Source organism: Musa acuminata, chromosome BXJ2-8 (assembly GCF_036884655.1).
Source record: "Musa acuminata AAA Group cultivar baxijiao chromosome BXJ2-8, Cavendish_Baxijiao_AAA, whole genome shotgun sequence".
Classification (NCBI taxonomy): domain Eukaryota; kingdom Viridiplantae; phylum Streptophyta; class Magnoliopsida; order Zingiberales; family Musaceae; genus Musa; species Musa acuminata.
Window position 1 is genome coordinate 30252784 of NC_088345.1, and position 64717 is coordinate 30317500.

A 64717-nucleotide genomic window follows, 5' to 3' on the forward strand; every position below is an offset into this window, starting at 1 on the left:
TTGGCTTGGGATTTATCTAAGAACACATGGAATATTTCTCATGACATCGAGAGTAGGTGATCCTCTATCGACACTCAATAGCCCTCGTAAGATTGACTACTACTCCCGATGTCCGATTGTGCTAGATCTGGGATATCCAAACCTATAAGTCTGGTATCAAAGAGTGGAGCACTCATACAGGACATCCTTACTGTCTCAAGTCTAAGGACTAGATACACCACTGGGACTACAAAATCATTGTCTAACAATAAGGCATCATCAACCATTCAACATCTTGTAAGCGGATTAATTAGTGAACTCATTCCCCAATGATCACCTGTATTGTATCTCTAGTATCCCCACACGAGTAGTTATGAGACCAGCTGCATCCATCATATGGACAAGTATACAACACACCAGTTTGTCCGGTTATCCCGATGTCCTTCTTGAGTAACCTATGACCGGGATTATTTAGAATCTATATTTAAAGGCAAATCGACCTCATTATCGTGATCTCATCACGATCCGATTCCCATTACACAGATCCAAGAACATCATAATATATATATATATATATATATATATATATATATATATATATATATATATATATATATATATATATATATATATATATATATATAATGTAATAAGTAATATAAAATGATAAATATTAAAATATAATAAGAAAAAAGATTGCGTGTCAAGTCACATGTGCCATCACTCACGTAATTGGCTTGTAGGGCACCTATGACTTGTAGTAGGAGTAACCACCTATGGCTTGAGTTAACATGGGACCACATACATCGCTATGTATGAGTTCTAGTAACTTAGTGACTCTCTCTCTAGTTATACTAAATGGAGAGTTGGTTACTTTTCGACGAAGACAATACTTGCAAGTTACATATGATTCATAGTCGGATAGATCTAGGTATCCATTCTTCAATAATTTTTTAATCCTTCCCTTATGGATATGATCTAGCCCACAATGCGATAGGTATGCACTGTTCACCGCATCTCGCTTCCCATTAGATATACTTATATTCATGATATATGGAGTAGTATTTAGCATAAACAAACTATTATGCAATGTCATGATCTTATCATCCTTAATAATTGAATAATTATTGTTCTAAAAATCTACTTTATAATATTTTAATGTCAAACATGAAATAGAAATAACGTTTTTGATGATAGAGAAAATAAAATAACATGCATCTAATACAATAGTAGCTCCACTAGGTAGATGTAAAGTGACCTCGCTGATAGCAATAGTAGTAACTATTGCTCCATTGCCTATCCTGAGATCCATATCGCCTCTCGCTAATCTCTTAGGCCTTGTTGGAATTTACAATGAATTATAGATATGATAAGCACTACTAGTATCCAATACCCATGCATTATCATAAAATTTTGACAATTGGAGATTGATCATAAATGTACATGAAGCTTCTCTAAACTTCTATTTCGCCTTTTTTGTAAGGTACTTCTTGCAGTTCCTCTTTCAATGCTCATTTTTGCTGGAAGCACTAACCTTTGTCTTTCACTAGGTTAATCTTGGCAACCTTTGCCTTATCCCGTTTGCCCTTGCCCTTTCTAAGGGACTTCCCAGCCTTCCTTTTCCTTTTGGTCTCATCAACATAGAGAATGTGTCTCTTTCTTGATGATGCTCTCTGCCTCTCTCAACATATTGAGGAGCTCAAAGAGAGTCACCTTAAGTTTGTTCATATTAAAATTCATAATGAACTAGGAAAAGGAATCTGGTAGGCACTGAAGTATAAGATCAATACACGAGTTATCATCTAGGACTATTCCTAGACCTATGAGTTTCTCAATCCACTCTATCATCTTTAGGACATAATTCTGAACTAATGCCCCTCAGTCATCCTAGTGTGGAAGAGACTCTTAGATATCTCATATCGTTGAATTCTTCCCTGCTCCTCAAACAATTTGTGAAGATGCAGGAGTATGAATCTAGCATCCATATTTTCATGTTGTCTTTGTAACTCAAGAATCATAGAGGCCAACATGTAACACTGAACGAGAGTGAAATCATTTATATACTTCTATATTGGGTAAACTCTTCTTGAGATGCTCTTGCCTCAGGTTGTGGTATGACCATATCCAAGACATATGCGATTTTTTCTATAATGAGAACTATTCTCAGGTTACGAAGCCAATCCATATAGTTTGGATAAGTGAGATAATTGACATCAAGCATGCCACATAGAGGGTCTGAAGGCGACATATTTTTGACAAATAGGAGATGTGGTATAAATAAATAACATATAGATTTTATAAAAAATAAACAACCAAGATATGAACTTTTATCTTAATATGCTCATACTATTTTTCTAGCGAGTCATGTGACACCCTCAACATATAAAATGAAAGTCTTCGACAGACTTCTAGTGAGGATCGAAATCTAATTGACATCTTAGTATAACCTTGAGGGACTTGACTAATCACACTAAGCCCAAAAGATAGATAACTTTTACCAATCACAACTCCTTATTATTCCCATCCTTTTGGCCTCCGAACCATTATGGTCTCGAGGGACTTGACTAACCATGATGTTTAGTTAAGCCCTCACCATCGTTACAAGATGAGTCTGATTTGATGATATGCCCTTGAGGGACTCGACCAAGCATAGTATGTCCTCAAGTCGTCGGTGATATCTCTATGTCATAGGCAAGAACTCGAATCATAATATAGGTGAGCCTTGAGAGACTCAACCAACTCAACCTATGTTGAGATTCGATTTCTTCCTATAACAATAGAAGGCCATGTAGGTCAATCTAATTGCCTCATGCTTACTGACTTAATATTATCACAGGAGGGGATTTTGATTCGGTGTCTTAATATGATGTGTCACACATATACATATTTAAGATATATTTACATCGCATGCAAATATATATACTTATATAGTAAGTGTATAACAATCACATGCATATGTACACTAGATGATCATAAACCACAACCTAATATAATTAGGCCCGAGCTTGTAGGTCTAATCACTTACATCAGGATCTATATGTATATCGGCGTATCTCCATGCCCGGCGATCATCCATCTCATCATCGTTAGATCTGTCGGCACCTTGACGCATCTCCATGCATCGTGATCATCCGAATTGACCTTAAGGGTCCTGTTGCCACCTCCAAGCTTTCGTCGCACCTCTTCGTATAATTATAATATAATTACAGGCATGCAAGTCGACAATGAATGAAAATTGGAGGCTCGCAGGTTCCAATAATAATAATCACATACACATATCACATAGTCCATGATTATCCTCCCACATCATACATCACATGTATATATCATTATATAGGATTACTATATAAATAATAATAATTAATTATACTTTTTAATTAACTAATATTTTATGAAATTCAAGATATGTAGAGAATTTTCTAAATTATGAAGGGTATTTTTATAATTTAGACAGAAAGGATATACCTCAAAATTTTTGAAATTCAAAGGGACAAAATTATCTGTTTACACAAAAAACCTTACTGCCCTTCTGCGACGGTTGTAAATTCTTACGACTGTCACCTCCTTGTTGTCAACATTAGTGCAGTGCCCGTAACTCCTTGCGGCTGCCGCTTGGCAAGCGGTAGTGCGGTGGCTGCAAGTTGTTGCAGTTGCCACCTCACCACTAGCAAGTGCTAGTGCGACGCCGCCTTGTATGTGCTAGTCATAAGTGCCCAGCAAGCCAATCACGTGAGTGATGGCACGTGTGACTTGATACAGAATCTTTTTGCTTATTATATTTTGGCATATATCACTTTATAACTATTGCATAAATGCATATATATTGTGATGTCCTTGGATTTGTGCAATGGGAATCGGATCGTGATGAGATCACGATAATGAGATCGATTCACCTTTAAACACATATCCTAAATTATCCCGGTCATAGGTTACTCGAGAGGGACATCGTGATAACCGGATAGACTGGTGTGCTGTATACCCGTCCATATGATGGATGCAGCTGGTCTCATAGTTGCTCGTGTAGGGACACTAGGGATACAGTACAGGTGCTCATTGGAGAATGAGTTCACTGATTGATCCGCTTACGGAATGCTGGATGGTTGATGATGCCTTATTGTCAGACAACGATTCCGTAGTCCTAGTGGTGTATCTGGTTCTTAGACTTGAGACACCAAGGATGTCCTGTATGAGTGCTCCACTCTTTGATACCAGACTTATAGGTTTGGCTGTTCCCAGATCTAGTACAGCTGGTCATTGGGAGTGGTAGTCGACCTTACGAGGGCTATTGAGTGTCAATAGAGGATCATCCACTCTCGGCGTCATGAGAGGAATATCCTATGTGTTCTTGCTCAGACAAATCCCTGGCCAGGGTCATTCGGGTTGAGAGAGAAAGAGTTCTCCGGGAGAATCCGATTAGAGCGAGACTCGAGTAGAAACCGTATGGGTCTGACAGCACCATGCTCGATATACGGTCTCTGGGATATTAGATGGATGAGGGACTATAGGTACATGGTAACTGAGGACAGACATGTCCAATGGATTGGATTCCCCTGTATCGTCTGGGGACTACGGTGTAGTGGCCTAGTACTTCCGTAGTCGATGAGTCGAGTGAATTATTACAGAGATAATAATTCACTGAGTTAGAAGGAGTTCTGACAGGTATGACTCACGGCCAGCTCGATATTGGGCCTAGAGGGTCACACACATATGGTAGGCATTGCGATGAGTAGAGGTTCGGATATGAGATATCCGACGGAGCCCTTGTCTTATTGGATGCAGATCCAATACCCACTAGGGAAAGGACCCATTAGGGTTTTGACACGGGATCTCTATAAATAGGAGGGATTCACAGCCTCATAGGCTAGAGTCTTTGCTTGCCCTTCCTATTCTCCTCTCCCTCTCCCCTCAGAGTAGGCCTGGAGTTTTGAGGAGCGTCGTCGCAACCCTGCTGTGTGGATCACCGCTAGAGAGGAGGACGCTTGACCTCCTTCACCCTCTCCTAAGGATCTGCAAGGAAACAGGGATATACGATCTCCCTAGGTAACACAATCTCTATACGCAGTTTTGTGTTTTTTGCGGATTTTGCGCACCAATCTTCGCACGACGATGAACATCTTTTTGGGAATCGGGGATTTTTGTTTTCTTGTTCTTCCGCTGCGCATATGATGTCGCCCCCTATGATTTCCCAACAGTATGCAGGCGGCTTCTACGCGCAAGGTAGCTAGCTCGCAAGCGGGCACCACCCTGCTTGTAGGCGGCTAGCCCGCGAGCACCGCTCTTGTGGACTAGCGGTCGCTAGCCAGCATCACCTTGCCTGCAGGTGGCTTGCACTTATGTAGGTAGGCACTCCTTCGCCGAGCAAGTGGCTCCTCTGCAACTCTTGTGCACACTCCACCTTCGGTCGATCCATTGGGCAACAATAGCTATCACCCATGTTTCCTTCATTTACGTCAACAAATTTGACGTTGAAAGACTACTCTAATGACAACAAGATAAGGCATCTTTTGAATCTACCAACTACATTAAACGTAGCTAGAACACGTAAAACAATTCTACATGATTAAACATAACACATATAGTTTATAAGCCAATGATCGCATGACAAACTTGACTCTGATACTACTATTGGAAAATCATGGATAGGCGTCTCATGTGTAGCAAAAAAAAAAAAAAAACTAGATTTCCTAAAGTCAAGTACTTGGTCGTTGTGTGACGATTAGTGTGTGAGAAAATCATAAAATTGAAAACCACATAAATCATGTTAGAAGTTTTACCTAGGGAGATCGTATATCTATGAAATTTCTAGATCCAATAGAGAGGATGAAGGAGAACTCATGTACCCCTCTCTAATAGTGATGCACATTATAGATGTAGTGACGATGCTCCTCAAATCATTGCAGAGTCTCCCTCTCGATGAATACCACAAGGCTACTAGAGCTAAGAAGGAGGAGTGGAGGCTGAGGAGAATAGGAAGGGTGACCATCAGAAGTTTTAGCTTATGAACCATGAGGTTTCTCCTATTTATAGAGGTGCATGCAGCTTAACCCTTAATGGATCCTATCCTCATTGGATATTGAAGGCTGAGGAGAACAGGAAGGGTGACCATCATAAGTTTTAGCCTATGAACCATGAGGTTCCTCCTATTTATAGAGGTGCAAGCAGCTTAACCCTTAATGGATCCTATCCTCATTGGATATTGGATCTCTATCCAATTATCTAATTAAATCTTATCCACAAAATCCAAACTAGGGGCTCCGTAGATATCTTATATCCACACCTCTACTTGTTGTAACATCCACCATATATGTGTGACCCTCTAGGTCCGATATTGAGCTAGTCGTGAGTCGATCCTATCAGAACTCCTTCTGACTCAAAACTCATTCTGATATAGTAAATTATTATCTCTATAATTATTCACTCGACTCAACAACTATGGATGTACTATGCCACTATGTCATTATCCCCAAATGGTATAGGGGATCTAATCCATCAGACCTATCTGTCCTTAGTTACCATGTATATATAGTTTCTCATCCATCTAATATCTCAGAGACAATGTATTAAGCATGGTAACATTAGGCCCATACAGAATCCTATATGAGTCTCACTCTAATCATATTATCTTGGAGAACTCATTCTCTCTCAATCCGAATGACCTTGCCTAGGGATTTTGTTTGAGCGAGCACACATGGGATATTCCTCTCGTGATACTGAGAGTGGATGATCATCTGTTGACACTCAATTGCCTTCGTAAGGTTGGCTGTCATTCCCAAGAATCGATTGTATCAAATCTGAAACTTCCAAACCTGTAAGTCCGACGTCAAATAATGTAGTACTCATACAAGGCATCTTTGATGTCTTAAGTCTAAGGATCAGACACGAGTGACTATGAGACCAGTCGCCTCCATCATATGGACAAGTACATAGCGCATCGGTCTATTCAGTTATCTCGATATCCTTCTCGAGTAATATATGACCGAGATAATTTAGGGTCTGTATTTAAATATGAATCGATCTCATTATCATGATCTCATCACAATCCGATTCCTATTGCACAGATCCAAGAGCATCACAATATACATCCAAATAATATGTGATAAAATGCTAGTGATAATAAACAAAGAGATCACCGCAGCACATCTCCGGTGCCATCACTCATGTGATCGGCTTGTAAGACATATATAACTAACATAAATATCAAAATTGAAGAATTTTTTATAAAGTTGCTGTCATAAAATATATTTTTTTAATTTTTTAAATATTTTAGGATGAAAATATTAAAACTAAAATTTTTTTAGAAAGATGTTGAGCCTAACTTAGTTAAAAAAAATAAATGTAACTTAGTTAATTTCCTCAAAATATATCTAAAATTTTAAAGAACTACTAAAATATGTTTGTAAGTTGATTAATATTATTTTTTAGTTTTTGAGAATTGTAGGATGATAAAACATTAAAATTATGAAACTTTTCTAAAGATGATGTGATTGAGTGTAACTTAGTTAAAAAAAATACTATAACTTGTTAATTTCTATGAAACATATCTAAATTTTTATAAAATTGCTAGAAAATTTGGGTATGATGATTAGTAGGATTTTTTTTATATTTTTTGATAATTTTAGGATGATTAATCATCGAAATTAGAGATTTTGTTGGATAAGGTTTGTGATCGAATATAACCTTGTCCAAAAACTTAGTGTGACTTAGTGAATTTTTATGAAACCTATCTAAACTTCTATTCAACTATCATGTATAATTAGTAAAAAAAATTTATTAATTTTAGGATGATTACTTATCGAAATAGGATAGAATTAGAATATATAGTATGATCAAGTGTAACTTAAAAAACGAATGTTACCTGGTGAATTTTTATGAAATATATCTAAACTTCTGTAAAACTACAGGTCATGTGGTAAGATAATTAGAATTTTTTATTTTATGAATTTAGGATAATTAATTATCAAAATTAAAGCTTTTTTTGGATAGGTAATGTAATCGAGTGTACGTTTAAAATTGAGTCTGACTAGGTGAAATTCCATGAAACATATCCAAACTTCCTCAAAACTATAAGGATATGTTGATAAACTGGGGATTTTTTAAAATGATGCTATGATTTATTATAACTTAGTTGAAAAATGAGTATAACTCGGTGAATTTCTATGAAACCTATCTAAACTTTCACAGAACTACTAGGACCTTTTTTTTTAAAATTTTTTTTAAAATTTTAAGATGATTAATGAAATTTGATACATTGTGGTAGGATCCTGTCTAATGGTCCCGCAAATAAAATAGGATCCTAACTCAACTAAAATTCACTTTTATAACTCAACTAAAACATTACTATAATAAAGATTGTAAGATTGATTATGTTATAGTAACTTTATATTAAAAATTAATAATAATTTATTATATTACATAGTGTTGTGGCACATTTGTCGAAAACTTTTATAGATATATTATATATAAAAAATCACCCATATAGCCAATAAAGATAACAAAAAAATGACCAGATTTAGGCTATACAAAAAGATCCAAGATACAATATTTCTTTACAATTGACAATATTAAGTTATACAATTGTTTAATATTTGCATGAGCGTCAATTATGATCCAATTGGATTGTATATCTTACACAAAATTTACCACTCAATTCTTATAAAAAAAAAAAAAGCTTTAGGTGTTCTCGATATATTATATATCTTATATGGATTTTACCAGTTATACATTTCATATCTTGATAGACTTCAAAATTTTTAGGCGTTCTTCTCTATAAAACAATTCAATTCTTATCCAAAAAATAAACTAAGGCTAATGCTTTAACTTCTAATAAATACAAAAATAATGCATCAATTTAGTTAAAAGAACCCAAAAAATACCTGAAACTTCATTAAATCATTTGGCAATATAGTGAAGGATTCATTAATACAACCGATGCTTCGATGACACTAAGATTTCAATGATGCAATGGTGACATCTTCCTCCAATAGTTTGACCATGCCCATAAACACTTGGACAATATAGCAGCAAAGCCTTCCATGAATGCTTTGTGAATAAAGTGGTTAATGAGATGACGATGTAGCCCTGCAAATCATGAGTACAGTGAAGGATTCACTAATGTAGTCAAGGCTTCATTGATGCTACCAAGGCTTTAGTGATATAACAATGATGTCTTCCTCTAACAACTTGACGACATAACAATGATGCCAACAAATATATTAGCAACACAATAGAGGTGGAGAAGGAGGAATGAGATCAGGCGTAAGGGAAAGGGGAGACGAAGGGAGAGGAAGAGTAGGCGGAAGAGAAAAAGGAGGACTGATATGAGATAGAAGAGGAGAAACAGAGGAGGCAAAAAAAAAAAGTAAATACAATAGAGGGGAGGAGGCGAAAGTAAAGGGGGAGGATAAGGAGTAGGCAAAGGAGGAGGAAGAAGTATACGAAGTGAAGGAGGAGGTGGAAGACGAGGAAAGCTAGGTTAGTAGTACAGAAATTTTGATCCAAATAAGATCGAATTGGTTCAATAAAATAAATCAAACTATGAATTATTCTTTAGTTTTAATGTCATTTGACATAAAAGATGGGAGGCTACTATCTAAAACCGACTTTTTATTTATTTACGATCCCATACTATTTAGAACCCCTTAAAACTTTAATAAAATAATAATTTACTATTCATAATCCCTCTAGTTTCATTTTACTCTCCTCTTTTTCTTTTTTTCCTTCACTTGAAAGATGATATATTTTGGACTTTTTCAAATTACTTCAAAAACATCTTCTGGGATAATACAATTGATCCATAAAATAACAATCTTTGCGGGGCGAACTTACCTATTGTATATAATTTATAGAAATGAGGAGATGAAATATTCCACAAGGGTCATTGCATACAATTATTTCATTATCCTTAAAATCATCACCAGTATTAGTTAATGATGCCACAAATTGCAGCAAATAATGGAAGTCATTTTGACACCATTGTACAAATAAGAATATGAACATCACCTTTAGACATCCAGGTTGTCAAATTTCGAATGTGGGAACTTCAGTTGTGAAACCATTAGTTGTTTGGTAAAGTAGCCTTGGTAACAGATTCCTATATGGGTCTTTTTCTCTCTTTTCCTTCAAATAGGCCATACAATTCTCAACCTCAGACTTCACATGAATATATAGCTGCTGAGCCTGCTTCCTGTCTCTTAGCTCCTCACTCCTCCCTTAACCAATGAATCACATGAAGAGCCATTAGCATCAAACATCAACAACCACAATAATACTACAAAAAGGAATGTGATATTTTGAAGTCAGAAAAATTTGTGTCACTTATACCAAAAATATACTTCTGTGGGAATGTGTGTACCTCTTGTTTCAATTGGCTTGCCAAACAAGAAATAAAGCCGCCCAGGGATCTTTGGTAATAATACTGGGGGATAAAGATCTTGATTCCCTACCTCTTCAACAGTATCAGTCCTATTCAGATCAGTTTGCCAGCATAGCAGAACATCTCAGTAGGGTATTCAAAATGCCAGAACTATTATAAAAGTATCAATCAAACAAATAGCTTAAAGTTAAAATTTGTAGTAATTGGCCAAATTGCTTTCCTACTCAACTAATTAAGACTTGATTCTCACTATGGAAGCTTAGACATGCCATCATCAGAAAATATGTATATGGATGGTGTAATTTTTTTTCACCGTCAACAACCTTCAAGCTTGTAAGAAGAATGGATGATGCTTCATGGAGAAAATTTCCTTCTTTTAATGGCCATATAAAATTATATATTCAAATGAATAAGAGCTCATGTGGGTTACAGAAAATCAGTGTCTATATGGTAACAATTGTAACAGCATGAACGAAACATAGCACATGAAATAATATATCCAAATTGATTGAGTGAAGGGCCTGATAATTAACTTTCATATGTCATCCTACCTCAACAAAAATATCATCCAACACAAACAAAATGACAGTCCAGTACTGGAGAATGGAAAAGAGAACACAAAAATGGATATGTATTCCAGAATCTGATCATCTTCAGTAGTAACTTCTCAATAAAAACCCTCAGGTTAGTGGATAATTTTGGTCCAATCAGCCCTCTAAGACTAACGAATTGAAGCAGAATCAGATGAAAAACTGTGTTGTACCTCAACCGCACACCATCTTGATTTATCCTCTTATTTAAAGTATCGTAAAATGGAATTTTGACAAGATCTTCATAGTCAAGCAGGACCTGGAGAAGCAATATTGAGGATCTAATAGTTAGACAAAACCATTATATAAGTTATGATTAGTTGATAGACAAATGACGTCAAACAAATTGACCAACTAAGTCATGATTAGTTCATGGATTAAAACTGTTGAACTGAAATAGACGGCAATTGAAGCTAGACTAATCAGAAAAAACATGTAGCATTCACTTAAAACAAATTGCCATTCTTTGATACATCTTTTTAGATTCTTCTTCCAAGAGGTTCATAATCACTTAGTATGTATGTATGTTTGTCTTAATAGATCACACTACAAGAGAGCTAATGCTACATTCTGTACAAGAAGAACAAATTAAGAAAATTTCATGGCTGATTATCAATCACACCAGAGAACATTTTCATGGTAAACCAAAGATGGAAAAAAAAAAACTCATAACAGATGTCTAGTACCACCAGATTTACAATATCAGAACTTCTAATGAAGGTGAAATAGATAACTGAAAAATGTTACAATACAAATGATTAAAGAAAAATGCAACACTTCCAAAACAGTCTGCTAATTGCATAGTTAAGATATCTCTATCACAGAAACCAGATATTACAGCTTGATTATTTTGTGAAAAAAGGAGATTCAATCAATGTTTGCTGTTCCACCCGAGTGGTACGGGCAATACGGGCTGGTCCGACTGGCGATCAAGACATGGATCACCCAAGTCCTCGTTGGCATGTCCCAGCATTCCATGTGTTGGTACACAAGTACAGATCGGTACTTACCAACCAGATAAATCTCTAGGACGGGTCCGGTACTGAAATAGTGACCCTGGATTCAATAGCAAGAACTGGTGGCCATATAGGAAGGACTGCTGAGAAAACAAAGATCAATAGAAGGCAAGTGCACTAGGGGTACCTCTTTAATGTTGGTGAAGACTGGCTTAGTTAAATATGGACCTACAAACGAAATAAAAGAAAATTCGAGTCTTTAATGTGTAACCCCAAGCATCATCCCAAAGTTACAAAAGAACCCTTGCAACATGCCTATTTGCTAGTTGATACAATGCCAAAAGGAAGGCCCCAACCATGGATTGTAACATGAACTTAAAGGCAGCTAGCTACATCAGATAAACACATAATGATGCTAAATGACAAGGAGTGCCGTTTCACCTGGACTGGTATGAACTGATACGCACTCTGCCCCATTTCAGGTGATCTGCTCCGACCAAATAAAATGGGTCAGCTCTAGCTTATTTAAACACTTAGGGTTTGTGAGCCCTATTCACCCGAATGTGAGCGTGTCTTGCCTTGCACTATCACCCATCGCTCGCCATGCACTGTCAATGGGTATGTTACCTCCTTTTCTTCTCCTTCTCTTCCTCCTCTTCCAATTCCTCCTTCCTCTTCCTCCCTCTTTCTTCGTCGCCTCCTCTCCTTCGTCCTCTTCCTCAACTATTTCTACTTCTTCATTCCTCTGCCTTCCTTCTTCCTCCTCTTCCTCCACCACACCTTCCTCTTCTTCTTTCTCTTCTTCTATTAAACATCAGTATGTATCGGTGTATCATGTGTTGGCACACTGATATTGTCCGACATCTATTGCTCCTACCAGATCATTGAAACGGGTTTGGACCCCAAACGGATTCCTTGATAAATGACCTTTGTACCCTTAAATAATGGGGCTAGACAATTTTGGAGTACAAAAGACTTTCCATTTTCTTCCTCATCACCCTAAGCCCTATATCCATCGATTTTCCCACACCTATTCTAAAGGAAGCCCCATATGTCCACATAAGCTTCTTTCCATCAATCTGTTGGTTTGAAATTGCACTTTGGTGGGGATTAGTGCAATGACAAACTCAAAAAACCTTTCCATATTAAAAAAATCACAAATAAATGAATAAAAAACTTGAGAACTTCATCAACCTACAGTACATATAGTGGAATTGAACTGAACTCATAGTTACGTTTGCTTTGGCTGATTGGGCAACCCCCTCTTATACCTTCTCAATCAAGGAAAAGGTGGTGGACAGGCAATTCTTATCTCCCAAATTTTGGGAATATGATAGAAATCATTGTTAAAATGGAACCTCTTTACGTAACCTGCAGAATGTTGACATGGATAGAAAAGTGATTTATGAACTTTGTTACACTCCGAAGGGGATGATAAGTAAATTGCAGTTTAATTTTTGTCTTCTATACAATGTAAATTTTCAATAACAATAATGTTATAAATTCCTATCTAAATTCAACCTTCAGTGCTGGTACAACCTCACCTTAAATGAGGAATGTCTTTGTCCTTTGCAATGCTATCAACATACTAAAACCAAATGTCCATGATGAGACCATTGCTATTAATGAGAGAAAAAAAATGATGAGTAATTATTGTCTCAAACACATGGTAACTTATTGACCTCTCTTACCTTTAAAGGTGCTTGGCTTGAGAGCCTTGTGGAACTTTTAGCGTCAACACGAGTGACACATAATGCTTGATATAATTTTTTTCTTTATATTAGCTTAGACATCATTAAAAAACAATTTATGAACATAATTTTGCAACTAAATGATTTACTACATGGAAAACATGCATCTCAGTTGAAGAAAATTATTGTGTAGGTCTCATCACACATCTCATCATCCTACAGATACAAGCGAATTTGGTCCATTTTGATACATAAATTTGAAATCATATTTCATATATATGCTTGGAGAAACTGGTATATGATTACGGATAAAGAGAGGGAAAAGGCCAAGGCAGATTCATTTAATTTTCAATTTATACAAGATGAGTCAATTCTCATGTTAGACAAGCTACATGAGGCTCATAATCAGAATGATCTAACAAAGCTGGAGATCCACCATTGCCATCTATGATTATTTAAAAACAAACTAGAGAAGAGTGTAAGGATGATTATTCTTGAGTCACCAAGGCCTAATCTTAGCCCTCATTAAGGGCAACTCCAAGTGAGGATGATGATGATGCTAGCTAGTTATGAAAGCCTCATATTAGGATGTGATAGTGGAATAAGAATTTGATCCTCAATGGGTCATGCCCTAGGAAGTTAGTCATTCTTGGATCATGGTGCAGAAAATAAATCCTCCACAGCCATGGAAAGAGTGAAATCATTCATCACAACCAATTGACCTATTGAGCAACAACTCGATGAGTATGACAAAACCTCTCCTCCATTTTAATATTTGTCTTCGTGATGTCCAAAATGGCAATAGGGATGCATTGGTAGTAATGTTGGAGGCCAAGGATCCTATTTTCTCCCATGGAGGTGGCATGTAGACAGTGGAGAAAAGCCATACTTGTGCCACCTAGGATGAAGATCTTGACTCAAAGTATTGCAAATTTTATGAGAAGAAAAACTCCAAGGGTAAGATAATAATTCCAATGGGATGAAAGAGCCTCACAATTATTGAGTTTGATAGGATTTCCTTATGGTCACTACCTTCTGCCAATATGGATTTCATGAGCTAGAGTATGATGCTGACCGGTCTCAATTTGTTGAGTAAAAGGGATCTCGTTGCCCATACATATATTAGTAGTGTTCAAGAGACTGATGTGGTCATTATTACCACCACAAGGCCATCCCTTTCCACCCACATTAGGTAAAGAGCTGTACTAGGCCATATATTTGCTTTCACCCTTCCCTATCAATAATCAAATTATTGATATTGTTCACATGAATAACATGTGGGACAATTTCTAACAACACCATGTGACATAAAAAAAAACAATATCATATCATTCTCAGATTTCAACACGTATAGGTTATACAATATAACATTGATTTCCCACCACAAGCAGCTCACCAGCTAACACATATTTTGGTGCTAGTAGGGGACAACTGAGACATATATCATGTATGCATGTCGTCAATTTATGATCATCAAAATTTATGAGCCAACATATGTATGGGCCAACATATCTTTATATGATAAATGATAGTTCACAAATTAAAAATATCATAATTAAAGGAAAGAAAGGAACAGCCCAGTTTTGACACTGAGTGGTCTGATTAGTGTGACTCATTCCATCCTACTGACACAGGTATAAGTCAGCAAGGACACCATACTGGTCTGACCTACAAACAATAGCAGTATTTGATTAGTATTTAAATTAAATCCATGTGCATCAAGTAAAAAAATTTTGGAGTTATAAAAACCTGCAAAACGAATTTGGAAAAATAGGCTTATAAGTTTTGAGAAATTAATATAGACATTTTACGAAACATTTTGTTTTCCTCCAATGAGGTTTTTGCAAAAACAGTGAACAGTTCAGGCAAAAAATAAAGGTGAATTTTCTCAATCCAAAGTCATGATAACCAGGAACTTCTTAAAGAGATTAAAGGAGGGTTTATTGACTTAGAAATTTTATTTCAAGCAAATTGGTGTGTACAAAAATTGGAATCTACATTTATAGCCAGATGACACAATGAACCACAAATAGAGAAATAGTGCATCTTTCTATTTTGACATGTGGGCAGAAGAAAACACATGTATTTGAATGACACAATGAAAAGCTAAGTTTGAACAACAAAAAGTAACACCAATAACATCTCAAAGAGACCACAAAATGTATTTGAATGCAAAAATGAAGTGCATGATGAATAGGAAAAGAACTGGTTTGATGATGCAAAAACAAATGTCTAGGAAAAAGTGCATTTTCGTATTTTTTATAAGATTAAAGAGTCATGTTCCTTATTCGAACGTCAAAGAACATAATGAGAGTGCTTATTTTGAGCTTAAGATTTCTAACTTAGGAAGAGAAAAAGAAGAAAAGGGAAAACAAGTTTAAATCTTGGATGAAAAGGAAGGTTTCTGTCCAGATATGAATTGATGTCTCATTGGTAGTCCACAGTCAATGACTTTATCAGGTCCAAGTCAAGTCATCAAGTGGTTGCATTAAATGAAATCAGTCTTTTGCTGAAACATGTCAGATTCAGCCACAGGTTTTCTGCGGTGTTACCATCAGAGTGGCAAACTCCAGACAGTTTGGCAATGATACTGCTCAACTTGAGCAGTGGTACTGCTTGCTTTGGTGCCATAGTGTGCCAAATTTGCATGTGTGCCAGTCTTCTAGTGGGCGCTCCAACAGATCTAGAGGTAGCTCTGATAGACCATGCAGAGAACCAATTGTATCTGATTTGTGTTCCATTTTTCATCCATGAATCAATGTTTAAGTGAAAAGATTAAAGTAATCTTTGATATTTTAAGAAACCTCTTGCCCTATAACTCTAGGGAATTTGAAATAGTTTTGCATGATTTTCCATTAGCAAGATCGACAACTTTTGTGATACCTTCCAATTTCCTCCCCCATCACCATGCACCCTTTTGTTCACAAATATTGATGTATAATAGAGCAAAAAATGTTGCAAAAGTATTAGTCAATCTTTAGCAAATCTTTCTCTCCTAATGCCAACAAACTGGCATTCACATAGTGGCTTTAAAAGATGTCTGCTGATTCACTTCTAGTGTCAATGAGTTCAAGATCTAAGCCATGATTTGGTACATGATATCTGATAAAATGGTGTATAAATTTCTATATGGTTAATCCTTGAACGTTGGATCATATTCTTTGCAAGGTTTATAGAAATAGTGTTGTCACACATCATGAATACATTTTTCAAAAAGTAGTCCCTATGTCTTAGAAAGTGTAATTCAATTGCATTAATTCAGCACAACATGCATATATTTTCAAGGATTAAAATCAAAATCCCTGAGATTGATTGACAATTAAACTGGTACAGTGTACTGGGCAACAGAATGGGTCAGTATCTGTTGGCACTGTCCAAGGCAGTGCCAAAGGTTGAGGGAGGAGGAGGGTGTGGGGGGGGGGGGGGGGTGTGGAGGGGAGGGGAGAGAGAGAGAGAAGGTGGAGCAAAAAAATAAAAACACAATCCACATACTGGTTGGTCATCGGACCAGTAAACACTGGTCCATACTGATTGGTACAACAAATATACAAAACTTTCTGATTGTTATGTATATGGTTTTTGCATTGAAAAGTGCAATCAACTTTTTTTCAGAAGGCCAAGAGAAAAGTACATGCCCCTGAAATTAATAGATAAGTTTCACTTTGCTCTTCCAATCCACTATGCGATCCACAAAGTCAACATCAACATATGCTATTAGATTGAGTAACAGCTTAGTACCAAGGGTCTAACATTTATGTCTCCACATTTAAAAATCTTCTAAATGCTACAAAGTGTGATTCCTTAGGATTGACTGATATATAAAACAAAAATTCACTAAAAATTATCTCAAATATACTTGTTACTTGGTAAAGTAATCTTCTAATTGTACCTTAACAGCTCGGTCTCAATTGATTGACCTTTTCATCTGGATCTAGTTCAATTGATGTGCTCAAAGGTTTTCTCTGTCCTAAGCTTCATAAGTGTTGACTGTGTACTTGGTTTGGTTTATGAAGATTGCCTCTTTTGGTTGTTTTATTTGAAGCCATGAAAGAACTTGAGCTCGTCCATCATAGTCATTTCAAATTACCATGCATACACTTCGAGAACTCTTGACATAGGCTTTTATAAGTAGCACCAAGATAATATCCTCTATATAGATACAGGCTGATATTATGTTATCTGTGGACGCTTGTCCATATCGACCTTACGGAGGACAATATAAAATAGTTTCACACCTTTTATGATTTCTGTCGTAGTCTCCCAAAATCTAGAGAAAAGAATGGACTTTTCTATCTTCTTTCCATCGCTCAATTTCGAATATCTGGATTCAGACCACTCTTGTGAGGTGACCATTGCCTTCAAGCCATGCCTTTTTTATTGTAATGACTTTAATGTAATAAAATTGGTGACAAACCGAGTAATTTCAAGTCGGAGTATCTCACCGTTTACATACTTTTGCATTAAAGCGTGGACCCAATGATGATTATATATAAACTTTGTAATTGATTGTGCTCGAGCTACACAATTCTTGACTGTATCCAACTCACCAATATCCTTCAGCATTAGATCTATGCAATGAACTGCACATGGAGTCCAAAACAAAGTTTTTCTTTTTTCCATCAATTGCAAACCGGTCTTTTTGAAATTTGCTCCATTGTCGGTTATTATTTGAATAACATACTATGGTCTAATCTCCTCTACTATAGTGTCCATCAAGCTCTTAATGTCGTTTGCATCTTGGATCTTTTTAGAAGCATTAAGGACTTATGAAACACCACTCTTCTGTTGCAATAAACAAGAAAGTTGATGATATTCATTCTTGTTGGTCTTGTCCAACTGTCACACATCAGTGTCACCCCATATTCGTCCCATTGCCTCTTAAAGGATTTGATCAGATCCTTTAGTTCTGCCACCTCCTCATCTAAGTACACGCCGTAAATCTCCTTCGATGTTGGAGGTTGGATCCCCGTGTCAGACTTTTGAATAGAAGAGACTATGCTCTGATAATATGGACCTTGGGCTATGTTGGCTGGAATCCTGTGGAAGTTGAACCATTTTGAGATTGCCTTCTCAATATCCCATTTTTTTTCTTTTGTGTATGCATCGTCAATCCGTGTTTGTTTCGCTGTTTGTGGAGGATAGGCTTGCGGATCAATATCAACAATATCTGGTGCGGACCTCCTATCAAGACCTATCATAAAACCATGGAGTCCAATATACCTCATGCTACTAGTTCGGCCTAACTGAGGAGCAGTTAGTTGCCTCATGCTGGCCGACCTCTGGATTCCACTACCACTACCATTGCCATACTCCAATTGTGAGTCAGGTCATCGATGCCTCATTGCTTCATCGACCGTACACTAATGCTCCAATGATGCACGAATATTAGCTGTGAGATACGGGTCGACTTGATCGCTGCAACCCTCATACTGATCATAAACTGGTTCCTGTGTAGCCCTATAATATTCTTCCTCAACTCTTGCCTTTTTTTTTAATGTATCTTCCTTTGCTTGTTGTAGCTTGCTTTTAAATAATTTACGGATCTCCGTCGGAACCTTCTTGCATTTTGCAACATCAGGATACCCGTCAGCCAAATGCATTTTCACCCGAGTTATTCCTCCACCCTTACCAATGTAGTCACAATAAATACATTGCCAATGATGACGATTCTCATCTATCTTTCAGGTATGAACTCATGCATCATCATGTAGCTTTTCTTTTGGTACCATGATCCTATCAAATTTAAATCAAATAAACTATAAAGTATAAACATATTAAATTGACCAAATATCGATAAAAAATGACTAATCGCAGCATTAAATAACTTTAATAAAACATAATTAAACCTATTTTACCATCATATATATTTCAAACACATAAAAGAAACATTAAATATGTAATTTTGATCCAATATTATTCAAATTATGATAAAATCATCATTAGATACACTAATTACATAATTAACATAGTTAATTTTCTACTAATTACTTCTCTTTCAACACTATAAACATGGCAAACACCTTAATAGGTATTAAACACATTGAATTGACATAAAATCTAACAAATTTCGATTAAATCATCATTAAAATGACTAATCATAGCATTAAATAACTTTAATAAAACCTAATTAAATATATTTTATCATCATATATATGTCAAACACATAAAAGAAATATTAAATATGTAATTTTAATCCAATATGATTTAAATTATGATAAAATCATTATTAGATACACTAATTACATGATTAACATAGTTAATTTTTCACTAATTACTTCTCTTTCAACACTATAAACATGACAAACACCTTAATAGATATTAAACACATTGAATTGACATAAAATCGAATAAATTTCGATTAAATCATCATTAAAATGACTAATCGCAACATCATAAATATTTTTCAATATTTAATATGCATGAAACACACTAATCATAATATTAAAGATCTTAATTACTCTCTAATTAAAGAAAGAGAATACATATCTCTTGATTAAAAAGTTCTTCCTCTTAATCTTCCCAAATTAACCTCGATTGAATTCACAAATCGTTGTTTTGTAGAGTTTAGGAGAGAAAAAAGAGTTTAGGAGTGAAATAGGGAAGAAGAAAGGTTTAAATACTATGAGAAAGGATTCCAACGGTCAAATTGACCGTTGGAGCACTGTAGCACTGTTAGAGTGCGGTAACGGTTGATTTCAACTGTTACCGAGTTGTGCCGAGCGGTAACGATCGAAATTTCGATTGTTACTGCCCGATATTACCCCGTATCGTCCGCGTACCGGTATGCCGTTGGACCGGTACATACCGCCTGTACCGGGCGGTATCATTCGGTATTGCCTACCTTGGTGTCAACCATCTCTTTGAAAAAACCATCTTGCACAATGAAAGCACTTAACCTCCTATACCAAGCTCTTGGAGTTTGTTTTTAACCATAAGAACTTTAAAAAGTGTAAATACGTAATTCTGAAAATCATCATTTTCAAAACAGGAAAATCATTCAACATACACTTCTTTAGAAATGAGATACTTGAGAAAACAGTTTTCACATCTTTTTGAAAATTTTGGAAACCTTCGAAACAAGCAAAAGCAAGATTCTAATATTTTCATATCTAGCAACAAAACAAAAGCTTCTTGATGATCAATACCCTCTTGATGGTTGAGAATGGCCACTAATCGGTTGAGAACTTCGACCACCAATCTAGTATTGTTTCTAATCATAACATCATTCAACTTGTTTCTACAAGTGTCAATTATCTAATGAATGTACAGGTACAAAAATTCATCATTCTGCCACATTAATTAAGTCCTTTCTGTATAGGAAGTATCCAAAAATCATCTTAAGCATTCTTTATATATTTAATTTCAATTTCAGAAAGAAATACTAAATATCCACAAATGTTTCAGAATATGATTTTGTTGTCCCCCTTGACATATTTTACAGACAATATGTTCATTGGGGTAAGCACTAGCATAACTCCGTTCCTTGGGTAGTTCATCTTCTTTCATTCATTCTTTCTTGAACATCTTGAGTAGAGGTGTTATCTTGCTCACTACGTACGTCATGAAGACGTTTATTGAACTTGATGTTTTTCCCTACATCATCACCAAAATTATTCCTTTCTAGGCATAACTCCATTCCTTGGGTAGTTCTGCTTGTTTTTCCCCCTTTCTTGGACATCTTGAGTAGTGTTATCTTGCTTACCAGCTTTTCATGTAGGTATTTACCCAGATTAATGCTATCCCCAACATCATCATCAAAATTATTCCTTTCCAAGGATATCGTCTCACTAAAACTACAAGCATGAGTTCCTCTACGTTCAAAGTCATCCATTTTTTCTCTATAGGCTTTGGAAGTTGTAGAGCAACCAATAAATATATCTTAATTAAGCTTAAAATGAAACTACAATTAAAAGCTTGGAAATATAAAATAGTTGCTTTTTCTCTATTTCAAAGCACATAGTAAGTCTTAAATGATGAGGTCTGATTACAGCCCTATTCATAATATGGCATGTTGTGTTTTAAGTCCAAAAATTCTTAGGTAGGCTTTATTCATTTAACATCGTCCTCTAATAAATTCCTATTCTTTCTCCCTATACCACCATAATTATGAAATGTTTGGAGTTGAAAGCTGTGCATGTAACCAAGGACTTTCGTTTCACTCGGACCAGTACGAAACAAGCTGCACATATCGGTCCGAGTGCCAAATTCCTCTTCCTTTTTCTTTCAAATTCCTCTTCCTCCTAGTCCTCCGCCACCTTCTCCCTGTTAGGACTCTAGCTAGGAAAGTCCTAATTGAGAGGAACATTCATGTAAAACCTACCTAAGCCGACCCCTATTAAAGAGGTGAAGAGGCTGGATAGGGTTAGGAGGTTGTTTCTTAGAGAAGAATTAAGAGTTGTAAAGGAATAAGAGTCTTGAGTAGAAGTCCTATTAGGAGTTGGTTAAAAGTAGGAGTCTTGAATATGAGTCATATTAAGAGTTAGGGTTTAGAAACTCTATAAATAGCCATGTATTTCTCCTCTTCTGATAAGCAATAGATGAATTTTTTCTGCAGCCTTTGAACAGCAACTTGGAGGGAAGAACCCCTATAGAGTTCTAAGGAAGCCGATCCCCTAAAGAGATCAACCCCAAGTTTAGAATCTGTAAGGGTTCTAACACTCCCACTTCCCTCCTCTTCCATTTTCTTCCTCCTTCCTCTTCCTCCATTACATCTTCCTCTTCTCCTTCATCTTCAAAAACTAGTACATACCGATGTACTATCATAGTACACCATTATCGACTAGTATGTATCGTTCCGACAAATGACCAATATGGGTACAACACACAATATGACATTCCTTGCATGTAACCAATCTTTTCACAAAATTATTCAAAAGAGAAGTGATCAAATTTACCTCCATGAGTAGTTCTAACAGAAAAAATCATAAAACCTTTATATTTTGAATATTTTTACAAAATTTGTAAAACTAAACAATCTTGGAACTTGTGCACGGAGAAATAAATCTATGTATCTACTGGAATTGTCTTCCACAGAAATATATTTATTATCTTCATGATTGTTTCATTTTTGAACATATTTACAAACTTTTGTAAAACTAAACAAGCTTTCATGCTTGTGTGACACAAAATAAACTGAGATACTTCTTAAAAGGTATTCTTTACTTGATATGCCTCTTAGGTTTTACTTTAGCTTTTCATCAATTTACAGTCTAGTTAGCAGTATTGATGCTGCAGATCTAAAAACTATGTAGTCTTGCTGACAAAATGAGGCAGATAAAGGCATTTGGATGAAACAAGAAAAGGTTCCAATTATGTAACACATAATTCAAGCAATTTAAACATGAAAGCAATATCCTGATAAATATAGTGTGTACTGACATCACACATGTCATCTTCTCCAACAACACCAAATGGAATTATTGTGGCTCCAAACTTCGATGTCATCCTGATGAACTCTGATTTTTCAGGCCAAAACAACTTGTATTCTTCACCCTAGAGAATAGGAAAGTTGATGAATTATAGAGGGAAAAGAATGCTAACTATAAGAAACTGAGTTTAAAATTCTAAATCATCTGGAGCATCAATGGAACCCTTCCAGTTATGCTTGGTAAATAATGCTTTTACACAAATATAATAATTATTCAAATATTATGATAGGAAATGTTTTATAACTTCCATTATTTGTATAGAAATTTTCTTTGTACATAAGGATCATTAATAAAACAATAAAAATACAACAAAATTGCTCAAAAAGAAAATAAACATATGAAACTTTGTGTCAATTATATTTATGGATGTGATGAATGCTAGCACTTCAAAGTTCATTTGAAGATTTAACAGAATGTATCCAATTACTAACATAGCAGGGTAACTGAATTTGTTTTGTGAAGACAGGAAATCGTTTATGTAATACCACACCAAACTTCATAAACATAAAATCATGTTCTCAGTGCAATTACATGGACCTACAAGATCAATTCCAAAGATGATAGGTGATCTCGGTGTCACACAGGGTAGAGGTGGAGCATAGGAAATCACGTGAGCTAGAGTGGCTGTTTTATATAAGATAAATAAATAATTATAGCCAACCATATAATAACTAAATATTGCATGAAACTAAAGCATCAACAAGCTTGAAAATGGAGATTATGTAAAATCCCAATTGTCCTTGGTGGTTGATGCCTCATGCAACATAACTCACAATAATCACTAAAAAAGTGTTACAGAAGTTATTTCTGATATGTTATTTGGTTAAAAAAAGATGTTTCTTGTGCCTAAGAAGTAAGAATAAGTTTTTTGCTGTAACAAAATATACATAAGAGACAGTTCATTAATGTTTTATGGATTAAGGGAAGCAATTCAAAACCTTCCACTCAATAGATAGATGGTCATAATTCGACTATGGACATGGCAGGATATTTAGAACGAGCTTAGTTTGGTACATGCCTGATTCATCAGCATGTACCTAAATGAGCTTGAATGACAAATAATGAAGAAAAATGCATATGGAATGTTTGGGTGATTCATCAGCATTTGACACAAAAGACAGCATGAAAAGCAAAGGAAATAAGGGAAATAAATAGTACGTCATTCTAGGGTTAGTGTGCAGAGACCAAAATGACGACTTTGCATGGTTTTAGAATAGTATAATTTTAATTAGTCATCCATATTTTGCAATTAATCACAAAAACATAAAGAATTATTTTTGTTCTTTTGTTCTTGTTGTTCTAGTCTTCAGCTAGATTATATGTTACCTGCAAGTGGTACTCTTAGACTGTTGAAAGGCTACTTTGCTACCTCATTTTAGATTTCTACACATTTTTTACATTAATCAAATCCTCAATCCTCATAGCAGAAAACAAATCCTAAATTTATATAGACAGTACTAACGCATAGACTGATCTTTTTCATGTCAGTCAACATCATAAGGATTTTAATGAAAAGAGATGGTTTAGTTCAAAGTTTAAAAATCTAAAATACTGACCCTCACCGGTACATAAGTGAACCAATACAGGTTTGGTTTGTGCTGGAATACCAACACATGGTATAACCATACATACATACCATTGTATGGATTTCAGCTAGTCTGGGCTGGTAGGAACCAAAAGAACCTGTTTTAGGGCTGTTTCTGGCATTTTCTATTCAAAATAAGGTTTACAATAAAGCCCTATATGGTGTGGTATAGACTATTTATGGGTCTGACTTACCGATATGCGGATCAGGGTAAACCAGGTAGTACGTCAGTACAGGGCATGTACTGCCCGGCTAGGACCACCACACCATGCCAACCGATGGTATCGGCCCACGGGTGGACTGATACATGTCAAGACGCTGGTACGTATCAGTTTTTAAAAAAAGGCTGAAAAATGGCCGATAATACATTTTTTAGGTTTTTTATCCTAATTTAATGGCAATTTTATTGTATTTAATCAAGAATAGAGTGTATATAAGGCATAGATAAATGCATAAGATGTGATTAATCCCAAATACCCCAATTTGGGACTAATGTAAGACAATAGACTTAACTGGGACTAACACAAGAGAATGACCTTAATCATGTTTAATGTTTGTAAATATGCATTAATACACCTCTAATTATATGAAATGATAAATAAGACATACAATGAAGATAAATGCCTTCAAATTGGAAAGAAGTTTCATTAGATCCCAAGTTCCAGTCTCTCTTTTATCCAAATCAATAGCCTGATTACCACTAATTGTTGATTAGGAGCTTCAATCACGAGTATGAGAAAGAGTGAGAATGAGAGAGTGACTGAGAGTTAGTGAAATAGGGGGAAGGAGGGTATTTAAAGCCCCAAAAGAGGCCCCAATTGTCAATTTGACCATTAGGTTCAAACTTGACCCGATCTAGGTCAATATCGATCAAATTCTGACCGAGACCAATCTGTGTCAGTTGATACAACATAAATTCATGAGTTTCGACCGTATTAGTCGATACATCACTTGTAGATTATGAATTCATGAGTTTTGACCGTATTGGTCAATACATCACTTGTAGATTCAGTGATTCAGTTTATATCCTAGGTCCTTAATAATCTAGGCTAGATTCTGTAGGAAAATCTAGGGGCGACATCACATGCACAATGAAAGAATATAAAACAAAATTCTCAGATTTCCCAAAAATGTGTTCATCATCATACGAAGATTGGTACGTAAAATCTTCAAAACCGAAAACTATGTATATGAAAGATTGTGTTTTACCTAAGGAGATCATATATCCCTGAATCCCAACGAATCTGTAGGAGAGGATGAAGGAGGTCAAGTATCCTCCTCTCTAGCGGTGATCCACACAGCAGGGTTACGATAAATCGCTGCCTAAATCTCCATACTTGCTATCTAAGGAGAAGAAAGGGAGAGGAGACTAGGAGGTGGCAACTAAAACCTATAGCTTATGGTTGTTTGGTTCCCTCCTATTTATAGAGGTCTTATATCAATTTAACCCTATTGGATCCTGCCCTATTGGATATTGGATCTCTATCCAACTACCTAAGCTTCTTAGATTAGTAGATCTCTATCTAATAATTTCTCATTGACTCTTATTGGATCTCATCCATAGGATCCAATAATTCAGGGACTTATTGGATATCCAATAACATAGGGGCTATGGCGAATATCTCATATCCGAACCTCTACTCGTCGCAACGCCTACCATATGTGTGTGACTCTCTAGGCTCTATATCGAGTTGGCTGTGAGTCATACCTATCAAAACTCCTTCTAGCACAGTAAATTATTATATCTATAATAATTCACTCGACTCATCGACTGCAGACGTACTAGGCCATTACACCACAGTCCCCAAACGATACAGGGAAATCCAATCCTTTGGACCTATCTGTCCTCAGTTACCATATACTTATAGCCCCTCATCTATCTAATATCCCGATCGTATACCGGGCATGGTACTGTCAGACCCATACGATTTCTACTCGAGTCTCGCTCTAATCGGATTCTCCCGGAGAGCAATTTCTCTCAATCCGATTGACCCTGGCTAGGGATTTGTCTGAGCAAGAACACATGGGATATTCCTCTCATAACACCGAGAGTGGATGATCCTCTATTGATACTCAATAGTCCTCGTAAGGTTGGCTATCACTCCCGATAACCAGTTGTGCTAGATCTAGAACTTCTAGACCTATAAGTTCGGTATCAAAGAGTGGAGTACTCATACAGGACATCCTTGGTGTCTCAAGTTTAAGAACCAGGTACATCACTAGAATAATGGAATCGCTGTCTGACAATGAGGTATCATTAACCATCCAGAATTCCGTGAGCGGATCAATCAGTGAACTCATTCTTTAATGAGCACCTGCACAGTAGTCCTAACGTACCCACACGAGTAGCTATAAGACCAGTTTCCTCTATCATATGGACGGGTATACAGTACACTGTTAGGACTCTAGCTAGGAGAGTCCTAATTGAGAGGGACATTCATGTAAAACCTACCTAAGCCGACCCCTATTAAAGAGGTGAAGAGGCCGGCTAGGGTTAGAAGGTTGTTTCTTAGAGAAGAATTAGGAGTTGTAAAGGAATAGGAGTCTTGAGTAGAAGTCCTATTAGGAGTCGGTTAGAAGTAGGAGTCCTATTAGGAGTTAGGGTTTAGAAACCCTATAAATAGCCATGTATTCCTCCTCTTTTGAAAAGCAATAGATGAATCTTTTCTGCAGCCTTTGAGCAGCAACTTGGAGGGAGGAACCCCTATAAAGTTCCAAAGAGGCCGATCCCCTAAAGAGATCAACCCCAAGTTTAGAATCTGCAAGGGTTCTAACACCGGGTATCAAAGCAGCGTTCTTGGCGTCTTGCTGCCCTTCCACAGCCATCCATGAACCCTCCACAACCACCCAAAGCAATTCCCACATTTGCTTAAAAGATCGTCGGCAAATTCCGCCGTCATCTCCACCACCACGGATCATCCTTATTTGAAAATCCCAAAAAAATTATTCCTATATTGCTACATAAACTTTTCGTCATAAAGTTTTCATTTCTACGACGAAAGATACATTGCAGAATTCCAACCGTATAGCACCGTCTGTTTGATCTTGCTACTGTGTTTTTTCTATCCAAATCTCTACGAAATTTTTATGACATCTTTGACATTTCCTAACAACAGATTTCCTTTGGTTTTGTCAAAATATTCTAAATATAAATCATTGATATTTTATGTCTAATCTACTATACTTGAAAATCTGCATTATAAAATTTCAGCCGCATAGCACTGTTTGTTTGATCTAGATACTACGTTGTTTCTATCCAAATCTCTATGAAATTTTTATGATAGCTTTGATACTTCCTAATAGTGGATTTCCCTTTGGTTTCATCAAAAAATTCTCAATATAAACCATTGATCTTTTACGTCCAATCTGCTATACTTAAAAATCTGTGCTGCAGAAAATTTCAGCCGCATATTGTTGCCTTAACCAATCTATTTGCAATCTTTTTTTAATGAAATTTCTTATACACTTCATAGATCATCTTGGCTTCTATCTAAGATTGATTTATTAAGAAATTCATCTCTAAAAACGATTTTGTGTTGCTGCAAATTTTCGTCGTAACCTGCTGAAATTTTTCGACGAGAATTCTGCAATCGCAATTTGCACCAATTTCCTTGCTGTTATATTACCGAAATTTTCTTGATTAAATTAGATATCCTTGCTGTCATATAAACTGTGATTTTGCTATCAATTCCCTCCTCAATTCTCTCAAGTTTTTGGTAAAAATTACGTCGAGAAATCGTTGTTTCTTCGACGACAATTCTACTCTTACAAGACAGCACATACTTGCTGCAACTTCCACTGATTTCTATCAAACCTTTGCTACCATCTACCACAGATCCAAAACTTTCATCCACAGCCCTAAAACTCCACCAAACCACACCCTCAAACTGCACCCAAAATAGCCACAAAACAAGCCTAAACCGTAGCCTACATCCACCAATCCACCAACCCTTTCGACCATCACCTCTCTCAACCAATACATGCCTTTAACCCGACAACAAAAGAGAGATCTTAACATCACAGATTTGGTGGCATATACTATGGCATCTGAGGAGGTAATCAATGCTAAATTCGAAGCCTTCGAGGCGCGAATGGAGGATAAGATTCGAACGCTCTTTATCGAACTCAGATTGGGCCGACCACTAAGCCCGAAGAAATCACATCAAGGAGAGAGCTTTGCCCAATCGCACCAAGCCCGAAGATATGACTTCCAAGAGATGGGAAGCTCTATGACCAACTCCAACTATCCATGCATGAGAGTGGACTTCCCTAGATGGGAAGAAGGAGACCCAATTGGTTGGATCTCGCGCGCGGAGCGATATTTTCGATACCATAAAACCGCGGATGCATCTATGGTGAAAATTGCATCTATACATTTTGAAGGGGATGCCATACAATGGTTTGACTGGTTTGAACACACTTATGGAGTCATTTCATGGCGACAATTCAAAGAAGGACTACTGATCCGCTTCGGACCAACTTATTACGAGAACATTGACGGACAACTAGCAAAGATCCGACAAACCTCCACCATTCAGGAGTACCAAACCAGGTTTGAAAGGTTATCTAATCAAACTCGTGATTGGTCTGAAAAACAACTATTGGGGACCTTTATTGAGGGCTTAAAGCCGGAGATCCAGGGAGAAGTTAAGGCGCGACAACCATACACGCTTACGGTAGCTATCTCTTTCGCACGACTTCAAGAGAAGCGATTGAACCATGAAGCCCGGAGGACTAGGATCACTCCACGGCCTACAATACTAAAGCCCTCAGCCCCCCCTACTAGCAACCGAGTCCCTGCACCGAAAAGGTTAACAAGAGAAGAACTTCGGGAGCGATCTGTGATGGGGTTATGTTGGCATTGCGACGAGCCGTGGAGCCGCGAGCATCGCTGTAAAAAAAGTAGACTTCTTATGATTGAACCAGTAGAAGAAGAGGTCATTGAACATCTAAAAGAGAGCCTTGAACATTAAGAAGAAGATATGGAAGAAGAGCCACAGCCGACCGACATTACGGTACACGCACTAGCCGGCTACTCAAATCCGCAAACGATGAAAGTTGAAGGCCTTCTCAAACAACAGCCGATCACTATTCTCGTTGACACGGGTAGCACTAATAACTTCGTGAATAGTAAGGTTGCTGCTCAGATGACACTGCATATTGAAGGTTGCAGCAAGTTCGATGTAAAGGTTGCCGACGGCAGAATCCTAAAGTGCGACCAAAGATGCCCGCAGGTGAAACTATTACTGCAAGACCAACAAATTATCACCGATTTCTTCCTCCTACCAATCGATGACTATGAGGCAGTGCTTGGTATAGAATAGCTGACTACACTAGGTGATGTCTCTTGGAACTTTTCTAAATTAATTATGAAATTCTACTGTAAGGGCAAACAGATCATCCTACGCGGGAAGCGCGGAAGCAACGTTACCACTGTTTCGACCCAACGAATGGAGAAAGTTTTGCACAAGGTAAATGGTGGATTTTTTATGCATCTCCAACCACAACCAAAAGAGAAGAAAATAGAAATTGAAGATCAAAATCTTGCCCAATTGCTTACTGAATTTGCCGACATATTTACTGAACCGCGCGGTCTACCTCCTTCTCGGCAACATGACCATCGAATTCCAATCCTTCCGGGCAAGCCACCAGCGAACACTCGACTGTACCGATATCCTCACCTCCAGAAAGATGAAATTGAAAAGATCGTAAAGGAGATGCTTGAAACAGGGGTGATTCGGCCAAGTTGCAGCCCCTATTCCTCACCGGTGCTACTTGTACGCAAGAAGGACGGAACTTGGCGGATGTGCATCAACTACCGAGCTTTAAATGGCATCACCGTCAAGGACAAGTACCCAATACCAGTGGTGGATGAACTTCTTGATGAATTGAAAGGAGCTCGAGTCTTCACGAAGTTGGACCTCCGATCCGGTTACCACCAAATTCGGGTATATGACGATGACATTCCAAAAACTGCATTTCGCACACATGATGGCCATTATGAATTCTTGGTAATGCCTTTTGGACTCACTAATGCTCCTTCAACCTTTCAAAGTCTCATGAACGATATATTTCGGAGCTTTCTTCGTAAATTTGTGCTGGTATTTTTTGATAATATTCTCGTTTACAACCCTTCTCTTGAGACTCACTTTCAGCATTTACGGATTGTTTTGACGATCCTTCGGGAGAATACTCTTTTTGCTAAGCAACCAAAGTGCAGCTTTCTCCAGCAAAAAGTAGAGTACCTTGGGCATATAATATCATAAGAAGGAGTGGCGGTAGACCCAACAAAAATTGAGGCAATACAAGGCTGGCCGAAACCTACAAACGTGAAATTACTACGGGGGTTCCTTGGACTAACGGGGTACTACCGAAAATTTGTTAAGGACTATGGGAAGATCAGTACACCACTCACTTCTTTACTGAAAAAAGATGCTTTCCAATGGTCGGACAAAGCCTCTGCTGCCTTCGACAAACTTAAAACAGCCATGACAACGACGCCGGTGCTTCCGCTACCAGATTTCAATAGACCCTTCATCATTGAGGCCGACGCATCTGGAGTCGGAATTGGAGCCATTCTCATGCAAGATGGTCGACCACTCGCATACACTAGCAAGACATTATCTCCCTCCCATCAAAATAAATCAATATATGATAAGGAGATGCTCGCCATTGTGCGCGCAGCAACGAGGTGGAGACCCTACTTGATTGGTCGACGATTTCAAATTAAAACCGACCATAAAAGCCTCGAGTACTTTTTGGAGCGAAAAATATCATCCCCTGAGCAGCAAAAATGGGTAACAAAACTTCTTGGATTTGATTATGAAATAACTTACAAAAAGGGGAAAGAGAATATTCTTGCAGATGTGCTTTCGTAGCTACCCGAGCAAGCTGAAGTTTCGGCCGTTTCACTTCCGACCAGCGACTTCCTTGAGGATATTAAGATGGAATGGCAGGAAGATTCAGAGACTAGTAAGATTATAAAAAATTTGGAGGAAGCACCAAGCTCCGTGGCTCATTACAATTGGGACTCAAAAAAATTACACTATAAGGGACACATTGTGCTTGTGATAAATTCTACTTGCATCTTCACGAGTAGATTTTGGACAAAGTTATTCTATATACAGGGTACTAAATTGAAAAGGAGTATAACATATCACCGACAAATCGACGGCCAGACAGAAGTTGTAAATAGGTGCTTGGAGACAGCCCAAAGCCACCCGCCAAATATGACTATCCAAGGAGAACTCCAGACCCAGCCAAGTACCATTATTGATCGACGGATCGTGACTCGACGACGACGACCCACTACTAAAGTGCTAATACAGTGGGTGAACCTACCAACAGAAGATGCCACTTGGGAGAACTATGACGACTTGAAGATCAAATTCCCAAAATTCATGAATCGTCAGCCTCGAGGACAAGGCTGATTTGAAGAGGGCGGGTCTATTAGGACTCTAGCTAGGAGAGTCCTAATTGAGAGGGACATTCATGTAAAACCTACCTAAGCCGACCCCTATTAAAGAGGTGAAGAGGCCGGCTAGGGTTAGGAGGTTGTTTCTTAGAGAAGAATTAGGAGTTGTAAAGGAATAGGAGTCTTGAGTAGAAGTCCTATTAGGAGTTGGTTAGAAGTAGGAGTCTTAAGTAGGAGTCCTATTAGGAATTAGGGTTTAGAAACCCTATAAATAGCCATGTATTCCTCCTCTTTTGAAAAGCAATAGATGAATCTTTTCTGCAGCCTTTGAACAGCAACTTGGAGGGAGGAACCCCTATAGAGTTCCAAGGAGGCCGATCCCCTAAAGAGATCAACCCCAAGTTTAGAATCTGCAAGGGTTCTAACACACACCAGTCTGTCCGGTTATCTTGATGTCCCTCTCGAGTAACACACACTAGGATTATTTAGGGTCTATGTTTAAAGGTGAATCATTCTCATTACCGTGATTTCATTATCGTGATTTCATCACGATCCGATTCCCATTGCACAAATCCATAAACATTACAATATATATGTGCATACATGAAACAAGCAATATAAAGTGATAAAATATCAAAATATAATAAACAGAAAGAATGTGTCTCATGTCACACGTGCCATCACTCACGTGATTGGCTTGCAGGGCACCTATGACCAACATATCCTAGATCTACAAGGATCAAGCCATGATCCTTGTAGATTCAGTTTATATCTATAGATTCAGTTTATATCCATAAGGATTTAAGGCTTGATCTTGGTTGATCAACCCACGATTAACTAGGAAGAGTTTATAAATGGAAAAGATTTCACAAATAAATGGAAAACATTTCATGAAACCTAACCAAATGAGATTTGGCTAAGCAATTAGGTTCTTATTTACCTAATTTAGGAGAAAACTGGATTCAATGCTTAAATTAAATGTTTTCCTTGAGAAATTAAACCTCCCCTTGAAGATTTGAGTTAGTTTGTGCAAGGTCTGAGAGAGATGGATCCAATAGAGAATTGAGTGCATTTAAGAGAAATTGGTGGCTGTGAGAGAGGGTTGTGAGAGAGAATGAGAAAAGAGCTGAAAGACGATTAAATAGCCCTCTTTAATGGCTCAAAAATAGACTCCAATGGGCCGTTTGGGTTGCTCGGTCAAGTGATGGATATCCTGCCCAGCACAAGCCTGATAACAAGCAACAACTGGACGGTATGATCAGTTCAAAATGGTTACCGGGCGGTAATGCTTGAACTTGTTTGAACCACCCAACAAGAAATGGTCTATGTGCTGGTTCAAGCCTGGACGGTTAAATACTGCCCAGTACACAGCGGTCCGGGCAAAATGAAGACCAATGCTGTTTAGTTCTCTAATGTGTTTCTAATTAGCATATTCAGGCCTCCTTTAGGACAAGGATTATTTGATAATATTTTCATTGAATTATCTTCAGCAACTTTATGTATATTGAATTTAGAACTATTTGTCATTTTTAGAATTTCTGCTTTGACTTTTTAATGCTTGTGATCTGTTTTATGTGATAAGCAACCTAATCTAGTCAACATTGTGATCAGGAAATCATGCAGTCATGATTAAGCAATTTTGTAGGAACCTGAATCTTGAATTCCCTCCCTTTTACACTTCTTTTTATTTAGGAGATTTCTTTAAGCCAACATCCATCATATTTCCTATCAAGTTCACATCATCATAGTGCATCCCATTTTTGCGAAATTCTTCTATCCAAAGTAAATCATTACTGTTGTTTTAGCCTTCTGATGATCCCTACAAATTAATTTTTCATTACTCTTGGTCTTCCCTTCAAACATATTATCTAAAGACTAAAATACTTCCAGTTTTTATCAGACACAACCTGAAGCCTTTTTCCATTCGTGCACCTCAATGGTTTAGCCATTAGCAAAATTCAGTTTCATATATTATCGTAGCTGCTTACTACCAAGTCAATTCTTTATCATCACTCACCACATAAATTGATAGATTCCCCTATATTAAACCTATTCCTTTCCTCTTTTAAGGACTTAATGATCTATTTGCACTGGTTCTGAAAGAAATTTTCCATTACTTTTTAGCATATAGAGACATCATAATGGATCTTTCACCATATTTTTCCAGCATTTATCTAAATTCATGCTGCCTTTGTATTTCAAATCCTTTTTCAGAGATCATATTGACCTAAACAGACACATGCACAAACATATATATTGCCTCATGAAAAGAAAAGAGATATGAGTCCATTTTTTACTTTTGTATATTTACTGCAGGGAACTATCTAGTTTAATACACATTTATTGAAGAATGAGCTTTGTAATTAAACAAAATATAATGATACCTTTCTGTGAAGTGCTTCACGTGCACCTCCTGGGTATAATAAGACAAAGGACTTCATAGACAGAAGCTTATAGAAATTGGTTGCTGAGACAGGAACAGCACCCATGAGTCTATGTCCATCGAATGATGATGAATCAGGCATTAGCTGTTCAGAAGCCCTATTAAACATAAATGGATGAGCAAGGCCTCGAAGATGGATCCTTTTCTCAGTAAAGAACCTTGAGAACATGATACCAAGCTCTAGACCCAACAACATATGATATCCCACAAGCAAAGTCGGTCCTTTTGATGGAATACCCATAAGGCCCTTTACTATTTTACCATTTTGTAAAGTTGACAGCATCACAGGGCTGGTGGCAAGATCAAACCATCTGGGAAACAAAAAATATATGTAAGTTTCAGCAGAATTACTCAAAAGATTTGATTACAACAGAGCATGTACTCTATGCCAACATCAAGATATATATATTATACCTATAAATTTCTGTTGCCTGTTGGAACTCAAGTGGAGTTGGCAATAAATAATCTGACACATAGTCAATCTGTGATGAACGACGATAGTAGCCAGCGCCCTTTATTATAGTTACCAAATCAATGCCACTTTCCTGTTTCAATATAAGGTGTACCCTTTAATTATTAAGTTACAAGCTGAAAGAATGTCATGTTTTGTACACTGTTACAAATCAATGACACCACCTTGAATTGATTTCAGGACTATATATAAGGTTTCAGCAGGATTCTATACATAATCAACAAATTTGTTAGGACTCTATATAATGAGAATTTATCAATTTATCTATAAGAATGAACAAGTTCATTTGCAGTAGTCAGAGCAAGCATTCTATAGAACCTATATGAACATCAATTGAAAATGTCACCAGAGACTAAACATGTTATACACTGGTTTGGCATCACAAATACTGGTAAAATCTTAGTGCAATATGTATTTGCAGTCAATTCTGCCAACTGTTTTCTTGGCATGCCAGAAATAAAGAGCACTTTAAGATTTGGTTAGTTGATGTAATATACTCAGTTGAGAATTTGCATGGAACATTTTCTTTGTCTACTGAACCTAAAAATATGCATACTGCATGGCAAACTTACATAGCAAAACAGCCAAATCATCTAGCAAGAATTAGAGCAATTCAGTCAACAAAATGAAGTAAAAGGTGATCATCTAACAGAAAGTCCTCTTTCCAAACAACGTGACCAGTTTATGACATGTATTTAAAAACAAGGGAGAAATGTAGACATCACATATACCAGGAACATGGTGTGACCACTTTCCTTGAAATGACGGATTCGACAATTTGGCAAATTACTGCAAATCCTCTCAGCTTCTTCATGGCTTGGCAATAATTGATCCCTCCCACTATAACAAAGATAGTAAGATCAAACATTGTCAATTAGTAGAAACATCAGATTTCACAGGAAAAGAACCTTCAGAATGAACAGATGGCATGAAAACTCAATGAAAAAATTTTAAAAACAAATTTCTCTTAACATGCATAGTTTTTATAGTAAACTAGACAATCAAAGACAGAATACTACAAATTTATTTTATTGATTGCTCATGATTTGGCATATGGCTACAAATTTAGTTTTTATAGTTGCTTGCTTCATGTGGAACAGAAAGTCCAGAGAGAGCACGGAAGATATCACCAAGAGCTAAATCTCATCAGCAATTAATCAATATTCCTAATACAAGATGATCTTGAAACTCCTTCCCACTTCTTATAGACCTCAACCACTAACAAACTAATTAATTTACTCAATTTAGTATGACACATGTTATGGAACATAAATAGCTCACTCAAGTTACTATGATAAAAGGTATAAAAATATAGCTCAGAATTTGATGGTTTGGAACTTGGATTTCTTTTTTCAATGCTGGCATGAATCTACATATTCAATCGAAGTGATTTATTCTTCATTGGAAAGCCTCACAGGTCTAGTTTCCAATGCATCAAATGCTATGAATTTTGAGCATTTCCAGGAAAATTTATGACCCTCAAAGATGATCCAATGTAAAATAATTGTCAAAATGTCTGCCTCAATTTCAAGTTTCAAAAATAATTGCTTCATGTTATCTAAACTTACATTCCATAAGTTTTCTTTGCTAATGGCGACCTTGAATACTGTTCTAAAGGCCTGTGACTACTGTACACTTATCTATATGACATTTTCCCCATTGTGTTAATACTTATTATTCATTCAATATGTCCAGTTATTAATTGAAGCTAATTATAACGTCACACTTTGTCCCTGTTTTTCACATTCCTCCCTCTTAGATAACAGCATAATATTAAGATCAATGTGGCTAGAAATTACCTGGCTAGAATCAATATCTGAGCTTTCACAACATGAAGACGAGAATTCACAAAAAGAGCAGCTGATTTCAGCAAATCTAATTTCCAGACAAAAGATTCTTTTGGTAAAATATCAACCAGAAACTGCAAAACAAAGTGCAGAGAAACATTTCAAAATAGAAACTTAAGCTATCAACTAAATCCAAAAAACTCTGGTCAAATCTCCAGAGATTATCACAAAAGATTGAAACAAAAAAGCATATGAAATATAACGACAAGGCAATGTATCAACTGGCAGCCTATGTTGTCTGGTTGTTGATTTTGGTATGCTTGCTTGCATTTTGCATGGGTTATGATTTGAAGCAACCATGACTTAAGTCATCCACTTTTAAGTGCATTCCTCCTAACTAGTTCAAGTTCTGGGTATGATTCAATTAAAATTCTTGAGCACATAACTAGTTCAAGTTCTGGGTATGATTCAATTTAGTGATTTAAAAAGCGCTAAGCGCCAAAAGGCGCCAAGGTCCAAAAACACCCGACGCGCTAGGTGCTCGCCCGAGCGAAACGAGGTGCTAAAATATAAAAATATATAATATAATTAATAAATATAATTATTTAAAATTTTAAATAAAAATATGCTATTAAATTAAGAAAATCTAAGATACAAAATCACAATGTCACATTAACAAAAAGTTTCAAAATTCAAAATAATAAAATTTTACATCAAAGTCATTTATGTTGAAACCTAGCAATAATTTCAAATAAATAAAAATTAATAATATTAAAATCAAAATAATATATTATTAATCTATTAACAGTATTGAAAATTAATCATTTCAAAATTCAAATAAACTTAATATTAAGAGCATATTGTATACTGAGCCTGACGGAGAAACGAGGAAGCAGCGGCGAGCGACGGCAGCGGGAAAGGGAAAGGGAGCGAGAGGGCTCGCGGGAGTCGCGAGCAGCGGGAAGGCTCGCGGGAGGCGCGAGCAGTGGGAGGGCTCGCGGGAGGCGCGAGCAACGACAGCGGCGAACAGCGGCAGCGGGAGCAGGAGCGACGAGCAGCGAGATCGGGAGCGGCAGCGGCAACGGGTTAGGGTTGGGTAAGGGTTATATCGGTTTAGTTGGTTCAATTGAACCAACTAACAACCGAACCAGGATCGAACCAGACCTAAAATCCTGGTTCGGTCACTTGGTTTACCCAGGCGCTCGCCCGAAGCGCCCAGCGCTTGGGCTCGGGCAAGCGCCCAGGCAGCGCCTGTTTGAAGCGCGCCGCCTGGGACAATAGCGAGGCGCTCGGGCCTCGCCTCGCCTCGCCCGAACGCCTTTTTCAATCACTGATTCAATTATTCAGCTAGTTTTACCCAAAGGAGTCATCTCAAAGAATCATATTTCTTATTAGAGGATGAGTTGAGATCAAGGTTTTTAATTTCGTATCGTACCACCCGGTACGTGCAGTACATACCCGTCCGCTAGCAAAACGACACATGGACTGCCCTCTACTAGGCGGTATCAGGTTTTTGGCCACTTATCGGGCGATACGAGGCTGTACCGAGGTTTGGGCAATAATAGTCAAAATTTCAACTGTTACTGACTTGTACCAGGCGGTACTGATCGTTTTTTACTATGACCAACTTGTACTGGGTAGTACCAATCAATTTTGGTTGTTAACTACTTGTACAGGGTGGTAAGTTGAAACCGACCGTTATCGATTGATAACGGTTTTCCAACCATCAATTTGACTGTTGGAGGCATCCTACAGGGTTTTTAAACCCTTTCCTTCCCCCCCCTTTCAATTTATTTCACTCTCACACTCTCATAAACTTTCTCAAACTTATTTTACTCATAATCTCTCTCTTATTCTCATATTTTCACTCTCCTAAAGTCAACAAAGCAACGATTTATAGATTGAATCAAATTTAGGAGACTAATTTGAGAGTATTAAGAGGAAGAACTTTTTAATCAAGAGGTATATATTCTTTTTCTAGATATTTATTGATTTATGAGATGATTAAACCTATTCTATATGATGTACAAATTAATGTCTAATATGTTGTTTGATATGCTTTTGATAGTAGAATAGTATTAATTAGGGAGTAATTAATGTCTTTAACGACTTAATATTATGATTAATATGTTTAATATTGATTTATTTGAAATTATATACTTAATAGGTCAAATATCTATATTTCATGCATATTAAGTATTTGATCATATGTTTGTGATGGTATAATAAGTTTAATTAAGTTTTAATAAATTTTTTAATGCTACGATTAGTGATTTTAATGATGATCTAATCAAAATTTAATCGATATTGGATTAATTCAATGTCTTTAATACCTATTAGAGTGTTTGACATGTTTATAATGTTGAAAGAGAAGTAATTAATGGGCAATTAACTATGTTAATTGTATGATTAGTGTATCTAATGATGATTTCATCATAATTTGACCTATATTGGATCAAAATTATATATTTAATATTTTTTTTATGTGTTTAACATATTTATGATGGTAAAATAGGTTTAATTAGGTTTCAATAAAGTTATTTAATGCTACGATTAGTGATTTTAATGATGATTTAATCAAAATTTGATCGATATTAGGTCAATTCAATATCTTTAATATCTATTACAGTGTTTGACATGTTCATAGTGTTGAAAAAAAATAATTAGTAGGTAATTAACTATGTTAATTGTGTGATTAGTATATCTAATGATGAATTCATCGTAATTTGACCTATATTAGATCAAAATTACATATTTAATGTTTCTTTTATGTGTTTAACATGTTTATGATAGTAAATAGGTTTAATTAGGTTTTAATAAAGTTTTTAATGCTGTGATCAGTGGTTTTAGTGATGATTTAATCGAAATTTGATCAATATTGGGTCAATTCAATGTCTTTAATACATATTAAGGTGTTTTACATGTTTATAGCTTATTTGATTTAAATTTGGTAGAAACATGATACCACAAGAACAACCATATGATGGCGCTTGGGCTCATGCCCGAAAGATGGATGTAAATCGTCATCATTGGCAATTTATTTATTATGACTGGTACATATCCACTATAATATGTGACTAAGGTTGCGGTGTGCCGAGCTGGACAAGGGGCCAGAGGAACCAGAGATTGATCCCATCGACCTCATTTCTACAACGAAGATTCAGAGCCGATGTTAGAGTGGGTCGAAGTAGTGGAGAACAAAGAGGATTCTCTACTTGATGAGGCGGGAGATCCTCAACGTCCTTTGCGTTTTATCACCGAGGTAATAGAAGAAAAGGAAGCATATCCTCAACAGGAGGAAAATCCCCCTCGGTTAGAACGTGGCAGAAGGAGCCAGACAAGATCAAGTCAAACTACTTTAGGAACTAGAGACACCCAACCGTCACACTCGACCGCCTAGCGTACGAAGGCAAAGGCAAAGGGGAAAGTAGTAACATCAGTTACACCGTTGAAAAGAATTGAGTCAGGCGATGAGACACATTCGCAATCACATTCAGCAACTCACTCGGTCCAGAGACATGGCAGCAACGTGGACAGTAGTGCCTCGACCGATGATGGCAACGATGACGAGAAGTCGATGGTCTCGTCTACATAAGTTGAGAGTGGTGCATGGATCGAGGACCAATATTTTACACATGCCACCCAAGATCCAGATTATAGAACTTGACGAGGTACTAGTTGAGTTTCTGCATAGAAAGGGAAGGGGAAGCCAGTGGATGATTTTTAGCAGATGCGATAGAGCCTACACGACGTAGACATAGAATGAAACTTATCGTATTCATAAGCTTCATATTATGGAGAATCTTATGACCAACATCAGTACGGTGATAGTTAGTCATACTTCTCTAAGCAATAATATGATATAAAGCAGCAGATCAATAGCAAAAGTAGAATTTCTGACATTCACCAATACATGCCTCAGGAGGCGCCTTAGACACATGTGATTCACGATGATCAACCTATGACTATCACCACATTGATGCACCAATGACATATGTTGTATCAATACACTATGTCGTGGGATTAATTTCATGATTGGGTCCGACAAACATATCATATTGATATATAGATACATAGGATCAAGGACCACGATCCACCACTCATGGAGGCTCATCGTTCGTTTTGGTGGTAATATCAAATATATCTACACATGTGATTACTTAATTCATTTGAATCCTATAGCGAATGTAGAATTTCTGACATTCACCAATACATGCCTCAGGAGCCGCCTTAGACACGTGATTCACGATGATCAACCTACAACAATCACCACATTGATGCACTAATGACATATGTTGTATCAATACACTATGTCGTGAGATCAATTTCAAGATTAGGTCCGACAAACATTACATACTAATATATAGATACATAGAATCAAGGACCACGATCCACCACTCGTGAAGGCCCATCGTTCGTTTCTATAGATAATTCAATATTAATGAAAGGATGATCTGGAACGGACCGAAATTACAAACCTTGCACAAGGCTTCTCCTCAAAGCCCGAAAAAGATATATGATATTATTCTTACCTAATTTACATTAGGTTTGCTAAAACTATACTAAATATATGTTTATTTCTAACTTCAAAAGAATCAAAACCCTATCTTAACTTTTTTTTCTATTTTTAAGTATTTTCGGAGGGTTTTATGCCTATTTTAGGCATATCGCTCGGTACGCTAGTACCGTGCCTTACCGAGTAAAACTCGATACACCGGTATGGTACGAGATTTAAAACCTTGGTTGAGACCAAGGTCTTCAATTTCGAATAATATCATCCGTACTGAGCGGTACATACTGGTCCGCCAGTAGACCGGTACACAGATCGCCCGCAATGGTCGATTGGGGTTGTTTCCACCCTGAACGGTGACCGAGGGAGAAGAAAGAAAGGGAGAAGGTTGGTATTAAGCGAGGGAAGAAAGAAAACGGAGAAGAAGAGGAAAACCTGGAGATCGGCGCCGCTCTCCCTCCTTGTTTGTCGGCGACTTCTCTCGGTGCGGGGAAAAGAATCTACAATCGCGGGGAGAAGAGGCAACGTCGCGGGCAGATATATATATATATATATATATATATATATATATATATATATATATAAAGAGGCGACGTCGCCTCGGCTTTTTGCTCGCGTGTGGACCCCACGTGCCGAAAAGGGCGACGAGGCCATCAGTTTTTTTTTTTTACTTTTATATATACCGAGCGGTATACCGAATCGTACCACTCGGTATACAGTATCGTACCGTACCAAGTGAATCTCGAAACTCCGGTACGATACGAAATTTCAATCTTTGGTTGAGACAATAAAATAGTTTATATACTACAAGGTAACTTAATCAATAATCAATGTATTTCTCCCCTCTTTTTACTCTAGTTAATCCATCCATGTGTATAGACATGACGTGTAAACATGTGTGTGTGCCCTGCGCATTGAGTAGCACTGGCCTCAATATGATACTAGTGCTCTTCCCTTGCTTGCATTCATATCATTTTGGTCAGCCTTCTAATCCTCGTTTTTTCACAGCTCAAAAAAAGAATCATGTTTGCAATTGTTGGAATTCAAGTTGTCAAAATTAAAATGTCTCCAAGGTAATTCTTGTTACTTTAAACCAACTACAAGAAAGATTTAGGTTGAGAATAGTCAATGTTTGTTTAAGATCAAGAATTCCAAATTGTAAGTTTTTTCTTTAAATACTTCTCTATGAAGAACTTAGGGGAAGTATCTTATATCTTGGGGATTCAGATCTATAAAGATAGATCCAAGAGGATGCTTAGCTTGTCCCAGTCCAAGTACATAGACACCATTGTCGAAATATTTAGCATGGAAAATTCCAAGAGAGGTCTCATACCGATGAGATATGAGATATCACTTTCTAGGAGCATGTCCCCAAAGTCTCCTAAAGAAAGGGCAGACATTGATAGGATACCCTATGCCTCAGCAATAGGATCTATCATATATGTTATACAATGTACCAAGCCTGATATGGCGCATGCTCGAAGTTTTACGAGTAGATATCAGGTGGATCCAAGTTTGGAACACTGGAAGGTAGTAAAGCATATCCTTAAGTACTTGAAAATGACTAAAGATCTTTTGTTGGGATATGAAGGAAGTAGCTTTAGGGTTGAGGGCTACACGGACCCGAGTTTCTAATCTAATGTCGATGATAGCAAGTCTAACTCAAGGTATGTGTTTACCCTGAATAGAAGAGCGATATGTTGGAAGAGTTCTAAGCAAGATACTACTGCTGACTCGACCACAGAGGTTGAGTATATTACTACGGCAGAAGCAGCAAAAGAGAGAGTTTAGATGAAGAAGTTCAACACGGATCTGGGAGTCGTGCCAGGCAGCAAGGAGTCGATTCCCTTATATTGCGACAACAATAAGGCGATTACTCAAGCCAAGAAACCTATGTCTCATCAAAAGTCCAAGCACTTTCAGAGGAGGTTCCACCTGATCAGAGAGATCGTGGCTCGAGGAGATGTAGCAGTGGAAAAAGTTTTATCCGAAGATAACATCATAGATCCACTAACACAGTCGTTGTCTCAGATTGTCTTTGAGCATCATAGAAGTCTGATGGGGATCAGACACATAAGTGATTGGCTTTAGGTCAAGTGGGAGATTACTAGTCAAAGGTGCCCTACAAGCTAATCACGTGAGTAATAGCATGTATGACACGATACATACTCTTTTTGTTCATTATTTATTTGACATTTTTTTCTCACTTTATGTTGAGTGTGTCGACGAGTCGAGTGAATTATTATGGAGATAATAATTCATTAAGTCAAAAGGAGTTTTAACATGTATGACTCACGACCAGCTCGATATTGGGCCTAGAGGGTCACACACATATGATTGGTGTTGCAACAAATAAAGTTTCAGATATGAAATATCCGTTGGAGCCCCTATCTTATTAGATATCCAATAAGTCCCTGAATTATTGAATCTTGTGGATAAGATATAATAAGAGCCATTAAGAGATTATTAGGTAAAAATCCACTAATCCAAAAGGCTTAGGTAGTTGGATGGAAATCTAGTACCCAATAGGGCAGGATCCATTAGGGTTCAGGGACCTCTATAAATAAGAAGTAACTAAATAGGTCATAGGCTAGATCCTTTTGGCTGCCACCTCCTATACTCCACTCTCCCTCTCCTCCTCAGCCAATAGCCCCAGTTTGGGGCATGTGGACAGCAAGAAGGGTCGACCCCTTCTTGATCGCGTAGTGCGCGTGGAAAGAAGGATTGTGCAGCAATTTAAGGAGCGTCTTCGCAGTGCCTGCTCTGTGGATCACCGCCAGAGAGGAGGATAGTTGACCTCCTTCATCCTCTCCGATAGATCTATAGGCTTTCAAGGATATACGATCTCCTTAGGTAACATATCTTTTACATATGTACAGTTTTTTATTTTGCGGGATTTTGCACACCAATCTTCACACGATGACGAGAAACCTTTTCTGCAAGAAATTCTGGGATTTTATTTTTCTGTTCTTCTGCTGCGCATGTGATGTTGCCCCAGATTTCCCAACACTAAAGCTGTGCTTTGTGCGTGAATGACCCAAGTGAGGGTGCATGAAAGTCGATTGTCGAAAGAGCAAATATAATTAGAAGTGATGGAGGCCTTGCAATATGTTGGCAAAGGCCACACAAGGAGAGATTGCAGTTCAAATTCACCACATCAAGACGTCACTAAGAGGTGACACGGTGCAGTAGATCATGGTGCAATGGTTCGAGGCAACGAGATACAACCAGAAGTCCTGAGAGGGACTTAATCATTCGGAGGGATGGTTGAAGCTGATAGGAGCTCTATTTCGGTGAGCAACATGATGGTAACAAGGGGCTATAGATTCAAGGAGTAAATATCATGATACCGTAGAGGCAAGCATTTTGTACATGTATCAAATTTGCATCAGATGAAAACCTTGTACATCGACGAATGGCCACTATACCACAGAGGTGAATCTTTCAAATTCAAGTACTAATGAGTCGCGTGAGGGAATTGATCATAAGAAAGTATAATCGGAGTCACTGGAGAGTTGACTGCTCCAAAGCTCATATCACTCATGGGAGGCCGACAAGTCAGTGGACAAGACCAAGCATGTGAACATTTCTATCGAGGATGTAAATGAGAACATAATCAGGGCAAGCCTTGCAACATGATAGTGGAGGCCATACGTGGGAGTTGCAGATATCTTTACCTCAACCAAAGGGAAACTACTTGGAGGAGGACATAAAGGTGTTGAAGCATGTGATTCAAAAAGAAGTAAGAAAATGACAAGTCCAGAGGGACTTAGCTACCCCAATCCAAGTATCAATTAAAATGAAAGTAGACTCGGAGGAGTGTCATAATCATGATATGCAGTACCGAATAGTACCGCTCGATACGGGCGGTACGTACCAGTCCGATGGCATACCGGTACACGGACCGCCCGGTACCGCTATAGTGCTACAGTGCTATACTGTAGCAGTGCTACAATGCTACAGTAATGAAGAAAATATATAAATTTTTTTGGTACACTAGGGTGTATCGCTCTATACGCCCTGGTGTACCGCTCGGTACACCGGTACCGTACTGTACCGAGCCAACCTCGAAACACCGGTACGGTACGGTATTGCACAAGGTCTGCCATACCGAATCGTACCGCCCGGTACGGGCGGTACGTACTGGTACGTGGATCGCCCGGTACCGCTACATTGCTACAGTATTATACTGTAGCATTGCTACAGTATGAAAATATATAATTACTCGGTACATTAGGGTGTACCGCTCGGTACGCCCTGATGTACCGCTCGGTACACTGGTACCGTACCGTACCGAGCCCGGGTCGAAACGCCGGTAGTAAGGCGAACCTTGGTATTGCATACCTTGGTCATAATGCAATAGTGACGAATCTACTGATTGTGAAGAAAAGGAATGTCGGTGCAAGATGATGGATTGTAAAGCCATGGACATATAAGAGCTTCACTGTACAGCAAAGGTAGGACTTATGTGGAGTCATCGATCCCTTGCTCTCATGGAGGGAGAGTAATATGGTCATAAAAGGGGATCAAGAAGATGGAGAATATAGTGGCAAACTCTAAATACCAAGATAAGGCAAAATTATAATGGCCAGGAACTTTATAAGACCTATGACAAACTCCAAGTGGTGTTGTACCTTTCTCTGCTTAGAAGAGTAAGTGGTGCAAACGATGGACAAGTTGGTAAAATCCCAAAGGATGACCAAATCCAACAGAGACTTGCTCTAGTCGAGGCAAAATTTTGCTCTTTTCAAGCATTATTACTTGTATTACGAAAGTTCGATAATAACAAGATAATGAATCACAGTAGCTAACTCAGTATAAGAAGTGTGACATTTCGAGTGCTTTATAAGTGTGAGCAAAGAGTAGACAAAGCATAGTAACTAACTTAGTGCATGAAGTATAATCATCGGGGAAGCAAGCAAACTCAAGTAACTTGACCCTTCTCAACTTTTGGTAGAATGGGTGAAATAGAGTATCCCAATTCTCCTAGTTATCCAACAGTAGAGCTCTATATATGTTCGAAGACCCAAGGAGTACTTAGCAGTAGACAACAATTGCCAAATCTTCATTGATGGTGATCAATTCTACTAAAGGTAGCTTATCCATTTTATTTCCAAATAGAGTGGCAATCAAAAGGAGCTGTGATGTGAACCTATTTGGAGATGACGACGATGTAGAAGAGGAATCGATGAGAAAATTTTACGGACGATAATGCTTCAAAACTTTAAGTTTTACGAGGAGATGCTAGTTAAACCTCCAACAAGTATTCATCCAATTCAATCAACACAAGATGCTCGAGAGACTAACACACAATAGGAAAGGTCTTTTTCTTTATCCGAAGGATCCGTAGGTGCTAGCAAAGATTGATACAACTCGATTAATCTCAATTCAGAATTTAAAGTCATTAGCAAGTTGAAGCAGCATTAGCGGAACAAAGTTGGAGTAGCATTGCAGCTAAAGCATAGGAGGGAAGATGTAGCAGATGAGCAAATGCAACATAAACAAAGGCTTCGATGAGAGTGTCGAACATATGCTAAGCTCGTGACAATTTGGTACACTAATACATACTAGTGACTCAAAGAGGAAGGACAAGAGGAAGGAACATATGGCAATAGTGATGAAGGAGGAAGGAGGAAAGAAGGAAGAAAAAAGGAAGGAAGAAAAGGAGGCAATGGTTGAAAAGGAGAAGACAAAAAGAGGAAGAGGAAGAAGAGAAAGGATGAAGATGAAGCTATGGAGGAAAGAGGATGAAGAGGAAGAAGGGGGTGGGCACCTGCCCGATAGGCGATGGTAGTACATTGTGTTGGTGCCAATGATTTAAAAAGCGTTAGGCGTCAAAAGGCGCCAAGGTCCAAAAACGCCCGAGGCGCTAGGCGCTCGCCCGAGCGAAACGAGATGGTAAAATATAAAAATATATAATATAATTAATATAATTATTTAAATAAAAAATATGCTATTAAATTAAGAAAATCGAGTACAAAATCACAATGTCATATTAATAAAAAGTCTCAAAAATCAAAACAATAAAATTTTACATCAAATCTATTGAGTTGCTCTGTACACTTGTCATTTATTCTGAAACCTAACAATAATTTTAAATAAATAAAAATTAATAGTATTAAAATCAAAATAATATATTATTAATCTAATAAAAAAAAACTATTATTAGTATACAGTTAGCAGTATACTGTTAATATACTGTTAATAGTATAGTGAGAAGAGTGTGAGAAGACCGAGACTACTGAGGCAACAACAGCGGTAGCAGGAGCGGGAGCTGCAAGCGGCAGCGGGAGTGGGAGTGGGAGTGGGAGTGGGAGTGGGAGCGGGAGTTGCGAGTGGCGAGCGACGACAATAGCGATGAGCGACGATTGTGGCAGCAGCGAGAAGTCGACGAGCAGAGATTGTGGCAACGACGAGTAACGACAGTGGCAGTAGCAGCAGAGAGCAATGACAGCGGAGAAGAAATCTCGACGGCAAAATCGCGAGTGTTAGGGTTGGGGATGTCGAGGAAATCGTAAGAGAGAGCTTATCGGTGATTTAGTTGGTTCGATTGACCCAACTAAAGCACCGGAGACTAAATCAGACGTAAAACACTAGTTCGGTCGCCTGGTTTAACTCGGGCACTCGCCCGAAGCGCCCGACGCCTGGGCTCGGGCAAGCGCCTAGGCGGCGCCCCGTTGAAGCGAGGCGCTCGGGCCTCGCCTCGCCTCGCCCAAGCGCCTAGGCGAGCGCCCGAGCGCCTATTTAAATCACTGGTTGGTGCATAATGGAGGATCTCGTGATGGGTCCTGCGAGCACAAGGAGAAGTGATTAAGGCATAGATACATTTTTTTACATGACCAAACCATCCGAAATGGGGGCAGTCCATATACCAACAAGTTAACACCCATACTTGTACATACCGCGCACTTTGTCCTAGTCCAAGCAAAATAGCATTCCTTGATTATCGTAAGTGTGGCATGTTCAACATTTAAATTCTTAATCAGATCAAAAGGTCTATGAGCTTTTATTAGTTTAACACTTTAACCAATTTTTTTGCAAGGTATTATTACAATAGGAAATCTAATTTATGTTGTAGAAATAACCCTATAAGAGGATAAAGATTTCTACAACAGAACACAAAGTGTAAGCAAACCAAACAAACACAAGAACAGCATAAGAAAGAACTGTATATGCAGTATGCAGAATTAAAGGATTTAAGGGAAAATCCACTAGGTAACTAGTACAGCATAATCCAAAATAGGTGACAATCATCTTAATCATTATTTCCTTCAGCAACAAAGCATAACTCTTAATATAATTATGTCCAACAAAAAATATGCATAACCAACAATTTAATATAATTCCTTAAAGCTAGCATGTAAAGCCAATTAAATTGTAACCAGTGAGGTGCCTGCCACCATATATTAACTCTTTGGTAGCTAAAAGGTGCCATAGTTAAAGCCTCAATAATGAACTATCTCCTTAAGTTATCTCTAGAAACAGAAGTCCAAAACAAATAAAAAATAAATAGCTTTGTTGTACCAGCGGGCATTGATATTAAAGGCAAAAATTCACAGTGCCAATAGCAAACTTAACAAAATATTTGCAATATAAAAATACAAAAGTTAAAGTTGGCCAAAATAAGTTTCTCTCATTCTGTAATATTAGTAATCACTCACAGAAAGGTCAGCCAACATGTCATTGAAGTTGTCAGGTAGATCCCTAAATGTCAAGTGATATCCTAAAGAACAAGTAAATTGTCAGAAAAATGCCAATGCACTTGTGTTTCAAAGTAAAGCATCATAATTCATTTAACCAATTAAATGGACACAAGACCTTACTATGTCAGTAAGGACATCTTTTTAACTAAAATCAAGCTATTTCTGTACAATTCAGCACAAATATAGTAAATATTCTATAATAGTAATCAGTGAGAACAATGTTTATTTTTGTAGCTAAGAAAAGAAAAAGGCTTTACTACTGGTCTCATTTAACCAACTTTCACTTTCAAAAATTTGATTGAAGGTGCAATATAAAATGGCCAATATAGGACATCATGTCTTGCATGCCTACAAATCCTTCATATCTTCAAAATGACTTGAGGAAATTGGATCTAGTTTAGCTATTTAATGAATTATACTGAATTTAGTTAAAGGAAGAGGATCTTAGAAGCTCTATTTGCACCACCCTTGTCAGCCTTGTAACAAGTGGTTTATTGCTTGTCCCATCCATGCCGTGCAGCGGATGAGCCCAAGTTTTAGAATGTGGCATTGTCTATTGATTGCTTAATTAGTGCCAGAACAAGTACCCACCGCACAGACCACTCTCAACAACAGAATCCTTAGAAAATATTGAGCTTGTATGTCCAGTTGACTTAAGGAGAACTTGTCAGACATCGTTATAGTCTTAAAGCTAGTTCACAAAGAGAGAGAAAGAGAGAGAGAGAGAGAGAGAGAACAATTGACCAAACCACATAAATCTTGTGCTGTAATTGTATGTGATTTTCTCTTTTCCTCTCTTTTGTCTTTTTTTCCTATTCTCTCAGTTGTGTTTCCTATTTGGGCTTTTCACTACAACAATCAGCCCCTTGTCCATTGCAGTTATGGGTGATTGACTAGGAATAGTAAGAAAAACAGGCTTTCACATTAGCATCAACTAATTGCTTAATCAAATGGAAGATGGGAGGTTAAACAAACTTTTGTTAGCCAAAGAGAAGAAATGAAGAAAGAAAAGGAAGTTGGAGGTAGGCAAGGTGGTTCTAGCCAGAAAATACTAAGGTTCTGTTGACACCTAAAAGTACTAATTCTACCGATCTGAAAAGGAGAAAGCACAAATAGTGCAATAGCATTGAGAGATATGAAATATCCAAGTGCCTATGAACATTGAAATTTGGGATTAACAATAGTGAATGAGCTGAATATATACTGGCTGAGAAACATCAATGTTGATATAAATGAACAACACAACTTATCAACAATGGAAGTTTCAAGAGATCAGAAACATACCCAGATAATAGTTCAAACATCAAACAGCTTAAAATAGTCAATGATCACTGATGAGGTAGTTGTCTCCATGGTAAAGGGATCAGAACATGGACATAGTGATTAACTGCCAAGTGATGTACCATAAAAAGAATATGATTTGTTGTGAGAGTACAGTCACAGATAAAAAACAACAAAGAAGAAAAGAGATCCAAAAAACCTAGAACATACAAGACTTCCAACTAAATTACACTTCATTTTTTTCATCCTCTATGCTCTATCTATTAAATCACTTCCTCCCTTTTTTCTACCTATGTCTCTCCTTGACCCTCTCTATTTCTCTTCCTTCTTTCCTGTAGCATTTCTCTCTTCCCCTCCCTAATTTATTCCTAATCATAGTAGCATCAAGCATCTTCCAAAGCATATTTTCCAGTGACACTAACGCATATAAAGAACGCCTAATATCAGCCTACTCAGGATATCTCAAAAGTAGGCACTTCTTCAAGACAGATGCCATGACAAGGAACAAATAGAAGACTAAACCAGATTTAATCTACCTGATACAAGACTGACTGCGATGCCTGCATCAGGGAGAAACATTGCAGTAAGCTTTTTCTAATCACCCAGATTTATTCACAAGGATCCCTGGTTCAAACTATATTATAAAAATATGAAGATGTTCCAATTTACAAACACTTCCATGCATGACAATTTCTATTCTTTATTAAAAAGAATTTGGATCCAACTAATTCCAATCAAAATGATAGCTATTTATGCTGGGTACATCAAAGTAATTCTAACTATTAGACTTATAGCAAGATACTTGGTAGCCAAATTATTTTGTCATTACAAGATTCTGTATCAACTATCAAGAATTAGAGAAGCCAGGGTATCTGATGGAGCAGCCTTCTTTGATGTTATTCTTGAATCTTGTTTACTCTGTTTCTTCAATTGATACTGGTCTATTAGAGGTTTGATTCTCTAACTTCATAATTCTGGGTTTCGAATGAATCCAGTGCTGAAAATATTTTCCCTATATATCATGCTTGTGTGATTGTTATTACATATCCCAGATCCCTGCTCTGGATCACTACCAATGAAAGAAGTTACTTTTTCTCCAGATCTCCAAAATAACATATACTTTCCTTGACTACTGTGATTGGACAAAGTTAAACATCAAAACAGATGGATTCTCTCGAGTTGCACAGCCACTTCCCCTAATGTATGATACCAGTCAGAAGATTGCTAAATCTCATCTTATTTATTTTCATACATACTAGGGCTATTAGATTGAGTGAAATGATGAATGTTAAAGTGAGCAATAGTTGCATATTGGCATATTAGTCTATAAATTTAGGTCTCGTAAAATGGAAGTCCTTGGACACTTTCCAACTTGTTCAATCAAAGCTTTGGAGATGTTATTAAGAGAATCAACAACCCAACAGAGAGCTTTGATTTAATGAATGCATTCTACATCTTCATTGACATCATGGCCTTAGAACTTTATTTCCAGAGATATTACCAAAAATTAACCATCTGGTCAAAATTATAGATAAAAAGGCATCATATGCCATCAAGACTGCAAATGTTTTTACTGACTTCCAGAGGTATAAACCTGGTGAGCAGATCAATTGGAATTGGATGTCATGGTCTTCAAATGTTACAGTATGTGTCCATGTGTTATGCAGAATGTGTGATACAAATAAATGTCAGTCTCCACACAGATACATTTCATCTAATTCCCATTCAACTCTTTGGATCATTATCAGGTCAACTGATTTCAGATAAAGCTTATTTAAGATTCCAATAGTACACCTAGTAGTGTATCAATCATTCTTGCTACTTTGATATGCATAATGAGCCGTTGAGCCAGTAACACGGTGAATCCTAAGATTGGCTTTCTAAGCTAATATAAGAATCACCCAGTTAGAAGTTGAAGGCATATGTTGTTATCCACAAACCTGTAATGAAATTAACAAAATATGGGATTGTAACATGCAGTGGTTCAGGCAGGATCCCTAAGAAAGTTGAGACAGACTGAAGCTGAGACTTCAAGAAGGACGTAGCTGCAATATAAGATCAAGCATGGAGATACTAAGTGGAGAATCAAATAAGTAATTTAACAACTTCCTTAACACAACTACTTCATGACAAAGCAAAATAAACTGTTGTAAACCTGGATTGGCCAAAATCATAACCAAATCAAAATCTGGGTTGCGTGCTGCGACAGCAAGAGCAAGACATGCACCAATGGATTCGCCAACAAGATATATTGGCTTGTTCAGTGAGTAAGACTTTTCAGAGTTGATTGTTCTTTCGACATATTCAACAAGACCTGCATAAGCGAAAAGCTTATAAGTAGAGCATAAATCAAATGACAACTGTCTGCTCATTGCACAACCTGCTCTACTGCAATCTCATCCATGTCTCAACAATTGATACTTAATTTAGACATATCTGGACGACTATTAATAGCAAAGGCTTTCTAGTCAGTTGGATGTGATCAAGTTTCACCGTTCTTTAAATTTAAAGACAAATCTAGGATAATAAATGGGATAAATTGCATTCTGATAATGCATGTGTATGTGCCTTGGATCTGATTCGACACTAAAGTAAATTGGATGAAATAGATCAAACAAGACAATGAAAAATAAATGCATCTATAAGAGTCTTTATTTCACATAGAAGAGATCGAGTTCTTTAATCAATTAAAGCATAACTTTCCTTCATAAGTTGACAACTTGTGCCATACTAATCAAGCAAACAGTATTCCACAGCTTGACTAAAGATGGTGACTTGTGGCACTCGATGGATCTAGATATACCATATTCAAACAACAGTCCAAGAATAAATTTAATAATCATTTACAGCATGCAAATTTAGAGGTGTAGCCACACACAAAGAGAAATGCAAAAACATCTGATGAGAACAGGGGCACAATACAAAGGATCCTAAAAAAGTTCTTATCATGTCATAGAAGTAAATATTCTAAAAATAAACAGCAAGTCCAGGAAGCATCAAATTCTTGCCTATCATAAACATCTGAATTGATATGCCTAACCACCTAAACAACAAAACTTAAGACAGTTAGCATGAAGAACCAACATCATTTCTGAAGTAAAAATACTATATAATTAATTTGCTTTCAAACAAGTATAATCTTTCCTTATTTCTGCATTTTCTTTTTTTACCTTTTACTTGGATTTTATAAAAAATAGGAAAAGAAATTGTAACTGAAGGCCATAGTATGATTGAATGAATTGAAGTTTTTATCTTTCCACAGTAAATGTGGTCTTTATCCACAGTAAAAGTAAGGTAAGTCTAACAGTTATCTTCCTTTCTATTATCATTTTCAATTAATATATTTCCCTTTCTCTATTCTCAAATTAAAAAAATACTTTCTTTGCTCATCATGAATTTGTTCTAAATCAAATTTGGTATCAAAGCTTTTAGTCAAGCAAAGATGTTTTGTTATCAATGTCGATCCAATTTTCAATTATTTAAAATCGGCATGAGTTCCTATGCAGTAAAGCATATAAAACGAAATCATTTTAATTTATTTATTTTTAATAAATTTTATTAATTTAGGTGACATTTGCAAATGTCATAATGCCACATGACAACATCACCAATATTGCTAATTTAGTTTCCTAAATTGCACAAGGAGAAGAAAAAGATGGAGGAAATCAAAACATCGTTTAATAGAATATTGCATATCTTGATTGAAGATTTCATCCCGGCAAGGTAATTTCATCATACTACAAAGGTATAATCCTATCAATCAGATTTACTCTCACAAAGGAAAATTATTTGCTGAAAGAAATTTGAAAATTTACTTGTCCAAACAACAAAAGCATTAGCCGATTGATTTGCTTTGATGTAATTATAATTTTTCATTATTAATATATTTTTCCTTTTTATTCTTCTACTTGGGTTTCAGAAAAGGAGGGAATGGAATTATAGCTAAAAGCCACAGAATGATTGATTTTTTTTCAGACTATGTATGAGTGATATAAGATGTCATTTCTTTTCCTAATCATAAGATTGCATTGTCCATGTATGAGATGACTTGTGGAGGTCCAAGGCCTACATCCCTAAAAGTTATTCCTCGAGTCAGAGTAAGTCTGATGGTTTTTATTCAAATATCTTTTTCAATTATTATTTTATCCTTCCTTTCTCTTTCCCTTCCTCTATTTTCATATAAAAAACTTTCTTTGCTCATCATCAACTTGGCCTACATCAATATGTGTATTAGAGAATAATCACAGCTAGATAGGATAAGGATTAGTAGCATTTCTTATAACATTCCATTTAACAAACTTTAGCCAAGGTAATTCTATATGATTTAGCTAAATAATCTATGTAAATAACCTAAATGTGAGTCACCTTTTACTCTCAGAAATTAAAAAAGGACAAAGAGTGACAATGAAAATTAAAAAAAATGTTATCAAACTTCAAGCACTATATACTTATGGAAGAGCTATTGGACAGTTAGCCATAACAAATTCAACTTGTTGATGGATTTAAAGTTTTATGCCATATAAGTTGACATTAACCTACAAATGAACCCTTCAATAGATGCACTTGACATTCCTAAACAAAAGAAATGTGCCTGAAACTAATCCCGTACATGTTTCTTGCTTAGTTTGGGTCTAGTAAATAAATCTCATATTCTTAGTCAAGGGGTTGATGCACTCAGTAGATAGTTGGCATTTCATAATATTATAAGTATTCACCTTGAAGACTTTGATGTTACAAGAGACACCTAATCTAATGATAAAAATTTTGAAAAGATTTGGAAGCACGCAAAGAGGGTTATCACAAAGACTATATTATTTAAAATGATTTCCTCTTTTAGGAATTCATCTTTGCATCCCAAAATGATACGGTAAGGTGCATAAAGGACTATATATGCCGATGGATAGAAAGGTCATTTCGGTAGGAATAGAATTGTTCTTCTACAACAAAACAATAACAAAGTCGTAAGTCCCAACTACTTGGGGATCAACTATATGGATTTTTTTCCTCAATTGAAATTTGTAAAAAGTCATATGCTTAGTTAAATTTAGAGAACTGTTCTTCTCATTAAAGAAAAATAGTTCTAGCCTATAATCTACTGTGCTATCCCTCTTTATGTAAATAAATGATGGATATATCAATTTTGTGTAGGATGAGCTCAAAATTTTGGTGCATACACTGCATTACTCCCTTAGGAGGATATTAACATGGATATCATGATTGGATTACCAAAAACTCAAAAGAGGTACATATTTGATCCTTTTGTTCATGGATTGCTAAAATGACACATTTTATTTCTTGTAAATGGACTATCTATGCTTCCTATATTACTCATCTTTATCTCAATAATGTGGTTAAACATCATGGAGGGACACCGAACTATTTAATCACTTTTAAAGAAGCCTACAGAAGAAAATTGTCACAAACTTATCATACATAGTGCTTACCACTCTTAAATTCATGGTCAAACCGAGTTGTTAGTATAACTCTGGGTAATCAATTAAGGTGCTTTGCTGTAAAACAGGCCAAAACAATGAGATTTCATGCTACCAAAAGCTGAATTGTTTATAATTCTATTATTCTACTAGCAAGAATCCAATTTGAGATTGTTAATAGTTACATTCCAGCTCACTATCTAAACCTGTTAATACAATTGAATCATCTTTTTCGCGCAGAGTTGAAGAACATTTTGCAATTATTAGGGCAAAGATTAGTGAATATGTAAGAAGCTAGTACCTAATACAAAGAAATGTCAACAAGAATTCCCGTCTAAAGGTCTTCAAAGGAGTTCTTTTGTGGATCTTTCAAAAAAAGAAGCATTTTCCTACAATATTGACAACAAGCTTGAGAAAAAATTGGTCATTGTCAAATTCTCAAAAGTTTAATAATAGTTCATGCAAGATTAAACTTCCTCCCGATGTTCACACTCACTCCACATTTCATCATTCAATATTTATCGATTTATCAATTTATCATGATGACATTAATGACGAATCAAGCATGAGTTATTTTCATCTAGGAAAAATGATCTAATGCATGGATAAATTTAAGAATTAATGGCAGCATTAAGAAAGAATAATTCAGGTTTCAAGTCACCAAGCTACAACACATCAATATCTAATTTACCAAATTTGAAATTATCAACTTTAGAGCTACTAAGTTCCAGGGCACTATGAATTCATAATGTTCTATAATTTGTCTTAGTAAACTGAGGCAATCAATTAGGTTTTTGGTGGTTGAGATATTGAATGTATAGATCGTCTAAAAACAGGATAGGGATGAGAGACTTGTGAGGCAGTCTTGAATTAACCCTTAGAGATTTATAAATTGTTAATGAACTCTTAGCTCTTAGTTGTTCCAATAAAAGAAAATGGTTATGTTTCTCATATCCCAATGTCTCTCTCACCCTCGTATCTTCTTCTTCCACATCAGTCAAGTTGCTGCTTTTGGTAGACAAAATACGAAGTTCAGAAGACAGTTTAGACCCAAGTTCAGCTCTCAACTGCCTATTTGACATCATCCACTTCAAAAGAACCAAAGTTCTTGAGTGTAAACTTAGGTAAAAATATGATTACCAATATATCAATGCTCATCTACCATTCATTATGGTCATTTAAAGGAAAAAGTGTCGGTAATCACTCCACAAAGTAAAGTTCATGAGAGAGGGACCTTCAAATGATGTTCTGTCCATTACCGGAATATGCAAGCACCAAATATCAAAAATCCTGTAATATTTAAAAAACAATGTATCACAAATTTAAACCAAAGGTAAGCATGACAACTTCGTAGGAGACAAGTTCATAAGAAATGCTTCCAGAATAGCGCTTACTTTCCCAATCTCTGGTGATGTCGAATTAATCCAAGCCCAGTTCCATCGATTCCTGAAAATATTTGTTGATCGATCAATACGAGAAAATACCCAAGGAAGACGAGAAAAGGCTATAAATATTAAAATACTAAAGAAACGCATATGAATTCTAAACCCATCCATCCAAGAACAGACCAGGCAAGTAGAGCAGCAACGGCGAGTCCGTTCCTCGAGCCCCACACTCGAGCGGCGAGAACCACCGCGGCGGACCACCGTCCGGCTTGATCAACTCCCTCGACCGCTCGATGTAATCCCTTATGTCGTATGGCTCGATGACCGAGTCGTCCAGGACCTTGGGGACCGTCGCGGCCGCCGTCGGGAAACTGGCGCTGGCCCCCCTTCGGCTCGATAGGCGGCGGGAAGGAGGTTCCGCCCGCAAGTCGGCGGAGAACCTCCAGCGCCGCGACGGCGCAAGGCGGAGAGGAGCGGCAAGCGCCACGGCAGTCGCCATGGGGGGACGGACACGTTTCGGTTGCGGAATGGCTGGCTGCCCAAAGGCACGGCCAAAAGTTCACAGGAAAGTGATGAAAGGTTCATCCCGATTGTCTGTATCGTAGGGGAAAGTAAATCCCGTCAGATTAGCTTTACCAAAATAGATATCATCAGATTCTTTTGACTAAAATAAACAAACTTTCGGACCGAATTGATGGGACTCTTCATCGACTTCTCAATCGGCATGTGCGGTGGCCGGTGGTGTAGGAGGCAGATCCAGCGAATGAATATATAATTATAAAAGAGAGAGAGAGAGAGAGTAATTTATTTTATAAAAAAAAAATCCTCAATGGGGACGGATTATTTATTATTAAATAATTATATTTTAAATTTTAAAGTCTTTTAGTTTATAGTGTGTTGAGCACCTTATCGATATTTTTTTTATTAGGATGTGTTTATCATTATTATAGAAATTTCAGGATCTCTTTCGAAAATTATTACTTCTCCAAAAAATTTATAGATCAATTTTAGCATATTTTGTTTGGATCGACTTAGTCACATTAAGTGCCATTCGTTGCCCTACTCCATATCATATCATCTCAAAATTATCCTTCTTTTTATAAAGAACAACAATTTCCTAAAAAATCTCACATTTTCCTCTCTTTTTTTCAGAACATGCTGATTTTTATAAATGATTAATTCTTAAAAAAACAACTTCAACAATCTAAAAATATTAATTTAAATATTTTAGATAACAAAACATTTTATAAATAAAAATATTAATGGATAGATTATGTAAATAAAAATATTAATGGACAAATTATAAGGAAAATTCACTCTCTTTTCTTTTTTTTTTCCTCTCTCAATGCCATAGTCCCTATAATACCTTTATAAGACACAACATTAACACTCATCCTTTTGGTGGCCTAGATCATAGGGAGCATCGCTTTAGACTAATTCATAGGGTTAATCGATCTAATTCCTTAATTATAGTGTTTTTGAATATGCTAATAGTGTTTTAATGGATGTGTCAAAAATATAAGTATGTTTTTGTTTCTAAACTAAAAAACAGATATCTGAAATCATATATTGTTGTATATGAGCTGGTTTTCATTGGGTTTTAAGTATACTTAAGTAAAATTAATTTATATTCATTTATGTGATTTATAAATACTTGATTATTTGGTAAAAGTTGAAATTTTATAAAAAGATAATAGAGGTGATCAATTTTTTATTTAATAAGTTTAATATTTTATGTGAATAAAATGACATTAGTAAGAAATTGATGATACCACATATATCGAATCAAAATGATGTAGCCATAAAGGTAAATGTAAGCCGCTTGGTAGAAGCAATTGTAATAATAATTTATTTATTAAAATTTAACATACAAGTGTTGTTATAAATCAAACTCTTTATTAGGCTTGGTATGACATAAATGTAAATATAAGCCACTTAAGAATTTTTAATGATATTACATACACTTTAATGAATTTATAATACTATCATAAGCATAATAAAACTCTAAAAAATATATCTTAATTGGTTATTCCCAGTTATATAATCCAATTAGTAGCAAAGTTATTATTAATGAAAATTTTATTTTCAATGAAATGATAAGTTAGAATTAGGAGAATAACAAACGTGGAAAACAAATTCAAATTTCAAAAGAACTGAAAACTCCATAAAATCAATTGGTAGATCTAGCTCTAATAAGTTCATTATTAGCCTTAATTAGCAATAATTCAATGTCTTTAGATGATTCCTTAGATAAATCTTTTTAGAAAAATTTGGATCATTATGAAATGTACTATTATTCAACATTTACATTGTTTAGTTTAGATAATAAAAGCTTTGAGAAAGTAGTTGGAAATGAAAATTGATGAAAAACAATAAAAAAAATCAAGTCACTCAAGAAGAATAGAACATGTGGTTTAATGAATTTATCTACATAAAAAAGGCTATTGAATTAAAATAGATGCTCCATATAAAATATAAAGTAGATGGAGCGTATAGAAGTATAAGGCTCAACTCGTAACCAAAGGGTATTTGTAGCAATAAAGCAATACTTTTTAATAATATATTTTCTCGAGTTACTCAATTTGAAACATGAGAGTTTATTTTAGGTTTAAACACTCATTTGAAATAATATGTTTATCAATTCGTTGTAGATTTATATTTTTAAATGGAGATTTTTGTAAATTTATAGTCAAAGGACATGAAAAGAATGTGTGTAAGGTAAAGAAACCTCTTGATGGATTTAAGCAAGCTCTTAGAGCATGATATAACAAAATTAACTAACTCTTAGTTTTATCAAAATAAATTTGAGAAGAGTAATAACTAGTCTATACTTTATCTAGAAAAAGAAAGTAAATATGATCTTCTTATGGCATGCCTTTACGTTGAAAAGGCTCGTGCAACTCTCTTTCAACTAAGGTTAAGAAATGAAGAATGAATAAATTTGAAATATCAAATCTAGATCTACTGTGTTATTTTTTGGGTTGAAAGTGAAGGATCAAATGAAAATTTGAATTTAAAATAAAATATATAATAGATTTACTTAAAATGTCTAACATGCTTAATTACAAAACTATAGTAACACCTATGAATATAAATAAGAAATTAGAATATAAAAATGGTATTGGTTTGACAAATGCAAAATACTACATACGTTTATTAGAAGCTTGATCTATATAACTCATATTGACCACATATTACTTTCTATGTAGTCATCTCAAAGTTATTATTATTAAACTACATATTATGATATTTGGTATTCTTATAATTTTAAATATAAATTATTTAATTTTATTAATAGTGATTAAGTATGAGTTTTAGATGATAGAAAGAGTACTTTACATAATATTTTCAATATTGAACCAGAAGTTATATTTGGAGCTCAAAGAAGTAAAAATAATAATTATATTATTGATATCGAAAGTAGAATACGTAGCTACAACATCATCAACTTATTAAGCTAAGATGGCTTACAAGACTTCTAGGATATCTTCATTAAGAATAAAAAGGGACAAATAAAATCTTTGTGATAACAAAGCTACAGTTATAATGACGAAAAATTTAACCTTCAATGAAAGAACGAAATATATGAAGATATGCTATCATTTTATCAGAGATCATATATAGCAAGTATAGCTATAACATTAAAGTATTGCAATATGAATGAGCAAGTGATAGGTCACCAAATCATTTTCATTTGAAAAGCGCATCTATTCTATGTCATAAATTGATGTATATAATTATGAATCATGAGGGGTATATTGAAAAGTGATTTATAAGAAATTATCTTAGATAGTTCCCATTGACATGATGAGGTGACCCATGTTCTTATTAGTTATACACAAATGTCTCATGATGCATGTAGTTTTGGTTAGGTAGTTCTCTACACTTGAGTGAGTCATGGTCGAGTTCATGAGAGAGGTAGTCTTCCATTAGGTTATATAGATAGGACTTTAGTTTATGAAACTTATAGTGTGAGGAATATGTAGTAAATGCCTGCCTCTTGTAGCATTCTCTTTGAATTGGATTTGTAGTATTATGTTTTAACACTTCCTTGCAATGCCTCTCCATCTCCAATACCTAATACTTAGTCATGTTGCATTCTTTTTTAATTGGATTTGCAGTATTATGTTTTAATTCTTCCTTGCTCGCTTGATTCACCATCCCCAATACCTAATACTTAGTCATCATGCTATGTCCGTACCTGTATATGCAATGCATGCCCTAAGAAGAACTTCAGAAACTACATCAATTAAGACGTGTATTCTTGGCGTCTTCATCATGTGAAGTTACATCCTTAGGAGGAGCGCACGTATCTTAGTAGCACGTTGTTGCTAGCAGCTACATATGGATGAGTAGGCCCTAATTTTGGTTATCATCTGAAGTTTGCTAGCTACATATGATTTATAAGTCTTTTACAAGAGTGTAAACACACTAATTAAAATTAAGATGGTTAAGATTGACAAGTACTTTTGGAGTCTTCAAATTACTTAAGAGTAGGATTAGGATTAAGAATTTAAGTAAGAAAATTTTTTAGTGAATTAAGATTTGTTTCAATAAATATATTATTATAAGTCTCAAGAACTTGATAAGAAAAAGAGATATACAGGAGGACACGTAAGATATTCCTTGAGTATATTCTTTAGTTGATCTAGAGATGATTAAAAGAAAAATTATTCGGACTTATACGAGCGTGAGTATAAGAGATTTAGTGTTCTAACTTTGGATTAACTCAAGAGAGATATTGTTATATTTAATTATTTTTATATAATAAAAAATATTAATTTTCTGCATGAGTATAACCAAATAATATAATATGTTATCCACTTTCTAAAATATTTTATGGTTGTTAATGTTATCTACCCAGCTGGACTTTAAGATATGGTATTGCTTGGTATGTTTTTCACGGGTAAGATGAAGAAAATTGAAGTCATCCAACTATTACGGTTATCCATTTTTTCCGGGGGTAATTCTGAGCCATCAAAGCCACATGTCTTTAATTGTTATGTTTGATACATATATGTCTACCAATCTATGTTATCATAAATAGCACAGCAAATAGATACAGTTTGCCTAGTTCTTGTTATAATTAGACAATCTAATAGCTATAATATTTTGAAGTGTTTTCTTAACGTTGTAAAGTTGCTTAACTTGGATAGATAGATAAACGAAGAATACGTAACATCTTATTCCTAGTCTTATCTATACCTTACAAATAGGCTAAAGTAAGATATTATTTTTTAATCCTTTTACTGTTATTAATAGGAGTGTAGCAAAAAAATAGATAATCTAATAATAAAACATGCTAATTTACTAAACAAAAGAATAAGATTCCCCCTATATATCATGATTTTGACCCTATACATAATTATAACCTCTAACAAAAAAAAAAACACCTATACATGTCCAAAAATTATATACTTACAAATGTCCACAAGTCATCATTCATATTTACACTAGCAAAGACTCATATGTGCTCACTTCTTAGCCTAATCACTTTATTGTGATACTAATATGTTTATTTGTAAAAAAGTAATTTATAGTAAGTAAGTATAAGTTTTTATAACTTTATTTAAGTGAACATATATAATGTCATGTTATGATATTTCAAAATCATCGACAGAAGATATTTAATGGTAAACCCCTCATCCTATAATTTATTTAGTTAGCATAACCTTACAACATAGCATAAAAAAAATAAAAAGATAAAAATCTATATTAAAATAATTCAAAATGCTTATATGTACACGTAGAAAAACATAACAAATTCATGAAATTCTATACCCCATATCATAACATATACATGTACATGTATTTCTCCATCGCACATCATCGTAATATATATATATATATATATATATATATATATATATATATATATATATATATATATATATGCACTCTCACATAATACATTATAATATATATATATATGCACTCTCATGCAGTACATCATAAAACATACGTATATTTTTACCCCGCACATCATCATATATGCATACATATAAGATATTTTTATTATAATTCATATATTTTATTCTGACAAAATATATACATTTATATTTAGCTCATAACAATCAAAATGCATTATGAATGTGTAATTTATACAATCACTATTTTATAATAAATTAAACTTATACTTATCTAATTTAACTAAAAATAAATATGTTAATGAAAGGTCATGCTCCTATGGAGTATACTAAAGAATGATACACATATCAAATTGGGAGCTTAGAGTCACGAGATACCTTAATTAAGAATCATATCTCATAAATTATAGATTTATAATAATACTAGTCAAAGGTGCCTTGTAAATCAATCACGCACATATGACATGACACGTAGTCTTTTTGTTTATTATTATTATGATATTTTTTTACTTTATATTACTTATTATATAAATATATTATGATGTACATGGAAATGTGCAATGAGAATTGGATCGTGATGACATCACAATAATGAGACTGATTAACCTCTAAGAATATACCTTAAATAATCCTGATTATAGGTTATTCGAGAGGGACATTGAGATAACCGGACAGACTGGTAAACTGTATACTCATCTGTATGATGGAGGCAACTGATCTTATAACTACTCGCGTGGGAATACTAGAGTTATAGTGCAGGTGCTCTAGGAATGAATTCACTGATTGATCCGCTCACGGAATGCTGGATTGTTGATGATATCTCATTGTCAAATAATGATTCTGTTGTCCGAGTGTGTACTTGGTTCTTAGACTTGAGATACCAAGGATGTCCTGTATGAGTACTTCATTATTTGATACCGAACTTATAGGTTTAGAAGTTTCAAATTTAGCACAACCGGTCATCGACAATGGTAGCCAATCTTACCAGAGCTATTGAGTGTCGATGGAGGATCATCCGCTCTCGGTATCATGAGAGGAATATCCTATGTATTTTTACTCAGACAAATCTTTGGCTAAGGTCATTCGGATTGAGAGAGAAAGAGTTCTCTGGGAGAATCCAATTAGAGTGAGACTCGAGGAGAAACTGTATGGGCTTGATAGTACTATGCCTAGTGTACCGTCTCTAAGATATTAGATGGAAGAGAGACTATAGATACACGATAACTAAGGATAGATAGGTCCAAAGGATTGGATTTCACTATATTGTCTGAGGATTATGGCGTAGTATCCTAGTATGTCTGTAGTCGATGAGTCGAGTGAATTTTTATAAAGATAATAATTCATTGAGCTAGAAGGAGTTCTGATATGTATAACTCATGATCAGCTCGATATTGGACCTAGAAAGTCACACACATATGGTAGGTGTTACGACGAGTAGAGGTTCGGATATGAGATATCTACTAGAGCCCCTATCTTATTGGATATCCATTAAGTCCTTGAATTATTGAATCCTATAGATGAGAACCAATAAGAGTTAATAAGAGATTATTGGGTAGAGACCTATTAATCTAAGAGGCTTGGGTAATTGGATAGAGGTTCAAAACTCAATAGGGCAGGATCCATTAAGGTTAAGTTGATAGGGGATCTTTATAAATAGGAGGGAACCAAAGGACCATATGCTAGACTTTTTGGCTATCACATCCTATTCTCCTCTCCCCATCCCTTCTCAGCTTACAGCCCCTGTTTGGGGCATGTGGACAGCAAGAAGGGTTGGCTCCTTCTTGATTGCGTGGTACACACAACGAGGAGATTTAAGGAGCAT

At 36.2% G+C, this 64717-nt stretch overlaps 1 protein-coding gene across 5 annotated transcripts; it reads right to left on the reverse strand.

Annotated features, from left to right (window-relative positions):
* Positions 1-9786: 9786 nt before the first annotated feature.
* On the reverse strand, positions 9787-57612 carry LOC103994870 (phytyl ester synthase 2, chloroplastic). Of its 5 annotated transcripts, none has more exons than XM_009415317.3 (14): positions 57212-57608; positions 57038-57089; positions 56878-56933; positions 52367-52525; positions 52152-52256; positions 48889-48950; positions 36730-36851; positions 35662-35770; positions 34873-35003; positions 34400-34769; positions 22967-23080; positions 11115-11200; positions 10331-10440; positions 9787-10187 (listed from the first exon to the last, which is right to left on the reverse strand). In XM_009415317.3, the coding sequence occupies exons 1-14, from the start codon at positions 57525-57527 to the stop codon at positions 9997-9999; spliced, it is 1983 nt and encodes a 660-aa protein (XP_009413592.2). In that variant the 5' UTR covers positions 57528-57608; the 3' UTR covers positions 9787-9996. The 5 variants fall into 5 exon arrangements, with proteins under 5 accessions (XP_009413592.2, XP_009413594.2, XP_064977349.1 ...); XM_018830631.2 differs by having other exon boundaries at positions 9919-10246; positions 57212-57611; XM_009415319.3 differs by lacking the exon at positions 22967-23080 and having other exon boundaries at positions 57212-57611.
* Positions 57613-64717: the final 7105 nt, after the last annotated feature.

Coding starts and splice junctions, on each gene's coding strand:
- LOC103994870 (XM_009415317.3), bottom strand. CDS start 57,527: ATGGCGACTGCCGTGGCGCTTGCCGCTCCTCTCCGCCTTGCGCCGTCG. Junction 52,257..52,366: donor TATGATTTTGGCCAATCCAG/GTTTACAACAGT, acceptor CTTATATTGCAG/CTACGTCCTTCTTGAAGTCT. Junction 35,004..35,661: donor GTGGTCACACCATGTTCCTG/GTATATGTGATG, acceptor ATATTGAAACAG/GAAAGTGGCATTGATTTGGT.